At 36.0% G+C, this 71,078-nt stretch overlaps 8 protein-coding genes and 1 pseudogene across 11 annotated transcripts; 5 read left to right on the forward strand and 4 right to left on the reverse strand.

Moving 5' to 3' along the window:
• On the forward strand, nt 3,335–4,653 carry LOC18775151. The gene has a single exon (XM_007207133.2). The coding sequence runs from the start codon at nt 3,781–3,783 to the stop codon at nt 4,360–4,362; it is 582 nt and encodes a 193-aa protein (XP_007207195.2). The 5' UTR covers nt 3,335–3,780; the 3' UTR covers nt 4,363–4,653.
• Nucleotides 9,068–11,275, forward strand: LOC18774107 (uncharacterized protein At3g17950). The gene is made up of 3 exons (XM_007208564.2): nt 9,068–9,517; nt 9,759–9,908; nt 10,648–11,275. Exons 1-3 carry the CDS (start codon nt 9,506–9,508, stop codon nt 11,119–11,121), a joined length of 636 nt encoding a protein of 211 aa, XP_007208626.1. The 5' UTR covers nt 9,068–9,505; the 3' UTR covers nt 11,122–11,275.
• Nucleotides 12,515–16,434, reverse strand: LOC18775503 (putative E3 ubiquitin-protein ligase XBAT31). The gene is made up of 8 exons (XM_007207397.2): nt 16,054–16,434; nt 15,815–15,874; nt 15,619–15,690; nt 15,404–15,525; nt 15,165–15,305; nt 14,974–15,081; nt 14,342–14,600; nt 12,515–13,503 (listed from the first exon to the last, which is right to left on the reverse strand). The coding sequence occupies exons 1-8, from the start codon at nt 16,231–16,233 to the stop codon at nt 13,108–13,110; spliced, it is 1,338 nt and encodes a 445-aa protein (XP_007207459.1). The 5' UTR covers nt 16,234–16,434; the 3' UTR covers nt 12,515–13,107.
• LOC18774350 (probable protein S-acyltransferase 3) lies at nt 22,664–25,639 on the reverse strand. Of its 3 annotated transcripts, XM_020567584.1 has the most exons (11): nt 25,194–25,639; nt 25,041–25,107; nt 24,850–24,946; nt 24,677–24,709; nt 24,303–24,399; nt 24,036–24,119; nt 23,857–23,897; nt 23,650–23,715; nt 23,482–23,541; nt 23,221–23,272; nt 22,664–23,123 (listed from the first exon to the last, which is right to left on the reverse strand). In XM_020567584.1, the coding sequence occupies exons 1-11, from the start codon at nt 25,489–25,491 to the stop codon at nt 23,035–23,037; spliced, it is 984 nt and encodes a 327-aa protein (XP_020423173.1). In that variant the 5' UTR covers nt 25,492–25,639; the 3' UTR covers nt 22,664–23,034. The 3 variants fall into 3 exon arrangements, with proteins under 3 accessions (XP_020423173.1, XP_020423174.1, XP_007206004.2); XM_020567585.1 differs by lacking the exon at nt 24,036–24,119; XM_007205942.2 differs by having other exon boundaries at nt 23,857–24,119.
• LOC18772936 (U-box domain-containing protein 13) lies at nt 31,844–37,750 on the forward strand. The gene is made up of 4 exons (XM_020565602.1): nt 31,844–32,298; nt 34,750–34,866; nt 35,268–35,723; nt 36,145–37,750. The coding sequence occupies exons 1-4, from the start codon at nt 32,029–32,031 to the stop codon at nt 37,300–37,302; spliced, it is 2,001 nt and encodes a 666-aa protein (XP_020421191.1). The 5' UTR covers nt 31,844–32,028; the 3' UTR covers nt 37,303–37,750.
• LOC18771994 (dof zinc finger protein DOF2.4) lies at nt 42,703–44,494 on the reverse strand. The gene is made up of 2 exons (XM_020567587.1): nt 44,240–44,494; nt 42,703–44,037 (listed from the first exon to the last, which is right to left on the reverse strand). The coding sequence occupies exons 1-2, from the start codon at nt 44,288–44,290 to the stop codon at nt 43,000–43,002; spliced, it is 1,089 nt and encodes a 362-aa protein (XP_020423176.1). The 5' UTR covers nt 44,291–44,494; the 3' UTR covers nt 42,703–42,999.
• Nucleotides 60,459–62,474, forward strand: LOC18772482 (annotated as a pseudogene).
• On the forward strand, nt 63,069–65,967 carry LOC18773252 (heat shock cognate 70 kDa protein 2). Its single transcript, XM_007207142.2, has 2 exons — nt 63,069–63,487; nt 64,035–65,967. Exons 1-2 carry the CDS (start codon nt 63,274–63,276, stop codon nt 65,768–65,770), a joined length of 1,950 nt encoding a protein of 649 aa, XP_007207204.1. The 5' UTR covers nt 63,069–63,273; the 3' UTR covers nt 65,771–65,967.
• Nucleotides 66,645–68,891, reverse strand: LOC18774116. Of its 2 annotated transcripts, XM_007207330.2 has the most exons (3): nt 68,775–68,891; nt 67,129–67,318; nt 66,645–66,980 (listed from the first exon to the last, which is right to left on the reverse strand). In XM_007207330.2, exons 2-3 carry the CDS (start codon nt 67,297–67,299, stop codon nt 66,909–66,911), a joined length of 243 nt encoding a protein of 80 aa, XP_007207392.1. In that variant the 5' UTR covers nt 67,300–67,318; nt 68,775–68,891; the 3' UTR covers nt 66,645–66,908. The 2 variants fall into 2 exon arrangements, with proteins under 2 accessions (XP_007207392.1, XP_020423168.1); XM_020567579.1 differs by lacking the exon at nt 68,775–68,891 and having other exon boundaries at nt 67,129–67,326.

A 71,078-nucleotide genomic window follows, 5' to 3' on the forward strand; every position in this document is an offset into this window, starting at 1 on the left:
ATGATTAGGCATGAGCATGAGAAGCAATTATGTGCCATGAGAGTTTGTGTGTAATGTACTCTATCTTTACTTTTTTTATTATTATATATTTTAGCTTCTTACCCCACGTTATCATAACATGCTAATCCTTTCCATCCCCACAATAATCATGGATTAATAAATTAGTTAATTAAACAACCTTATCCCAGAAAACAATAAAGAAAAGCTAATTGTACTTATGGAACATTTATTTGGGACTATTTTTACATGTCCCCCCTTGGTTATAAGTTTTATGCATACATTTATCCTATGTTAATTAATAAACTATTAGTCTGGATTATACATCATATGATTGCATATTCTCAGTGAGAAAATAAACATTTCTGAATATCATAGCAGTTTTTTTTTTTAAAAAAAATAATAATAATTATTAGAATTCAAGAATTATTATTTATTTTTGAGTTTTTACTATTAAACCTGCATAAATGTTACTAATAAACCTGTGGCGGCTAGTACTAATAAATATAAGCGTATTATAACACGAGTAGATAGGTCACACAATGTGGCATCGTTAAACTTGATTAGCACCATGTCAATGTGTGATTGCATGGTGCTATAGTCCTACACGAAGAAGATGAAATTGTGCGTACAGTTCTAATCTCTTACACTCACTCTTGTACTCATTTTAAGATTTTTTTTTTGATCCATTAGATAAACATTCAAAGGTGAGTGACCACAATCTCTTAGACCTCGGGGCTATTGTGCGTAACTAATTAAGAATGTAATTAATTGGATACATTAAGGGCAAACTATAGACCTCCAAAACATGAGCCACGAGCCATGTCCTCAAATTGGGACCCTGTTATATTACGATGTCCAAGATGCGGTGAAACCCAAGCAATCCAATTGGTTCCCCTACTTTGCAGACATTAATATCGTTAATTTGTCGTCTCAGGAGAAATGCACGCATGGCATATTTCTGCTCACTCTTAAGTGTTTTTTTCTTTTATTATTATTTTTATAAATAAATAAAAAAAACAAAGTTGTTTATAAATTTAACCAGATCGATCTGAAATTGGATCTTCCAGGGGCCGGCATGGATCGGAAATTCCACAATGGAATGAAGAATCCAAGGCCATAATTCTCCATGCATGATGCCACTCCACAACATGGCCTGCAGTTGGTAAGGGGGACCCATCATGTGCAAGCAACCCCATATAATGCAGCCAAGGCAGCCTTCTCTCTCTCTCTCTCTCTCTCTCTCTCTCTCTCATGAAAAAATAGTCTTCTGCAATGTATGCATTGGTCACCACTTGGCCCATGAATCTGAGGAAATTACAGGACGTGGGGGCTCACAGATTATGTTTTTGTCAATCATTTGGTTTTGGATTAGCGTCGAACTAATTCCTTTCACTTGAAATTAGTAAATAAGAGATCAGAGAGAAAGTTAAAAATCTAATTAACTTTGGTTTTATCAAAGAAGAATAACATCATTAGCAGGCTGAAAGAAATCACAATAAAATATATGATGCAAAAAACGAGTTGCCTCATTAAAATTTTGACCTTAAGAATTCACACAAGAAGAAAATTCGGTATAAAAAAAAAGTACCCTTCAGCCATCCAGCAAATCGAACTACGCCAATAGATGAGCCATGCCGTGTGATTCTTGATAATTTAGTTTTATTTATTTATTTTTAATTATAAGAGATTTTAAGTTCAAATTCAGTTTCCCTCGTTCAATTAAAAAACAAAAACGAAATCATATTGAGAATACGACAAATGGTTGTAACAGACGTTTAAACAACTTTTCAAAAAATGGAGATGATGTTGGTTTTTTTGTTCAAGAGTAGATGATTTTGGTTTAAAAAGAACATAAAAGGACATCAAAAGCTGGATTTCTCTCATACTTCTTCTACCTACTACGTTCAACCAGTCCCCCACTACCCAGAGATATGTTCGCCACAATATATATTATATAACCCACCTATGAGGTTCATACAATTGTTTATATAACCCACCCTATATATATATATATATATATATATATATGATATGCAGTACACATTGACATAACATGAGGCTCAAGACACCTCCGATTCCCTTAAGGTAATCCATACGAAAAACATTGTCGCAAGCTCCGGTTGTCATAATCTTCGTCTCAGGATCCATATTTAAATCCCTAGAAAATAAAGAGGAATTCATGGAATCCTTTATATTACCCAATTCAACACAACCTGGTTTGGAAGGAACTCACCCGTTGTTTGGTGAATTTATAACTGCTCAAATTAAACTTATTAAATTGAATAATATTAAACATAGTGTGTTTTACAAGTTTCACAAAGAATGGTGAGATTCATAAAAATGAATCAATTTCAATACAATCCAAGCCAAGCCATCATGAATCCGCACATTAGTTCGGAATTTGGTACAAATTGTCACTTATGAATCGGAAATGAGTTCTTCAAAAGAACAGTCACTAATAAAACTCGATGCAATCTATAACTTATATAAAAGTTTAATGCACCACGGATGTGAAAGGACTGCCATATGTGAAAGGAAAGCAAACAACGCAGTTTCATAGCTCATTATTCTGAATGATTCGCTATTAAGGGCCGCATGCCAGTAAAGGCATTTTTGCTTTTTTCATCACCATCAACTTAATTATACCAAACACATAAATAAATGGCAAAATTCTACACCTAGAGATAATTCTTCATAGGTAAAAACCAAAAGAAAAATTAAATAAGTTTCAAATATAAATATATAAATGCTAGCAGGGAAAGCTCAAACTGGTTGTTATAAATGTACAACAACACAACGTGCATGGTGTGGAGCTGATTTCGCCATGCATGGTGGTGGAGCAAATAAAACAATGAATAAATATGCATATGGCCTGAGTGTCAGCCCATTATATACACATTATATAATATATGATATATATTTATATATAATATATATATATATATATAGAGAGAGAGAGAGAGAGAGAGAGACAGAGACAGAGACAGAGACATATTAATTTGTAGTTATTCTTGCGGCCGGACATTTAAATAAGAACCGGCTTCGTATGCGTCCATGGAGAAAAAAAAAATATTCTCGGGAAAGTTAGGTTAGAAAAAGAAAAACGCAAGAAGAAAAGTTCCTTTTTCTTTCGGAACAAACAATCACTATCCGACACAAATTCTTCCAAAATATCGCGAGAAGACGAGAGAGAGGACAAGAACAAATGGAAAACATGCACGTTAAGATGGGATCAGATCAAATGGTTTCGCTGTAGTAAACCACGTGAAGAGATGCATCAAAGTTCGTCCAAATCAGAAATAAAGAGATCCCTTTTTGCCTAAGCCAGATTTTATTGTGGTTATTTTAACGGCTGACCTCTGTGCTTCCTTGAGGAAAAAAAAGTGACCCCACTCTCTCCCAGTTATAGTAGAGCAACATAAGAGAGAGAGAGAGAGAGAGAGAGAGAGAGAGAGAGATAGATGTTGATGTGTTGAGAGGTGTATATTTGCTGCATTGGATCCTTCGCCGAAGTAGTGTTTTGAAAGCTTCCCAAATTCTCTCTCTGTTTCTCTCTTTCTCTCTTTCTCTTTCCTTCTTTCTTTCTGTGTATGTTTTCTTGAGGGGGGCTAGAATCCAAAGAAGCTGATAGAAAAGGTGCATGGAGATTTGGAGATAATATTCCTGGTTCATCAATCCCATTTAAAAACCCGTGTTGCCTTGTATTTTTTCCCTTTGTTTTGTTGGTGGTTCTCTTTTTCCAAATCTCATTCATTCTGTCATTGAATTAAAACCCTTTTTATGTACACGTACACCTTCTCCAAGTCAATTCCATTAATCATGGATGGCGAGACAAATATTAGCCCTCCTCCAAATTCTCAAATGTTGGTTTCTCAGAAAAATCATGGCCCTCTGAGCTCCATGGACTTCAATTTCTTGGTGAGACCCACGTTGGATTTCCATCGCCGCGAGTGCCAAACGTCACGTTGCAAAGACAAAGAAGAAGATGGAGGCCAATTACAAAGCTCAGAAGAGAAGCAAGAAGACAACTTCGACATGTTCGTTTCGTCTTTGAAGGTCCAAATTCCATCGGCAGGAGAATTCTGCAGGCTCCTCCAGCAAGACGATAATGTTGATGGCGTTCTGGATGATGAAGGGTTGAAGACTCCTACATCTTTGGATCACAAAATCACAATGAACCTCCAGTGTCCACCTGCGCCAAGAAAACCCAAGTCACTTCCGCTAAAGAAGCGAAAAGGAGCAGGCCACCCCAGAATTGTACTGCATCTATCGAGCGAGATCGAATCGCTGTTTCCTCCGGTGGATGATCTTCTTGCAGATGTTCATGTCGGTGGTAAGATTAAGAAGAAACTTAGAGTGTAGGAGGCTAAAAAAGCAAGGCATATGGTGATCAGCTTGATCTCTGAATATGTGGAACCAAATTTACATTTTATACCAATTACTGGAATATTTGGTGATCAATGTTATAGCGGTGTACTCTTCTCCATGTTGATGTGTAGTGTTCAGGTTTCTCAGTTGATCTCATCAAATTCATCTTCTTAATTAATTTCCTTTTTTTTTCCTTTTTTTGGGACAATGGGAAATTGGCCCAGATCTGAATCAGATTATGTAACTTCTGTAATTTATCAAGGATGAATTTTGCATAGGGTTCCATTCCATTAATAATGCATTGTTTTTACCAGAGGTGAGCAAACCCATGTGGTATATTCCTCCATAGACGACATGACAGAAAATTATCAAATAACAGCTAGCAATAATAATCAAAGAGTGCTAGTACTTCTACTACTACATATATGATCTCTCTCTCTCTCTCTCTCTCTCTCTCTGAGAATTCAAGGAGGCCTTGATTGGCCCCTACCTTCTCTTAATGTTGGGTCTCTTTTGCAGCTCCCACCACCAGTACATCAGCCTTTTACTTGACAACCAATTGAATATGTCCAAAAATTATTGCACCCTGCAACCAGAATGCATTCTCCAACTATCACTTCCATCCAACTAATTCTTCCATTTCCCTCCCAAAACCCCAAATGGATAATGGGTTGAATGGTTGGTAGCAAGATAAGCTCTGTTTGTAGTGTGTGTGTTTGCGTTTTCAAATTTTTATTATTTCAATAAATATGTATAGACCACGAGGAATTTTGGTTTGATGCATATATACTTTCTTTTGTCATTTTTCTGTTGGTTTTGGAATATTTTAGATATAAGTTCAAAGTAGAAGGTTTATTGAAACTTGAAACCAACTCTAAAATAATCCAACTCTCGCTTGTTGATGAATTTGAGAGATCTACTCAATCCTTGATTCTTCTTAAAAGATGGAAATTCTGCTACTAGTTGAACTAATTTATATATGTTGAGGGTTTGATCCACAATTTCTAACAAGTTGACCTTTAATTACATATTGGACAGAATTGTCGTATTTGAGCTAGAGACGGGTTGGAGATCTTTCTCCCAAAATTTGTGTCTGGTTACAAGGATTAAAAAATGATTAGTCTAATTAATTCATGTTTGCATAAAGAACACAAAGAAGCAATGCGGTCCACTTGGTGGATTTGGAAGATCAACATACCCAAGGACATGTTTTACATCCATGATTATAATTAAGCTTGTCCATCGGTGTTGGCTTTTTACGATAATCATTCCAAGCTCTCACACTTACAATTCTAATAAGAGGTAATTTTAATTATTGTTTTCGCTCCTATTTTGGATGATGATAGATTAGGCCGGACGTATTTTTTATTAAATCTTTTTTTGGTTTTTTTGTTTCGTCCGCCTTGTGACCCAAAAAATATGAACAATATGAAAGCAAAATTGTGGCAAACATATTGATGTTTATGTGTACTGACTTCCTGCAGAGAGGTACCCTACCGACACCTCTCTCTCTTTCCCTGTTTTGTTTTTTCTTTTTGAAATTGAAATTAAGAAGAAATATGCCTGATGAAATATGAAAAATATCAATTCGTGCAGGTGTTAAGGAAGTCAGTTCAGTACGTATATAATTGGAATTTGGATGTTATATCTGTTTTTTTGGGAGTCGGAATTATATGGGAACTTTCCTTGTATGTAAGTAACTCGTATATATTTACACACACACACACAACAACAAAATTTACTTTGTGTCTTCCTGTATAGGGCCAAACCAATTGACTATGAGACTGAGGTGTCTGAGTTTCAGTAGGTTAGGATTTGGTGGTACCGTTGCTGCATGCAGGTACAAAAAGCCAGCCATATCCATCTACCACATCAGCTTAGCTACATGTCAAATTGAATGATCATGGGCCGACTGGTTTCCTGCAGCAACTTGCAGTGCCCTCTTGCAATATATATAGCCACAAACGTGATAAATGCAGTTTTGCTAGCTAGCTAATGATGTAAGAGAAATTAACTTGCATTCATCCCGTCTTTCTCTATCACCTTTAATATGTGAGGAGAGAGATAAGGAGAGAACAGGTAGGTTTAATCCGGGTGTATGCAAGTTTCCATATTTCATCGCTCTCTATCATTTTTTTTTACGTCACTTATCACGTAATGAGATAGATAAGTAAAGACTTGTAGGTATTCAATATATGTAAGTTTTTTTTCTTAACTAGGGTAAGGTGGTCTATAATTGCAGTGAGTGATGTAACACAATGATTGAAGAACCCCTCCCATACCCAAAACAAAACACGAAAAAGAAAAGAAGTTATTACTTAATAAGGAATAATTTAAAGAAAATATCAAGACAAGATTGTCAACTCGAGCTCTATCAATTTTGTGGTTTTGCATGCTCATAGACATCTGATCACTTCATTTTGAACTTGCATCTTGCGAAGGCTTCGAACATGTATTTTGAGACATTAATATATTTTCTTTTCTATATTTGCTTACAATGAGAATATTTGAGCTTAGGTTCTGCCCCTTTTCCATTCTATAAAATGTCATTTGAGTTAGAGCATCCTTTTTCGTACGGATGGAGCTAGGCTATGTTTGTTTTGGGTGTTTTCATTATACGCTTGGACTTCGGGGAGGTTATGATCGCTTCAAGCCTATATGTGACTATACTCATTTTCCAACATTAGAAACGGAATGCCATGATAGTAAATAAGTAACAGGTCAAACGAGATGAATATTCAAAATTGTGAAAGAAAATGATTATAACTCAAAATAAACAATATCAAACATGCACTAAAAGATGTTTGATATAAATAAGTCTCAATTTAATTGTAATTGGGTGCATATTTTGTGAATAAAGAAAATAATTTTAAAGTTCATGGAGAATGGTCAAACTATTTAGTCTAATATCCAGAAGATAAGAGCATTTTTCTTGAAATGTGCTCTTCCCCTTGGTTTTAGGAGTCGTTAATACAGTTGAAGATCCACCATCCAACTTCAAAATGAAGTGCCAAAAGTTTTCAAGTAAGCCCAGACTAGTTGTCGTTAAATGGGCTAAACTTCTGCAGCCACAAGGAAGCAACTTGTCTTATACAAAAACAACCTCAAAAAACTGGGCTTTGGTTGAATAAGATCTCTGGTTTGGGGTTTTAAGGGTCAAAGCAAGCATGCACCTGCTCTTTTTAAAAGCCCTGTCTCGTCAATCATACTTTACAGGAAAATTATGGAGCGATTTGCGATTATGGGTCCTTGTGATGGGAAGATGCTACAATTAGGGGATGTGGGTGGTTGAGGTGGTTGAGTGAGGGGTTGAATCCGTAAACTATATTCTGATTTGCATTTTAGTCAATGAAATCAATTATGTAGTCCTCTTAAACTCTATTATGAGTGGCATTTTAGTTATTTTCCGTCATTTGTGTCGATTTGAGCATCTATTTGAGGGGTAAAATGGTCAATATTGGTCTCTTTTATTCCTTCATCGATCTAACTAGTTTTCCTCCAAACGCACAGTTTACCTTTAAAGATCATTATCATTTGTGCTCAAAATTTAGAGACCAAAATGCAAATCGAGCTCTATTTCAAAAACATTTGATATAATTGATGTTAGAGGTTGATAAATGCTCTTGCTGTGAACAGCTGGATCATGGAATAGAATACTAACACCTGGTGAACGTTTTTACCCCCACAAAAGGAGGAGATATGGAAAAAGCAACAGGTCATATTGTGTGGGCCCAGTTAGTAACAGTTTGGGCTTGGCCCCACGACAAAAGGGACTTGTGGGCCAAGAGAAGAGAAACACTCAATGGCAGTATGCGACCGTTGATCCAGCAAAATAAAAGTTTCTCTTTTTAAAAATTAATATGCACCAATTGATCTCGTCCAAAAAATAAAAATAAAAAATGCACCAATTGATCTCTACGATCTTGAATAATCATATGTCAGTATATTTAACGATTAAATTATAGACCATATGTCTCATATAATCTTTCAAAGATGCAAATAATACAATCAATAATGCTGTCAATGCGATTCAAACGATTTTATTTTCTTCAAACTATTTTTAACCATCATAATTTATTATATTTGAAGATAACATAGAGTCATGTATTGGCGACTTTATCATTATTTCTTTAATATAAGTGATATTGGGAAGATGGAATCAAATCTAAGACCTCACATGCATAAATAAATGCTCTTAACCACTTGAACTACAAACCTTTTGTATGTATTAACGTTATTGTAAATTTACATGAATGATAACACATGTACTTAGCATAACGCTCTCTATTTCAAATTTGAAGTTTATGTATTAATAATTGGATAACAAATAATTTATGGGGCTTCGTGAGAGGCCGAATTAGTGAAGAACACTGCAATGAAGAGTTTGTTAATGTTCTTTTGTTATAAGAACACTGTTTCACTCCTTACATGTAGGGCTTCATTCCTACTCCTTGGCAACTATGAACGTATGCATAAACAATTGATTAAAAATACAACAACAAAGAATATATATACACTAGTCAAATTGTAGTTTATTTGTAAAGCGAAATGACTCCTTACATATAAGGAGTCAAGTATTTTCCGTATTCCAATAGCAATACAGAGAGGGAAAATGCAACTGTTTATTGTATTAATCTATTTGTAGGGAAGGGTGATGGGGTATGTACTTATATCATTTTATAGAGCAGCTTCTGAACCTTTCTTGGATTTATGCTTTTGTTTAGTCTTGATTTTCATTTTCTTAGTACAAAATGATTCTGTTTTCTCTTTCTAGTCAACACTCAACAAAACCCAAGAAAAGCAGAGAAACAGTGCTAACAAATGATTACCCCTCTTACTTTGGATCTCCTCCTTCTTGCTATTTACTCTCTCTCTCTCTCTCTCTCTCTCTCTCTCTCTCTCTCCTTCTAATGTACAGGTGATGTTCTTAATCTCCTGTGCATAGAGATGACCTCTATATAGAGTTACCCAATTACTTTCACCTCAGTCATCTCTGAGTCACTGCAAGTCCTTTGTGCTTATCTACGATGCCAATTAAGGAAATGACAGTTTCATTTACCTGAGGTGACCTCATTGAACTTCACCAAAGCCAAATCAGTCACAGGAGCAGCACAAGTGCTTTTGGCCCCTGTCAAGCATGGCTCAACAGGTACTGCTTTGTCTTCTATCTCATTCTCCTTGGATTTTGCCCCTCTGGGTTCAACACTAGCTCTGATTCATTTGTTTTTCTTACTAAATTTCTATGGCCGGTGGATATGTTTATTATTTGCTATAATGTTTCTAGCTCTGTGGGTCTATTCTTATCACATTGCTCAGTCATGTTGATTTTGTCATTTTTTTGTTGGAGGCTTATGCATAATTGATGATTTTCCTGACTGATATGACTGTAGGAGGAAGGCTGGCCTCTGGGTTTGCAGCCAATGCATGTGAGAGTTGGGTTGGCTCAAAACAATGAGTTTTCCGGTTCAGTGTCATTCAACACTTTACTCACTGGTTCTCCAACTTCCTCTACAGATTCCTCTTCAGATCTAGACACAGAGGTCAGTATAAATTACAGATATTTTAGGTATAAGTTTTCTCATATATACTAGTCTTGTCTTTGATAGTTCATTTGGGATTTTGTAGTGAAACAGGTCATACACATAGGCACAGGATTAATTAGTTTGTGTGCATCTGTATATTATATGTATATTTGGTCTGAAAATGATTGGTATATACTATTTGCAGTACCTTCTGTTTTGTTTCTTTCAGCTTGTTTTCTTCATGGACAAAATATGCTTGAATGAAAGCTGTTTTTTTTAATCATTTCTTTTGGCAGATTTTGAAAAAGAAAAGAATTGATAATTGATTTTGAAATTGAAATAGAACTGAAAATGCCATTTAATTTGTCTGTTTGTTGTAATAGTAACCTCTCCTAATGACTTGAAATTTAGGCTGTTCCTACACTTTCAGTAAGGACTGTAAGTTAAAATTGACCCCTGAACAGTAACTATTAGCATCAGTCAGAATTGGCTCTGAATGAATGGTCTTATTGATGACATAGTGGCAAGACTATTGCAATTTGTATGGTAGTTTTATGAAATAAAAATAGTACATATGTACAGTTGTTCACTATATACTATAAAAAATGCCCTCAAATGGTCTGCTCAGCTGCAAACTTAACAATTCTAAGTGTTTGATGTCAGTTTAATCTTGAGAATTCGTGTTAATTTCTAGAACAAATTGGTGAAAGAGAGTGTGCTGATATGTTTACATGTTAATTTCTTTGCTGGGTTGCAGTCCACAGGGTCTTTTTTCCATGACAGGAGCATTACACTGGGGAGCCTTATTGGAATCAATAACATTCTAGAGCTATCAAGAAGATCACTGAGGGGAAGAAAAACTGATCAGGTCTGTAAAGACAGGAAGAGCAACAACTCCACCAAGTTCAGATTGTGTTTTTTCTCTCTATGTTCCAGGGACAGTACAGATGGTGAGAATGTGAACAAAAACAACCATCCTCCATCTCTTGGTCACTTCCTTGCAGTGGAGAGAAGAGCAGCCAATGAAAATTATAGAGAAAACCCACCAATTTATGGACCAGATGATGAGGTTGCTTTAGCTGATCATCAGCCTGCTACACAACCCAACTCACTGTTTGTTGATGGTCAAGTTGCTCCTCCTCAATCTAGTCCATGGCTTGGTTCAGACCATGTTGACCAGAGAAAACCAGTTCTGTTTTCATGTATGTGTGGTGGGCAACTCTCCCAGTGACCAAAGAATATATTCATGTTTCTCTCTGTTTTTTTTTGGGGTGTCTTAATCAGAATTTCATGTTATTGGAAGACATAAAGAGGTCAATTGACAATTCCAGTGCAGCCATTGCAGTTTAAGCAAAATGTATCACATTAAGCAAATTTTCATACCAGTAGCTAGCATTTGGGTTAATAAATCTCCTTCTGTGATATGTGTGTTAGTATAAAGATGCAAACGTTCATGATTCCAAAAGGATGGTGACAAAGATCCACGCCTGCTGGGGCCAAACTCTGCTGGTATCCTAGGTACCATACCCTACCTATTGACTATATGGCTCGAGATTAGGGGAACAAGAAACTTTTTGTGTATACTATTCAATCTTTCCCAAATTTACCACCAATAGGATCTCTCCTTCCACACTTGTAGAGAGCATCTTCAATACTTTTATGCTAGCGCAAATGGCTCAAAATTATCGTAGGGTTGAAAAGGGTGCTAAATTATTGGCATTTCAAAGAGGTTATCATGTCCTTCTCTTGTAAAATTATAAAAAAAATATTTAAAAAAAAAGTGCATGATGACATTTTGGAGTGTTAATAACAGTTTCTAAATAAAAAAAGTACTCGTTTGTGGATTCAACATTCTCTAGTTTACCTACAAAATAGAGACGTGTACATGTGGTATATTTGATACTTTAAGGGAAGTATTATTTGAGCACCCTTATATCACTTTCGCAACCAGAAGCGCAAAAGTGTAAAAACATGAAAGGTGTGCGAAAGTGTAAGAGCATGGAAGGCGTGCTCATTTTTTCAGGGCGTATTCGATAACCCTGATAATTACTCCTACTTTAACCACAATTCAATCAAATGTAATACTCAATTCATTCTACATCAATGTAAACCGAGGATTGCTACTTCAAATGTGACACATCCTTCTACGTACACGTAAACTCCTAAGAAGAAATACCTAAAGATAGACTCACTTGTTTGGGAATCTAAAAGGGACCCGCATGGATAAGTGGAAAAAAACACTTGAAGCAAAGCAAGTCAATAGCAATGTCTACATCAGTTGAGAAGAGACCTTTATACCGTCCTTACATGCATAATTTGTGAGCATCATGCAACTGACATATGGAGAAAAAACCAACCATATGGGCCATACCAATCTGGTACTCGGTTATTTATATCCAAGGAAAAAGGCTGGGCAATCTAACCCCACACAGTTAAGTGGGCCTTTGCTTATCTCTTGGCTTTTCACACACTCACAAGCCTAACTTGTATTCTTATGAGTCGACATCTTGTCAGGTAGTGTTTCCCTGTTGACCCACCCAACTGTCCTTGTTGGTGATCAAGCTGACTTGTCCACATTCATAATTTGATTTTGGAATCATACGACCAGTAAACGGACACAATCACATGAAATCCATCGGCCAAGGACTTTTATTATTTATTTGTAATTTTTGTATCACATCATCCTATTTGTATACACAAACAAACTACAGAAAAATAATTTAAAATTTCCAGCAAAAACAATAAATTTAATATTACATTTCTCACAAGGAAAGAGAAGTGCTTTGATTAGGGTCAAAAGCACAACATATCCTTGACTCTTTCCAAGGGTCTTTTTGTGACTGTCTTTCTAGGTAGAGCAGCCATTCAAGAATGTTGAATTCTACCTTTGAACAAGAAAAAAATTTCTTCCACTTCTTTGTCTTTTCATTTTTCTTTTTCCTTCCCAATTCAGATATCTAACAGACTCTCAAATCACCAACTAATAAGATCCTTGGATCTCAAATTTAACATGACCAACATACTAACCCAACCAATGCCTGCAACTCACTTCTTTGCTTATTTCCCAAAACTACATACCAAATGGATTTTTATCTGTACATACCAAATGGGTCAACCACCAACAGCAGCCTCTTGGATTTTTCTCTCTCACTTACATGAAAGAAAATCCTCAAATCACACATAGATTCTTTTTCTGGTTGCCAAATGCCTCCAAGCATCAAGGCTTGTCAACCCATTCATTCTCAGCAAGAATCCTTCCTGAGCCACGGACACCCATCTTTCCAAAAGAACCCAATGCCGATAACCCCTTGAAACTGCTGCTGCCCTCACTGAAGTTTCGGGACCTCCTTGCCTTTCTTAGCTTGGAGGAATTGTTATCTCCGGTGTCATGATCAGCATCATCATAAGTTTTAATCTTTGCAACTACCAGATGGCCAATGGTGCTTCGACAGAACGGGCAAACTGGTGGTGTTACACACAATGTTGTTGGGTTAGGCTTGTTATGGCAGCAGAGAGCTAGAGTGCATTGTGCACACATTTGGTGGCCGCAATTCTGGACTTCAATTGTGCACACCTGCTCAAAGCATATGCAGCATAGATCTAAATCGCTTTCCTGCAATAAAACAATGTCCAAATGAATACTTTGGTCCCATGCATTAAACAATATGATAAATATGAGTATACAGTTCACATGACCGCTGAAAACATGTCTCCTTCTGACCTGCTCAATTCTAAAACGTTAAGAAAAATTGACTGAGGCACAGCCTACACTCGTAAAGATGCAATTATGCAGCCACATCAAAATCCAATGCCTTTACTTGGGGACCGGAGCCAAGGAAAGCATACCAAGCAAAGACAAAATAGTACAGTGTCTAAAGTTAGGATTCAGAGAACTATTATTGAGACTCATGGTCCAAATCACAGGTATGGGAAATAAAGCTCATGAGTTTGAACATTTTCAGTCAGTTTGGATTCTGGGGATCAGAAACAAAAAATTTAAATTTAGAGAGCAAGATGATTTTTCTGCCAAAAAAAAAAAGAGCAAGGTAATTCAAAAACATTTTAAAATTTTCTGTCTGAACTATTCAACCAAGTTCATTGATTCCCTCTTTAGGAAACATTAAAAGGAGAATCCAGCATCATGTCAATTATGATTAGAAACTAGCCCCCACACATATATGACTCTGTGAGACGGGACACCATCTTTTGAGTAGTTATAAATTAGTGATTATTTTGTATTGTCTTAGACAAGTAGGAAAATAAAATACTACACTGGGTCGGTAGATGCAAATCAAATTCTTTTTTATAATAGAGTAGTATTGAGAAAGTTCAGTAAATTATAGACACCTGGATGGATGAAAGTGGGTGAAACCCATTATAAGCTCCTACTTTATATAATAGGATATACATCTAACTTAAATATGAAGAAAGAGAGGAGGGTAGGAAATTACCACAGACAGATTGTCATCCATCCCAACATCAGAGTGTGATGGAGATGGAAGAGAATAAGCAGTTCCTTTCAAGATGTTCTTCTCCCTCTCCCTGTTTGCCTCCATTAAGGCCTGTTCTAGCAGAGCTTTTGCCTCCTGATTAAGCTCACTAATAAACTTCAGAGGTGCTGGCCACACAAGAGGCTCAGCTGATGAAGGATTTAGCATTGCTGCACAAGCTCCATGTTTGTGTTTCAAAGCAACTATATATGGTATTCTCCTGCATATACACAAGCATATATCATATAATAAGCTCAAGTGGAGTTTCTAAAGTAAAGTCAAGGGATATGATAATCAGTTCAGGTTCTCTTGAACAAAATTAAATAAATATATAAGGCACACCATTCATTCACATGAACATTGAACAGCTCTACTGGCATCATCAAAAAATTTCAAAACATGCATAATAAGAATTTGTTGCATAAGTGTTAACACAATGGATGATATTTGGATATGTGAAACAAAATGATTATTACGTGAGACGACATAAACATAGCTTACACAAAGGGGATCCATTTATGTTATAAAATTTGGTTATCAAATATAGAAGGCAACGAAAGTATACTCAAACATAGAAGGAAAATAAATCATACCCGGATGAATCTCTTTGAATACGATCTGCACCCCATGCCAACAATGCACGTATGCAATCCAGAGATCCCCCTCTAGCAGCCAAATGAAGTGGAGTGCTCGCAGGACAGCTGTAAACAAAAATTTATCAATCTACAGAACGAAATCAACGCCGTAGATGAATCAGGATTAAGAAATTTAGTAGAATTCATACCAATATCCACCAGTTGCAGCACAAACAAGAGCTCCGTTGTCTAACAGAATATGTACACATTCAGGCCTACTTCGACGGGCTGCCAAATGCAATGGTGTTGCTCCCCGGCCATCTCTAATATTCACAAATCGTGAAAATCCCCTGATACTCAGTCCAATATATCATGTTATCAATAAGTATTTAGCCCCATCAATCAAAGAGAAGACGAAATCACTCGGTAGAGCAAAAAGGAGACCAACCATGAAACAGCAACAGGACTTGAATGAGCAGAAGAAATAATAGCTTGAAGGCAATCAGAATGACCATAGTAAGCAGCATAATGCAAGCAGGTTCGTCCATGAAGGGAATCAAACATTAAGACCTGACAAAATAACCGACATTAATTTCATAGTTCATATTTCGAAAAGAAAATTTGCAAATCTAAAATAAACAAAAAGTTGGGATATTAATATACATTTGCTCCGGCTTCAAGAAGCTTTTCTACGCACGAGATCTTGCCATGCATTGCAGCCAACATAAGTGGAGTCTGAACCATTTCCAATCAACAAGACAAGAAGACAATTAGAAGAAGCAAAAACAGAACACCAAAGATCAAACATTTCCCAATCAATAAACTTACACATTCATAGCCAAAAAGTAATTAAATTTACCTGCTTGTGCCGATTCAACGCATCTGGATTAACAGATCGTTCTAAGAGCATAGAAAGAATCTGCCAATCAGACCCAAAAAAGAAAAAAATCATCAAAAATCCAACATTCAAAAACAACAAAAAGATTCCACAAAACAAAAAACTGAATTCCCTCCAAGAAACAAAAACCCATTTGCCCCAAATCCAAAAAAAAAAACTTGAAACAATCAATGAAATTCCAATGAAACAAAAGAACCCACCTCGATCTGGCCATTAGCAGCAGCAATATGAAGAGCAGAGTGGCGGTCATAGACAGTCGAGTGGCGCAAGAGAGTTGGCTCTCTCTCTAGCAAAGCTTCCACGGTGTCCAATTCCCCAAACTGCACGGCACGGAAGAGCCCATGTTCATCACTCTGTCTGCAACTCAGCCCCTGACCCATCTCTCCCTCTCTCTCTGTCTCTCTCTCTCTCTCTGTGTTTCTCTCTCTGTTTCTCTCTCTGACCCAATTAATGAGTCAATGGACGCCCTTCATTCACCTCTATGTTGAGCCACCTTCAGCAGAAGGCAGAAGGTGGTGGCTTCCATCGCTCTCCGAATAAAAAGGTTTACATTTATGTATTTCCAAGTCCAGAGAGAGAGAAAGAGAGACCATTGAAGTTTGGAGCTGCCCCAAGGCGAGAGTGGGAGCTGACCGAGTCAGTGTTCGGGCAGTCACTGGGACTGACTACGGGCAGCAGTCAGATATTTCTGGGACAGTTAGATAGATTAGATTCCTAAACTGTACAATGGGCCAACCAGCCTTGAACACCCCAAGTTCAATCCGACGGTGGGCCTTCAGAAACAAATAACAGCCGTTGTTTTTTTGACTTGATGGTCTCTGGCCGTTAGATCGGTATGCTAAGCTGAAATTAGGGACGTAATTTGATGTTAATTTTGTTTTGTTTATTACGAAAGTTGTTTACCGCGTTTGACTGACTATTATGTTTATTTTGGGTACCAGCAAAATTGACACTGTCTAAAATCATCACTGCAAAGACTGCGTCGTTTTCGCCTTCACATAAAAATATGGTGTGGTTTTATTTTTTATTTTTCAAAGTCAAATTAAAATATGGAATAAGAGCTTGCATGCATCTTACATGTAAGGAATTATTGTTTGTTTAGGATTAAGTGCTTCATGCCTATTAGAAATACGATCCACAATATATTATATTTAATAATAAAAGAGGAAAAGGAGATTCGAACTTGAAAACTATCGGTTTCGCCCCCTTTGTTAAAAACTTTTAATCATAATGGTGCCCACATCAAGAGGGGAGTTGGTAGCTTGTATGTTTTCTTTAATGGAGTTTGAGTTAATATTAGAAAATGGAAGGAGCAAATGCATTGATAATCACAATATACATTTGGTAGAACCAAACAAATTTGATGGGTGTGACAAGAACGTTCATCCACTCTTTTTTAATACAATCAATGAATCTTTACAATAACATGGGTCCATAGATTAATTTGTGAAGGAAAGTATAGAATAAGGTCTTTTTGCTTTCTTATTGCCTTCCTTGGGATCAAGTTCTTTTTTTTTTTAAATCTTTCTGTGCAAGTTCTATATTTAATTGGTTTATTGTAAACAGAGAAAAAATCTCTGCAAAAAAAAACTTATATATAATAGAGGTAACATTGTTTTGTTATTTTAAGTCAATAACACAATGACACGTTGAAAAGTTACATAAGAGTTTCTATCTTGGCTGGGGGGTTAATTTTTATTTTTGGGAATTAATTATAAAAAAGGTTTTTCTTTTTCCTGTGTTTGGTAAAAAAATGCAAAGGATACTTAATGATTCTCAGCATATATGATCGGGCTCTAGAAGAAGCAATCTCCTCGTCCACCAAGCATCTGGTACTTGCTTTTGTTGAAGAATCACATGACTTATGATGTCCAAGCCAAAGCAAAGAATAGGCTCAACCGCTATTTTTAATGGCTTCTTTCTTTTTCTTTTCCTGTTTATAGTGTAGAAGCATTAGTTTGCTTATGGAACTTAATTACTTCAAATTCACTTAAACAAAGACATTGGCATAATAATCGTGTTTTAGTGGAGCCATCAACATGATGACATTGTTATCCATTTGCACAACTAAACAAATCGTGTAGTTGAATCTCAATTTGAGCCGTAGTTGTACATTAGGCTAAGGTAGTGTGTTCGTCCATTTACACATGGATTAAAATATCTGAATAAACTAGAGTAATTTATAATATCGCTTTATTTAAATTAAAAAAATTTCAATTTAGAGTCGATTGGGCTGTCTATATTTGAAACAAGGAAGAAGTTGTTGCTATTCTTTTCTTATATCTGTAATTTATTTATTCAGCTACCAAACACATGCTTGTATCCAATCCAAATTTGCTCTTGATGTTGGTGTTCATGTGGGTTTCTCTGCATCGTTTCTCTAGAAATGAGAGCAAGGGTGGTGTTACTGCATCGTTTTCGGGAAAGCAAGTGATATTGCACTCAAAAAATTGCTTGACAATGCTCCTCAACAGTGTATCTGTACACCCTTCAAAAAAGAATAGTGTACTCTGTACGTGTTTGTTTTATTATTTAACATTGTGTACTTTTATTTTTTAATTTGACCCACTAAAAAAAAAAACACTTCGAATGTACAAGATGATTAGCTAAATGCACTATTAGTGTCTAATAGCACAACTAACACCAATAAATATGGTTATTAGCTAATGTCCGTGAATTTGTAGTGACCGTAAGGAAAAAGCATAATTTCATATGAATTTGAGTCAACAATAGTAATAAAGAAATATAAATAAAGATCTTTGACTATGTCATGAGTAATAATAATTCACATGTATTAAGGGAAGAACACTCATCTTATTTAAGTACCAAAAAATTCGATGACTAATTGGATAACACAATTATACACAAACCTAAGAGCAACAGTTTCCAGAGTTTCACACCCGAAACCCTACTGTATATATAGAACATAGGTCAAAGAACGAGGCTGAAACCCTACTCCAAATCTCAGCATCAAAACGCGGATTAGTTAAACAATTTATTTTGTTTAAGGATTAATTCTTTGAGTTTGAATGGCTACTTCCTCTCCGTTCCCACCCACCCACCTATCATCAAGCAAAGACAGACTGGTTTTTTATTTTGTTGAATGAATTTTCTACTTCAGGCTTCATACTTTCACTTTTCACGATCTTGTCGGCACCAGAGCTTTATAATTGCCTCAATGAAAACTATATACTCATAGCAAGGACAAGGAGGGCCACACATATTATATTTTGAGGCTTGTATAAGTTTTTGGAATGAAAGCGAGGCATTTCTGTCAAATTAAAGAGCTATATAATATCTCATATAATAAATATTTGGGTTTTTTTTTTCTTTCTCTTTCTGTTGCTCTTTCATTTTCATTTTGATGTTGATTGTTTTTTTTGGATCAGAATCTCAGGTTAACATGGACCGTACAAGTGTAGTGTTGCTTGTAGGAGGCAAGATGTCGGTAATCCTATTTTATTAAGGTAATAGAGCAGATAATATTGATCTATCCAAGGTTTGGTAGGAGCATCCTTAGTTGGTTTAAATTATTAATAAATAAATAAAGATGATTGGGCGTCAATGCGCAGTGAGCACAGTTAATTACCAACAATGTCACATGATTATAGTAAAGCGTACTTATAATGTTCTTAATTATGGGGACAGTCTCATGGTAATTGGCAAGGGCTCACAGTTAACCAAAAACCTGAAAAGTACTAGTACAAGCTTGTTTTGAGAGCATTATCTCCTGACCTCTTCGACTTTTTCCTAAACGATGAAAAAATGAAGTTGACAGAGTTTGTAATTTGGTCATGTTTAAAAGCGTTGAATTTCATATTGATGAAATTGAAACCCTATAACCCATTTCGATAATGATACTGACTTGCAGGGAGTAAAATGTAGGGAATCCTAATTTCAACATAGACTCCCTCTCATAAAAGCAATCCATTTGAAATTGGGCTACCATCACTTTTGGTTATATGCCCCTTATGCTTTTGAGATTGCTTATTCTCCCAACAATATGAATATACCCCATGCAAAACCAAAAGCAAATTCCCACATAAGTTAACCAATTGTTGAAAGCAATTCCCTCTTATCTCATTTTAGTATACTAAGTGCCAACACCTAACTCCTCCTTTCCTTCGAAGTTGGATATTTTTAGCCAAAAGCCATCACTAGAATTAAGGATCGAATGATGCATGCCTAGTGGTGGAGCATCTGTCTACCGATGACCACGAGAAAACAGTCATGTTTTTTGTCTATCATCCACTTAAATATTAAAATACAATTCGTAATTATCTGAATTTGAAAATAAATATCCCATTATTGGTCATCACCATTGAAGCTTCCTTCAATTTTGAAAGGGACTTGCAAAGAGAATTTATAAGGTCAGAAGGGTACGTGTACATTGGTTGTTATTTGGTAGCCAACTTGGATGAAGATATTTATTTAGCCGCAAATCAGGATTTTTTAACTTAATTAATTATATTTTTAGATGACATTTCTTTTTTTGGGTGGGTGGAAGAAGGACATTTCGAGAAGTCTCTAATGCTTTCGTCTTTCTTTCCTCACCAGAAGGCCCAAAGCCTTTCCCACTTGCATTGCACGACAGCAAATCGGATTGCTCCCAAATTTAGCTAAGCTTTTTGCATGGTCAGCCCAATTTAGCAAAAGCTTACGTCTCCCTCCAAATCATGAAGTTTTTGTTTGTTGCTGTTTGGGTTTTGCTGGTGTTAAGAGCATAATTAACATGTCGATGACTAGCTAATCATATTTTATTAATTAACTTAAGTTTTACGATTGATTCTTCATCAATCAACGACTAAGAATCATTCATTTACACGCAAATGACTAACATTAATAGCGTGAATGACTAACCCTAAAATGTTTGTAATCATAGTATTGAATGTCTTTGTCAACATGTTTTGAAAATACCAACTACGTTGTCAAGCTTTCTTTCGGGATTCATTTTTCAAGATGGTTTCTTCAAGCAATAGTTTTCTCACAGGGGTAGACAATGCACTTGAAAGTGATTTTTAACTTGTTAACGTCTAATTCGTCTACTTATTTTCGTATTAGTTAGCGTATGATTTATTGAATTTGTAATACGCATTTGAGAAGTAATATTCTTTTATCAAATTTACGTTGTCACATATATTTATATTGTTAGATTGTGAATTCAAACTGCACTTTGAGATAAAATCGATATAATCAACGGTCTGCCACAATTGAAAGATTAGTCCTAAATGATGAAGATAGAACACCAAGAACATTATTTTTTATGAAAGAAAAATTCTATTTTCTTGATTTCTTTGTTAGAGAATGGAACAAGTAAGAGTAAGGTCAAATATGATATGCAAGTTGGAAAGCTGATGTGGTTGTAACTTGTACTTGTCATTGATATTTTGGAATTAGATTCCGTAAAATATAAACATCCATGTTAAAGATTCATTGGTCAAGAATATACCAACCATTAAAATATTTTGTTGGGATCCAATCAATTGTTAAATATAAGTCCCTGAGAAAACCAAGTTGTGTGTTAGAATGGGAAAGAAAGATAACGTAGAAGTAGCGATCAGTCCAATTTAGAATGGACCCTCTTACATATCTGGGTCAACAATTGAACATCGTCTAGATAAGTTGGCTTCCATTTTTTCTACATTTTGTTGTATAAGAAATTGATGGTGGACTCTAAACAAAACCCAAAACGGTCTTTTTCTGTTTATATTTTTTATGATAATGAGAGGAAAAATCAGCTATAGAAATTGCTAGTGGTCAAAGTCATTGGAGATCTGTTTGATGATTGAAATATATAGTTCTGATCTCTTGGACTATAGGGGTCTAAGAGATTTGTGATCACTCATTGTTGCATGTAAATTCAACGGTTCATTCACTCTTGCACTCCTTTTAAAAATTTTTTTTTGAACTATTGGATTAATATCCAACGGTGGGTGACCACAATCTCTTGGACTTCTGTAGTCCAAGAAATCGGGACTGTTGAAATATAATACAAATGTGTGACAAAAAATATATAAACCATGAGATTCTGGAGCATTATGAAATGTCGGAAACAACAAATGAAAAATTGAGATTATTATGAACGATAATTTACATTGTTTCCTTATGCTAAAGAAATGCAAGCAATTGTATCGCTAATTCTAAAAAATAAATGCAAGGAATAAGTGATTAAAAACAAACAAATTAAGGACTATTGAACATGAAAAATCTGACGTTGCTTTGTCATAAGCCCAGGTCCTCTTTTGTAAAACCATTAATGAGATCAAATCCCTCCATCACTGGGCCTCTTTTGGAAACCCATTAAACATCCCAGGTCACAAGAATTATCCTGAAAATTTCTCAATAAAGCCAAGAAATGCTTCAATTCAGCCATTTCGTTCATATTAATTAAACCCTAAACCCCTAAACTTTATAAGGATAGTTTCGAATTTCTAGTTTGCTCCAATATCTCAAACTTATTAAGGTTTGTTTTGCGTTTCTAATAAATCTACCATTCAACAAATGTGTGTCTATCAACTTGATATTCTACAAATATATGAAGTTCATCATCATGCAAATGTGATTATAGAATAAGCAATAGATGTTGCATGATATATCAGTAAAATTTACTTTCTGGAATTCAGACATTTTATTTGCTTGGCTTCGTGAGGTGTGAGAACCATGCTATTCAAAGTTGGCTAAATTATACTTTTGTTCCGTATGTTTAGGTTTAATTCCACTTCTATCCTTACAATTCTAATTGCAGCAATATAATTAGCTAACGTTTTAGAGGTGGTCTAACTTCTCATTTGCCACATTGATCGATGAAAATAATTAAAAGATTAACAAGTTCAACTATTAGACGAATTGTCATCTACAAGGGTTACACGAATTGTCAAGCTATTTACCTTTCCTGATATGGTTAACAAATCACAAATGATACACATATATAGGCTGCAAATTTGCCTGAACCAAGACATGTATGTCCATGAAGAGGAGCCATTTCAATGCTATGTCAACTACTAGAATGGTCACTAACTTCTAAACAAAATCGGTGCTAGACAAAGTATTTCCGTCGATCAACATGCTTGTCCTGTTGCTCCAAATACTGGAATATACAGGAAGCAATAAGTGGAGAATGGTTTTTGCATGAATGGTATGCAAACAACTATGCAAGGCTTCTGGGATAGGCATTGACACTACTATGCTCTTAATGCTAGAAACTCCTCCACATTCTGTAGAATGCCTTTGTCATACGGATTCCTGAACCTAATATTCGCAAAGCTTTGCCCTGGACGGACGAAAGATCAGATATATATCATGGATATAATCATATAGATTTGTGACAAATATGAATATCCAGAATTGGTGCTGCGACTTGCACTTACCTGGCTGGGGTTGAACAAGTAGTTGGAACTCTGGATACTTCTTCCATTTTATCTAGAAAATAAATAACCAAAAATTAAATATTCAGAAGGGTCACTATTTCGAACCGGACAAGGGTCAGACATTGTGAATATGGGCACGATATATGTTAATACTTCCAGTTTCTCAAACACACAGACGAACGAACATACAGACACCACAACCACATCAACCCATTCTTTTTTCTTTTACCATCAGAATCCGTTTATGATTGAGGAACTTACCCACTCATCAGTTCTGATGTTGACGCATACACAATATATATGCCATATCACAAACACCACCTACTCATACACCAATGGGGATAATTAGATTTCATAAGAAGCTAGCTAATTACTAATATATCATTTAGAAAGCAGCAGAACTTATGTATTAGCATTAGTGATACATACCTGCCATACCAGTTGGAGAATCATGAACAGAATTGTGCTAACAGCTAAATTTTCAGAAAGAGTAGGCTACACAATTGATTTAGAAAAGCAGTGTAAGTTGCAAAGGCATAGATAACTAATGCTGTAAGTAATTTTATACTGAAGTGTGACAGAAAGCCACATTGTTGAATTAAAAATTTGTTTAAGTTGCAGGGTTCAATGACCTACCTCCATGCTGGGTCTATCTAAGATCCCGGATTTGGCAGCAACTGAGCAAATAGTGTAGGGATCCAAAAATGAGTAATAGAATGTAAAACAAAGTAATTTTGGAAAGACATTGAACAGGAAAACACAAGATTGTCTGTAAATTGGGATCAGAATCAGTAACAACAAGAGTGCTAGCTTACAAAGCGATGCGCATACTAAATAAGAAGCTTCAGTAGAGATAAACCCAAACAGAAGAATTAGGAAAAGGAGATGATTGTTTTGGCCTGTACAACAATGGCAACAATAATATCATCAACTACTAGGGAGTAAAATACAACCAACATGAAAATCAGTTGCAGGCCAACTTAAAAGGAAATTACATAGGATATAAGTTTTTCTAACTAGCTAGCTTGAACTTTAAATACAACTTACATGGAGAATACTAGTAGACAAAGAATGTCCCTTACCTATACAATTCCCAAAAGCAGGACAATGGTGGTCAAGACCCTTTATGTATGCCTTGCAGGTTCTGCAATATCGTACCCTCGTCCCCAAACCAGAACCCTGAGAAAGACAAAGTACATGACCAGCATCCAGATTACAATACGTATGATACCACAGCAGTTGTATTCTTTAAAGGAAACTGTTCTATTATAATACAATCTACCGGACTATATTATCGACTCTCAATCTTTACCACAGATTCAAATAACAAACAGCTTATCATCATGGGTTCAAGTTTGACATATTACATATGACAACATAAGATGTTACACTGTCTGGTAATAAAACATTTCCCAATCTGTAATGCTCAAGAAATGGAGAGAATGAAAACTATTACTTCAGTTGATTCATGACATGGAAGCTCCAACTCCTGCACCAATAATAAGATTATTAGCTGAGTCTCCCATTTGTTTCAGCATAAAATAGTTCTGCGAAAAGAGAAAATTTTTCCTCAAAATTATGTTTCCGTAAATAAATTTAAAAATGGAACCCCAGTTGAAAATTTCCAACCTCATCATGATTATCAACTTGAGAAACTGAACTATTCAAAGGTTGGTCTGAAGAGGCAGACCCATTTGTTACAATGCCAGGGTCACTTGTAAGTATACTGCCAATAGCAACCCACTTGTCACTGTTAGAATTTGTCAGTTCAAATTGAGTTGGAGACCAAATTAGCAAAGTGTAGCTTATATTATAACAACCTATAGAGACCAATGACGAGGAACACAACCTCACCGCTGAAAACGGCGTCGTTTAGTAGTGGCACAGCTGCAGCAGGCACATAGATTATTGTTCAATCAAGTTTGTTCAACACCCAAAATCTTCAATTAATTACTGAATTAAATCAAGCTGACCTTGTCTGATAACAGAGACGTAAAAGCCCCAAATAAAGAGAATGTTGAAGAAAACGAAAGCCGGAGCTGAAGCACGGACTTGAAGAAGCCTCCTTCTGCACCATCCACCAAAACCCAGAAACAGCAGAAGCAGTAGAGCTGAGAACGCCAGTTGGGTGAGAAAGGATGAGGCAGAGAAGAAGCGGGGGACCAAAGTGAGGACCAATTGAGTGAGGAAGACGAAGATACAGGACACTATGCAACGACCAATTGACTTGGACTGAGACAAGTGCTTTCTTTGATCTTGTGTTTCAACCATAGTTTTTCAAATTCGTTCCAGCAAAGCTATGCTTGGATGTGAAATGGAGTTTGAACAAGGAAATAAACAGAGAAGATAAACAACCTCTCCGTGTAGCTGTAACCATGCATCACGTCAAGAAATTACTCCTCTATGGAGCCAACAAGCGTTCAGATTACAATTTTGAATTAGTGGTTTTTCAAAAAGCATTTTAATTTGTATATATGAATTTTTTAAATATTTTTGGTTTACGTGGAAAACTTAGGGTAAAAAATAGTTTATCCGCACGGCTATTCTTTTTGACATGGGGCGTCGAATCGCTAGTTGGGCGCTAGGCGCGTGGCGCGTCCTCTTTGTTTTTTTGAAAAAATAGTACGTATAGCCGCATGGCTATACGCGGAATTTTTTATTTTAAAAACAGTATAGCCGCGCGGCTTTACCCTTTAAATTGCATACAGTTAAGCATATAGCCGCACGGCTATACTTGTTTGACACGTCCGCTAATTGGGCACTAGGCGCTGGGCGGGTCCTTTTTTCTTCGCAAAATAGCTCCTTATATGTAGTATAGCTTGACGGCTATTTTTTGTTATTAAAAAAATTTTGTTTTTTCCCCGATTTTTGTTTATCGATAGTTTAGAGCATTATCCATTACTGTTAGACCACGCGGCTATACTTGGGATTTTTTTTTAAAAAAAAAGAGAGTATAGTCGCATGGCTTTACTGGAAGTCGGAAAATTATGCTTATGATGATAAGTCTTGAGAAAAACAATAATTAGAATATCTTTCTCTAGTGAAAAGAGCAAAACCTATAATGAATTTGGCATTGAATGAACAAAATATGAAGAACAAATATGGTAGACGAAAAGAGGAATGTGTGACATTATTTTGGATTTTATGATTATACTTTAATTTTCACATTTTATTTAAGGAGCTTCACTATTATGCTAAATATAAGGGCCCAAACTATAGAACGACTCCTATAACAAAATCCTTATGTGAAATAAACTTTAGAAATACACCCAAAATTCATTTACAACATAAACAAGTTTGGAACTTCTTATAAATGACAAACATGACATCGCATTTGTTAAAACAAGCTCAATCCAACACCTATTAGGCTGTTGTAGAGTTAATTTTCACATTTTATTTGAAGAGCTTCACTATTATGCTCAAAATAGGGGCCCAAAATATAGAACGACTCCCATAACAAAACCCATATATGAAATAAACTTTAGAAACGCATCTAAAATTCATTTATTATAAATAAACTTGGACTTCCTATAAATGACAAACTGGCCATCGCATTTGTTAAAACAAGCCTAATCCAACTCACCCAAAAAAAAAAAAAAACCAAAAATAATACAAAGAAGCCCACCTCATTATGATTGTTAATACGCATTTTGCGACTGTTAATGCACTTTTTATAACTATAAATACACTTTATATGCATGTTAATATCTTCTTCTTTTTTTAATGTATGTTAATACACATTTTACGTCTGCTAATACATTTTTTTTTATGACTATTAATACACATTCTATAACTGTTAATACACTTTATATGCAAGTTAATATATTTTTTAATGAATTTTCATACATATTCTAAGTGGGCCCTTTAATTCATTTTCTTCCCTTCCCAAACCCAACTAGAGCAGCTTTTACCATTCAGAGTATTTAAAATGAAATTACATGGCTCAGTATAGTTTGTTTCTTCAAAGTTGGTTCATAAAGTGTCAAACAAAGTATTTAAGGTTTTTTCAAGGATGAGCAAAATGTGAAATGAAAAGGAGGCATAAATAGAGAAACACAAATTCAAAAGTTACGAATTAACCAATGCTACAAATAGATAGAACCTACATGAAATCACAAGTTATTCTTAGCAACAAGCACACGCATGGTCATAGGCCTCAATAAGAAGCTTTGCACTACCTAGATGTCCTCATGCAGCCTCATTATTTGCATAAAACACCAAAGGAAATAGATAAAATACAAAAAACTTTAATTGCTATAGAATAATCAAATGTTACACAAATAATTTAACATACATTGAGAAGAAGCCGACAGTCAGTGTCCAACAACTGCAGAAGCAGCTTGTGACTATAGAAATGCAAGTAAACATGCATCTAGTTCTGAATCGTACTTTGAAGATCTACTGAGGGGAGCTTTTAAGTTTCTATTTTCTAAAAGCATAGCCACACCAAAGATTTGTTTACATATACAAGACTAATTAGAGCATGGAAGTCGATTTTTTCAGCACCGTGATGCTAAAACGGGAATAAAGGTATTTTATTTGATTAATTAAATTTAAAAAATGTACAGACGTTTTAGTTTTGAGTTTCTTTTTAGTTTGTTTATAAAGATTAAATGATTGTGAGTTTCTTAATTAGTAAAAATAAAACGGGACATACTTATCAATCTAATTTATAGTTTACTCCAATATCTCAAACTTATTAAAAGTTTGTTCTCGATTTTTAATGAAACCATCATTAACCATGTCAACTTAATACTCTGCAAATATATACAAATATATTAAGTTCATTGTCATGCAAATGTGACTACAGAAAAAGCAATGTATGTTGCATGATATGAAAATATAAATTTCCTTATTGGAGAATTGGGTAAGAGCCAGAAAACATACTTTTGCCATGGAAATAACGAATTGGATATCTGAAATAATCAAAACAGAGGTAGAGCCAGAAAAAAAATAAAAAAAATAAATAAAAACATAAAAAAATTTAGAATGGGCCAAACCATATTAATTTCTGGACCACCATGTAAATGAGCTGTGGGCTGGAAATCATCATGGGCTAATTTAAATGTTATTTTTTTATTATAGAAAATAGCAAAATAGACGAGCGCTTTTTTTCCAAAAGAAATCAAATAGTATTCACGTGTGCGTGTCTGTGTTTTTTTTCCGATTTTCTACGGCGTTGTTTTTTTTGCCCAATCAAAACAAGCACGGTGAGATAAGGCTCCGGCATCACCTACGTGTGATGCAATAAGTTCCCACAGTTTAAGGAAAGGCCGTTGCGCAAAGCACCAGGCTTCGTTACAGTCATCTGCGCTGTCCTTTACGGCGGGTCACATGCACCTGCATCACCCCCGCCCTGCCGCTGTCTCCTGTGCCCCACACGGGGGCCCCACACGTGCGCATCGACGGTGCATATAATACTTCCTTACATTATTTCTTCTCAGAGATGCACCGAGTATCATGAGATCCCAAACCGACGGCTCTGATTCGTCCTCAACTCCGAGACCCGATCCTGCCACGTCGGACAGCGCAAAGGGATCATCATTGCCTACACGTCGACCATGTGCCGCAGTTTTCGCCTTCCTCGTGGGACCCCACTACTGTTCTCCCCTCGTGTTGTTTGATCCGACGGCTGGGAACAGTTTTAACAGGGCTTACGAGGCTCTTGAGCCGAGCCGGATGGCAACGGGGGGCCAGCCAGCCACTGTGGCGCTGCCGCGTGTCTATGTGGTGTGGAGTGAAGCGACGGTCTAGCTTTTCCCACCACCCACCCGATTCATGTGGCCCACGTGTATATGCGATTCTGATATGGCAGGCTGTGTACACACTGGGATAGGGATCGGACGTCTCAAAAATCCCGTGAGCTTTCTACGTGTACGGGTGGGATTTATCTTCAGAAAATAGTCAAAGGCTTCTAGGTGTAGCCCCAGCAAACCAGTTTTTCCAGTGAGGTCCATTTGGATTTTGTCTGTGATCAATCCTAGTGCAACAAATGGATCATTTTGGTCAGTATGTGATTTTTTTATGTCCACCTTTTGTATCGAATATATGTTAATATTATTTAATATTCATAACTTTTGAACGTGACATTATAAAAAAAAAGTTAGGATGTCGTCAAGTCAATTTATTGATTTGACAGAATTGTTATTTCTCAACATTTGTGTGGTAAACAGTAAATTATATAGTTTCAAATATCATAGTTTAGATACAAGTGGTGTGGAGTTAATTATTGATATTTGGTTCTATGTGTACCCAATTATTTATTTTGACTTGAATGAAACCATACAAACGCTACAAAACAAAATGCCTTGTCTCCGTAAACAATCTCACATTCGCTTTTAAATTTCTGGAATTCTATCGTTCACACCTTTGTCACATAAAATAACAAGGTTTTATTATGAGAACTGTTATACACACCTTAAAAGAGGAGAACAATTTGTATATTACGGGTTGCTATTATCTAACTAATCGCATTTTTGTCACGCTGATAAATTTTGTATATAGCATAATGTAATTGGTTGGGGATAGCAAATTAGTTCTATCCCCGTACCATGCAAGTTCTTTTAAAAGAGGTTTATATTATGTTGCAAGAAGCTTGTGTTCAATTCAATCTTAATATAAATGTATATAAGTTATATATTATGTGTGCCTCATAATTCGATAACCTTTTAAAATATATATATATAGTTTACCTCAAATTGTATAAGAGACTTGCATAAAAACCTTTTCTTGAGTATGAATAACGCTTCTCTTGATTAAGGTTGAATGAATCTATGTAATTGGGCGGGTCCAACGCTCCGCTTATTTTTCATCACAATTCAACCTCATAGAGAAAATGTCATAATTTTGCTGCACTTTGCACCCGGCACAAACAAAGGGAATGACTTCTAGGAAGGTCATCAATGGAAGACTAATAAGGACCCAAGAAAAAAGAAAAAGAAACAGAGGCCTTTACCAACTGTCCCAGGAGTTGTTTTGTTTTATGATTTGCTAAATTGTATAGATAACACATGTTGTCCTAAAAGCATGTCAGTCCTTTGCAGTTTTTGCACTAAAACCGCATCTCAAAATATCTTATTTCAGACCGAGCTTCCTTTTGAATTAAACAGCGACAAAGAATTACTACTTTAACATTTATTTAATTGATATTCCCCACAATCTCAATCAAGGCCTCATACTAATTGCCATTGTTTTTGATTGCCACTACAAAACGATGTTGCAGTTCTTATAATTTAATGCAAGTTGGCTTTATTTTATCTTTAAGCATAATTAACTCTTTGTTAATGCTTTAGTTAATTGTGTCGTGTCGTTACATGAAACCATTTCATGTGCTTGGCACATTGCATCAGATACTTATAATACATCAGTATTGTAGCACGCTTTATATTAGTGCTCGACGCAATGTATTAGACACGGCAAAACTTCTTTTATTATATTTTATTATTTCTTCAACAAATTTGAACCAAATTACAAGTCTTAATTAACCAAATGTAAAGAAAGTAACATTTGAATAGAAAATGTATCTGTCACAATCCGAATATTGTATTGCATTGGACAGCTAAGATTGTTCTGGAATAATTGTAATTTGGAAAGTGGGATTGTTTACGCGTATGGTTTGAGCGAGGCATTATCCAAATATAAATATGAAAAAGTAAAGCATAAGGACTTGTTGGGTATTTGGTGTATGTCCCACATCGGAGGAGCACTTTTTTACATGCCATAATTGGAATGTTTCCAACCATGCAATATATGCATGGCTAGCATTTTAATTTTCTTCTTTTTCGTAGCGTGTGTGCAAGAAATTTGTTGCCTCCATGGTTTGACTGGCCGACATGGTGTTGCCTAATTGGTGCATGCTTCCTAGAAGATGAAATTAACGTTGGCTTGGTCTAGTCTCTCTTCTTCTTTGATTAGACTTTTGGGCATATTTCTTCAATACTCTACTAGTTTTTAGTCTAACGATACGTATTTCAAGTTTGAATTTATCTACGTTGATATAAAAGAAAATCGTTAATCAAGATGATTTTTACTTAAATATGTACTCTGTATATTCACAATATATAATTTTCTACCTTCACTATTGTTAAACATGGAAAAAAAAAATTCCTAAAACCAAAATCAAACTATATTGGATTAGACTGAACTGTATTATACTATGAGGAGGCAGAAATCTAAATCATAGGATTTGTGTCAAAGAATCGTAATACAATAGAATAGTAGTTGCATATAGGTGTACCAAACAAGAAGCACTTTGACATGTAACACTATTTGGGTTAATTATTTTTTCCAAGATTAAATTAATTCTGTATGTAACTTTTTTCTTTTGTGAATTTTATATTTTACATTCCTAATTGAGTTAGAGAAATTCAACGGCGGTATATCACCACTTTGTGTTTTTTTTTGTTTTTTTAATTTACCGGCGGTAGCTAAACCTAAGCCAAATAAACCGTCCGCCTACCGTAACACCAACCAACCAACCAAACTTCAGCCGAGTCGACCAACTCCACGGAGCACAGCGCAGCTAAAGTTTAATTCCCAACCCAACAACAACTCAACCCTGGTTAAGAGCCGACTCAGCGACTCAGATTGACTCGTAGCCGCGCCACATTAAAAAACTCTCTCTCCCCACTTCCCTTCTGCTCTCTCTCTCTCTCTCTCTCTCTCTAAAACTCTCTCTCTGACTACGAGAGACGACCCAAGACCCTGCTCTCATTTTGCAGTGCCCTCCCTCTGCCTTAAGCCCAGACTTTGCAGAACCAAAAACCTTCTGAAACGCTGCGTTTCAGCTGAGATCGGCGAAGACGAGCTATGGAGAAAGACAAAGTCGCTCTGGTGCAGAGCCTGATCGACCTAGTCAACGAAATAGCTTCGATCTCCGACTACAGGTGCACGGTCAAGAAGCAGTACTGTAATTTGGCGAGGAGGTTGAAGCTGCTGACGCCAATGTTCGAGGAGATTAGGGATAGCAAGGAGGCGGTTCCTGGGGAGACTCTGAAGGCCTTGCTTTCCTTCATGGAGGCTCTGGAATCGGCTAAGGACTTGCTCAGAATCGGAAGCGAAAGCAGCAAGATTTACCTGGTGTGTGCGTATCATTCGATTCTCTTTTTCAGTCGTCCTTGCATTTTTTGTTTGTGTGCGTTTTATTATTGGCCTCGATGATTTTGTTGTTTTGATTTTTTTGATTTTTTTTTTTCTGTTTGGTTACTGAGAAAATGCGGGAAGGTGAAGGAAAATATTTTATTATTATTGAATTTGATACTGCTCTATTTGTTGCTTCCACTGGATTATTGAGTAAATTGTTTGTTACTCGCTATTGACTGCTGTGGAAGCAATCAAAGTAATAGCATACTAACTTCAGATTAACAAAACAGTTGTGTTAGGCTTTGCTAAATTGGAATACTAGTTTTAGTTAAAAGTTTCAAGGGTTCCATATTTTTGCTATAATTGAGATTTATAGTTCTAATTTGTTATCAATTGCTACATTCTCAGCAATCAAATGTTAAAAAAAAAAAAAAAAAAAGGTTCCGTTAATTGAAGTTCATTGCTGCTTTCCTGTGCTTAGTTTTTCCTAAAATCAAGTGATACTAGTTAAGTTTAATTCGTTTGTTTGGAAATTTTCGCACTGAATTGAATTGTGGCTTCTTTAATATTTAGACGAGGAAGACTTGAGTGAAGTTGTTGGATAATTAAAGTAACGAAATAATTTTATATATGTTTACCTTTTTGAGACTCAGCAGAAAGTTCCCAAACAGATTCCTTAACAAAAAATTCTTAGTCTTTTATTTGGGTGCAGTGACATCTTTGTTTTGGTGAAAGTTTTATTTGATTTTGGGGATTTTTCATCTCAAAGTAGAATGTCATGCTTAAAAATCTCAATGAAAAGTTTCTCTTTGTATGAATAGAATGTATTTGCATTAGTTTTTAGGGTGTCCGCTTTCATGTCTGGGGTTTGAGATGTTCCTATTATTCTTTCATGGGTCCTTACAGTTCGGTCCTTTTTGTCTCCATCAGTTTTATTAACTGTATCAAGATATAGTACTTAAGCATTGTTGTGTCTCTTGTTATGGTTTAGGCTTTTGTCTGTCTTCATGGCTTCACCTACTGAGATGAGTGGTTTTTGTATTAAGATTTAGGTGGTTGTGAATGGAATTGTCAGGTCAGAATGGAATTTCACTGGTTGGTAGTCAGAAGTGGGAATCCATATTTTTGTGTGGAATATCCTTGGTTGTTTGGTATCATGTACTTGGTAGAAGGTTCCTTCTTGCATTTCTGAGAGTGATGGTACTATAACTAAGTCAACAAGATTTTGGTTGTTCTTGGTCTTGCTTTTATTTGCGGAGGAACTTTGGTAGTTGATGTTACACCACTTTTGGGGAAGATATTCAAAGTAGTTTGTGGGCGAGAGATGAACATATTGAATTTAGCAGTTCTTGAAAACCACCACTTATGGGCATTATCTTCTGGGGCTTGCTAGAATTTTCTGATTATACGTACACCAAAATTTTGATTTCTTTAGCGTGTTCTAGCTGTTAATTTCCTGCATGGTGTTAAGGTTTCTGTACGAAAGTGTTACTACTTAATTTTGGGAAGAAAAGAGAAAAACATGCAGCTTCCCTCAGCTGTGTAATGAGCTATCTTCCGGCTTGAAAAAGGCTGCATAAAAATAAGACAGAACAGTGTTTTGATGGTTTCTTCGTGTGCTTCGAGGAACTTAGTACCATAGTATAAAATGCCCACTAACTGTTGAAAAGGGCTATGTGGAGCTTTGAGAGTGAATATGATTTATTGTCAGGAATAGTACTGCATGCTACAGGGGATAAATATCTAGACATGGTTTATGATGAATTGGAGTTACCATCTCTCCTTTATGTTTCTGAATGTCTTGTCTCAATATCTCTCTTGCTCCCTATCTTGTTTTTTGGTCATTCTTATTCTCCCTGTTACTAAAAATAAAGAAGCAAAGTGATACACATCTTGATCCTAAGATTTCCTAGCAATGGCTGAAATATAGTGAATATGGGTTCGAGGATTGATATTATTTTATAGATTGAGATGAGAAGGGAATAAGATGGCTAAAAATATCATGTTTTGAAACACAATTTACATAAATTGGCTAAAACAAACTGGGAGTGTTCCCAGACTCTCAGTATAAGTGGTTGAGATTTGAACTTCAATTTCAGAAAAAAATTTGTTAACCATGTCTTAGTTAATAATGTGGATAGGAATACTGAATTACAGTGAAGATTGATACGAAACATGCCTGTGTGAGTAGACTATTTCATATTATAAACTCTGAGGTGGTTTGTGTCATATGGTCTATTTGTCAATGTTCTTTTGTTTTCCGTACTTTGCATGGGTGGGGTCTGTTGAATGTTCCCTGTTTTTCATTGTTAAAGGTTTTTAATAATTAACTCAGCCTTAGATTTTAAAAAAACTACTAAGATTGCTTCAAAGTTCAAACTTCTAGTCATATGATACCTTGATTCTCTCTGTCTCTGTCTCTCATGAACCTTTTCACCCTACTTGCAGGTCCTGGAAAGGGAGCAAATTATGAAGAAGTTCCATGAGGTGACATCTCAGTTGGAACAAGCTTTAAGTGGAATTTCCTATGAAAATCTTGACATATCAGATGAAGTTAAGGAACAGGTATATATTCATCATTGAACAATCCTGTAATTGTTTTGGGATGTGATAACCAGGGATCACAATGTAATAGTTGTTTTTTTGTTTTCTTTTTCTGGATATAGCTTCACATGTTTACTTTGCAATCCTTGTCCTATATAAGCTGACATTATAATGAGATGCCAGATTCTTCCTTTCAGAATTCTTGAAGTATTTTCTTTAAAGTTTATTTAAACATCTTTAGATTGCATGTGCACAGACACACACACAGACATTTAACCATACTATGACTTGCAAAACTTATATATATGTGGTACAACAAGAATTTGAGTAGGTCCCGATTCAGAGCTCCTAAATTTATTTGTTATATTATATTTGAGATTTTTCAGTTTAAAATATATTCTTTAACTGTATCATTCATCCAGGTTGAACTAGTTCTTGCTCAGTTCAGAAGAGCCAATGGAAGGTTTGATTCACCAGATGTTGAGCTCTATGAGGATCTCTTATCCCTTTACAGTAGAAATGATGCAGCAACAGATCCAGCTGTCCTAAAAAGATTGGTTGAAAAGTTAGAATTGGCAGGGATAGCTGAACTTACACAAGAGTCACTAGCCTTGCATGAGATGGTTACTTCCAGTGGTGGGGATCCTGGAGAGAGCATCGAGAAGATGTCAATGCTACTGAAAAAAATTAAGGATTTTGTACAAACAGAAAATCCCGACTTGGATGCTCCTGCAACAGAAAAGAATATATTAGCAAGTTGCAGTGGACAAGCATCTACTGACAAAAATCACAAGGTTCCCCCAGTTATTCCAGATGATTTTCGCTGTCCAATATCATTGGAGTTAATGAAGGACCCCGTCATTGTTTCAACCGGGCAGGTATATGCTTGCTCTTTGATACCCACAACTCAATTGTTCCTTTTTTCTTATTCCTTCATGTTTCATTGGATGTTATTAGATGTTTTTCTCCATTCCATTTTCTGTCGTATGGCTATCCGATGTCAATAACATGTTTCCACGTTCCTGTAGAAAATTGTTATATTGAAATTTGTTTGCTACATTATATCCTGCTGTTGGGTCAATGATTCGCCCATTTGAGATCAGCCTGGTTGTCTTCTGTTAGTTCCTTCATATGGTTTGTCAGAACAAAACCAAAACTTTTTTATTACGAGCTTGAAAAGATGTCACAAAGACTGGATACTTGTATTCCTATATATGGGGTTAATTTTTTATGAATACATTTGAAGTCCATGCCCCGGGACACAATCCAATTTAAAAGATCTTGTTTCCACTGCTGCAGACCTATGAACGTTCCTGTATTGAAAAGTGGCTTGAAGCAGGGCATGGGACATGTCCGAAAACGCAACAGAACCTCTCTAATACCACCCTCACACCGAACTATGCTTTACGTAGTCTCATAGCCCAGTGGTGTGAGGCAAATGGCATTGAACCACCAAAAAGACCCAATGCTCGACTTAATAAAACTGCATCTGCCTGCTCGCCTGCAGAACGTACTAAGATCGAAATTCTCCTCCGCAAGCTGACGTCAGCAAACCCCGAAGACCAAAGGTCTGCTGCGGGTGAAATCCGGCTTCTTGCCAAGCGCAATGCAGATAATCGTGTGGCTATTGCGGAAGCTGGTGCAATCCCCCGGCTCGTTGGCCTTCTTTCAACCCCAGACTCCCGCACCCAGGAGCATGCTGTGACAGCACTTCTCAACCTTTCCATATGTGAGGATAACAAAGGAAGCATCATATCCTGTGGAGCAGTTCCTGGTATTGTTCATGTTCTCAAGAATGGAGGCATGGAGGCTCGGGAAAATGCAGCTGCGACCCTTTTCAGCCTTTCTGTTGTTGATGAAAATAAAGTTAGAATTGGTGCTTCGGGAGCCATTCCACCACTTGTAACATTGCTAAGTGAAGGTACTCAAAGAGGAAAGAAGGATGCTGCTACAGCACTTTTTAACTTGTGCATTTATCAAGGGAACAAGGGGAAGGCAGTAAGGGCTGGTGTTGTTTCAACACTAATGCAGCTGCTGACAGAGCCTGGAGGTGGAATGGTGGATGAGGCACTAGCCATTCTAGCAATACTGGCCAGTCATCCTGAAGGGAAATCAGCCATTGGAGCTGCCGAGGCAGTGCCAGTTTTGGTTGAAGTTATTGGTACTGGATCTCCCCGAAACAGAGAAAATGCAGCTGCAGTTTTGGTGCATCTTTGTTCCGGAGACCAACAACATATAGTAGAGGCTCAGGAACTTGGGGTGATGGGTTCATTAATGGAGTTGGCACAAAATGGCACAGATAGAGGCAAGAGAAAGGCTGCACAGTTGCTTGAGCGAATAAATCGGTTTGTTGAGCAGCAGACACAGCATGCTCAGGCACAAGCCAAGGCTCAATCCGAGACTGAGACCCAGCAGTCACAGCCACCACCCTCCACAACAAATGCTGTTGACAGCTGATAGTTTATTTATTTATTTTATTTGTTCACTTTCTATTTGCTTGGTTTCTTTTGTTCTTTTCAAGTCAAAAGAAGCGGCTTTGCTTTGGCAGGGGGAGGTGGAAGATCACCTTCCAAGTCTGTAAGTTATTCATTTTATTTGTGTGGGATGAGACTATACTTTCAGGGGTTCTTTATAAAGAGCATCAATGGGTAGGGGGGTTAAAAAGAAAAAACAAAAGGAATGAAGGGCTGAGATATATATCTGACATTTATGTGAAAATTGTACCATTGTAACATGTACGACTGTAATCATCCTCAGTTTTTAGTGAAGAGATGTTGCCTGTATTGAATCCAAAACATATTGGTCTGAGAGATCAAAGTTACATATATTGAAATTCAAAGCTTCAAACATCCACAGATATGTACAATTTTCACATTCAATGAGGACTCTTTTTTGTTTTGTTTTTTGTTCTTTTGTTTCTGCTGAAGATATGTTGATTCATTTCCCCCCTTTCTTTCTGTATTAGGTAACTTGAAGGGCAGTGCCATGAGGAAATTTTATGGTTTCATTGTCACTCGATGTCACTAATCCATGTGATATGACAGAATATGGAAAACATTTTTATACTTTAGGGTAATACTATGTGACCGTATTACGATGAAACCGAAAACTTTGTCAGTGCCGTGCCTATGGCTTAACCTGGGACGGACCTTAAAGTCAAAGGTTGGGGATGTTACTTTGATTTTGTTACCAAGTTGTTCCTGCTAATACATGAGAGTTCCTAATCCGAGCCACAAAAGAAATGGACTGATTCTGTCCTAATCAGACCCATTTAGCAAATTTCAATCCGGAAGTAATACTTTGGTGGTTCTGAAATCTGAATGGTGTTGTCTAGTCTGAGAGCTTTATCTGGCTCACGCAAAATGTTGCGTCTGATAGGGCTAATAAGGCTAATAACAGTTCTCATGGTGATCTAGACTGATTTTGCTTAAAAAGTTGTAGCTTTTGGATTTTGATTGGAAAGCCTTTTGCCACTCTTTCTTCAAGGGGTATGTGAAATCAGGCTGTGATAGGAGCCAGCAGCATGTGTATAATCTGCACAAAAACAGCTTGGAACAGAAGGGTGTCTCAAAAACTCATATACAATAAAATCTCAAAAAACGAATTCGTGTGAAATCCTTGGTATTTTTTTTTTTTTTTTAGTCCCTACAAAATCAACAATTCCATGAGCCTGGGCTTCTGTTGCTGAAATAAAAACATTTCTTTCCATGTTTTCGAATACAACCTATAAGGGTTTGCCATCTCAAGATATTTTATGTCTTTTTTTCAATATGTGATATTAGAATCCAACTTATCTTATTCACCGAGTATGAAAATCTATGGATGTATAGTCTAATCTTTTCATTTTCATTTTCACTTAAAAATAAAATCATATGGAAGCAGCATTAATATCCATTGTTTCAAATGAAATATACTTTCCACAACATGCCCTAATTAAGATAGGAACTGCCATTGTTTGGGCGATTTGGCATCTGTCATATCACATGGCATATGCTTGACAAACATTTGATTGAACATTGCTTGTTTTTTTTTTTTTTTACCCTAAAGAGGATTGGGATTATCAAAAAAGTTGCCTTTCTGACGTACTACTTGTCAGCAAAAATATTTTTGCTTACTACACTTAATTGGTGATAAGTATTATCATAACGTTAATTGTTGTTGAATGTGTTTAATTTTTTAAATTCGTGTATGACAGGTAGATTAAATCACACGCATTCAATAATAATTAACGAAATGATAATGATTGTGGGATTTGTTGAATACGTTTAATTTTTGAAATTCATGTGACAGGTAGATTAAAAACACACTCATTCAACAATAATTAAAGTAGCGATAATGACAGAGAGATATAAGAGAAGTTAAACACATGATGAAGATGTGAGAAAGTAATTGTCAGTGACATAATCTAAGAAGATTTGTAATTCTAAAGAATCATCTCACTGGGATTGAGATCGCTGAGTTTATAAAGTAGCACTCCAACATGCACAAATTCTTTGAATTCCAACTTGGAAGAAAAAGAGAAATTCGAAGACCAAACTAACTACCATTTTGATCAACATTTAACAAAGGATCAGTACAAGATAATACAAGATGATGCATGAAGTAGCTCCATCACAGAAAACCATGCTGAATCATAGGGGGCGATGATGTGACATGATACTAACATGTCACTTGAACCAATTGAAATTCAGATGAGTGGTTTCAGTAAAGTGAAAACTAAACATGCAAAAACCCAAATGATTTGTGACAAAAGTAATGCAACATCTATGCCAACTTGCCACATGTTTTGTATACATATAGTATACCTACGCATATAATGGGTTGTATCATAACATATGTATCTCAAAAGTAACTTAATATGGATGCATTATGCATATGATATTATGGTCCCTTAGGAAAATATGGGGCCACTGAATTTACTTTTTCAGATTGAATGCATGGAAGCTAATCTTAAATTTATAAAGACCCGAGTTAAAAATTTAAGTTCAGATGCAAATATGCATCTCTTAGCTAGATTGTATAATCAATCGGAGAAAAGAATGAGAGATCAAGAGATCATGCTGGTAAAGTACTTTTTTTGTTGTTGATGAATGCTAGTAAAGTACTTTGATGAGACATCAAATCACATATATTATGACTCTTTGTTTTAGAAAGATGATGACAATTTTAGTTCTTGTGTTTATGAGTTTTGCATTAATATCGTAAGTGTTACTTGTATTTATCCAAAATAGACGAGAGTTCGAGTGTTCTTATGCATAATGTCTTGATATTTAGGCTTCCATCATTTTCTTTCGAGTTACATTATATTAGAAGTGCTAAACTTGCATACTAGAGGTCTTAGAGGTTCGAATCCCCATGGCATCAGTTGTGTGTGTGTGAGAAATCCCAGCCTTTGTAGTTTAGATTATCGTTTGTGCTAAAATAAAAAACAAAGAAGAAGAAGAAGAAGTGCTCAAATCCTTGATCAATTGTCCAACTCCTCACTACTTGGCTGGCTAACACTTTTCAATACAAACTCTCTATACAAATCTCAAACATTTAACCCTATATTTCAGAAAGCTATAAGGTTGCAAGTAAATATTATCAACCATAAGAGAGTATATATTATAGCAATCCCAACTAATGTGACGTAGCACAAGTAAGACTCAAACTGAATATGCAGGTTGCAAGTAATTATTAACTAAAAATCTATGAAAAAGCTATAAGTTTAATGGCCCAGATTCCAGAACGTGTATCAGTGATACTGCACAAAACGCTCAAAAAGAAGGTGAAGAAGCAGAAATGTAAAAAGAAATGCAAAATTAAACGTGGACCCATTTGGAAGAAGAAGAAGATCAGAAGGTGATAAAGAGGAATAAAGTGAAAAAGAAAAAAATAAAACGCAGGCCCATCTCTGCTTCAACAAACATAAACACTTAACACTGGAGACAGAGAAAGAGAGAGCAAAAAGCAGCGAATAGAAAAAACTAACAATCAGAGAGAGAGAGAGAGAGAGAGAGAGAGAGAGCATATATTTCACGTTTATCAAAGTGTGGGTCAACAAAATGAACATCCATAACATAGAGGGTCTTGGATTTCCGAGCCATATGCTTTGCTTTTGAATAAGGCTTTGAAGCCTTTGATTGCTCTTCCAGCGGTTGTCGTACCTCTCAGTCTCTCAGGCTCATCACCAACAACAGCAACCATTCCTCTTTTATTTCTTTGCTTTCCCTTTTGCCTTCTTTGACGCCCATATGCAGAATGCATGCACATTTTCGACTCACAATAACTGTTTTCACTGTCCACGTCCCATGACCAAACTCATCAAATATCAAATATCGAGAGAGAGAGAGAGAGAGTGTGTGTGTGTGTGTGTGTGTGTGTGTCTGCTTTAATTTTTTGCTTCTGGCATTCTGGTTTGATTGCTTTATTCGTCCGTTGCTTGGCAGCCTTGGTTCTTGCAAAAGCAAATCCTTGATTCCTTCTCTTTTTCATAAGATGACCAGCCCTTTTTGGCTTACAATACTAATATGTAATTATTACATCGATCTCCGAAGAGATCAACAATACACACATATATCTTTCTATTCTAACGTGACAAAGTTTTATAATTTTTTTGACCCAATTTAAAAGGATGAGACACTGGGGGACCATGTTTGATTTTTAAAGTAGCAACAGTAAACACTATAAATAAAGTGTTAAAAAAAACGCATTTGCACTCAAAATCCTGTGTTCAATCACTTATAAGAAAAAAGCAATGATATATTATAGAGTTCATTTGACCTATATAGCTAGGGTTTTATCATATATAGCTCTTGCATGATGCAGCATTCTCTACCAAAAATCTAGAATACTTGTTGCTCACTTGGATTTGGTTGAGATGCTAAATACTTGCATGCATGGTTTTTAGTGGGATTTTTGGCGTTTTCTCACAATTTCCCTTCAAAGTCGTCAACTTTCACTTTCACCCATGTAAAACAAATAAGTACTACCACTGATCTTATCGTTCTTATTATTATTGAAAAATCATTATACACAGTACTGTTTTGTATGTATAATGATGATGCTTCTCTGATCTCTTTCTCTCTCTTCCCATCTGTCTCTCTGACTTAAAATCTAAATGTAGTAAACATGTTTTCCTTTGGAGGTGAAAACTGAAAACACATTAACACCTCAGTGAATCTCATAAAAACATGAGACAAGAAGCTTTCTTGGAATTCAAATTTGGCCAGATTTAGAGGAATTGGGGAAAACAGGGAAGTGGAGTCAGTGTCGACCCTCTCTCGATCAAGTCTTGATGACACGTCGATCTTTTCCTACATTAACTTGCGAGAGAGAGGAGAGAGAGAGAGGGAGGGAGGGAGACACCATTGAAGAGGATGCTGGTGAAGGACTTAATAAAGGCAACTCTTTTCAGAGCAATGGTGGAATGTGGATCAACTTCCTCAACAAAGTACTTTAAAAACTAAATGAGAGAGACAGAGAGAGACTTGCAATTAATGCACCACTGCAGGGACATAATAAATTAAGCTGCAGAATCTCTACATATATAAAGTATAAACTTCAATCTCCTCTTGATTCATGTACATATATATATATATATATATAATTTTGAAAAACATACTCTTCTTTAATTAATCGATATGCAGCTTTTGTCAAGTGGTGTTCCATGAAGATCGTACGAACAAAAACACATACATGGAGCCACATGTTTCAGCCACAGATTTTCATAGAATATCACTTACTAATTTCAAGCCAAAGTACCCTATTGTTTGCATAGTAAATCAAACGATAGAAATGGTGCGGATTGAATTTTCTCATCGTGATGCATGCAGTTGGTACGATTAATGCATGTGGCTGAAGAAGATATGAGAGATATACGATGAAATGAATTTTTTTTCAAAAGGAGTACCATTGATGATCAGCTCATAGTGGCAGATACAAACCCATATGGTACATACACACACCATACATTAGTTAACACACGATACATAAGTACTCAAAACAAGAAAGAAAGAAAGAAAGAAAGAAAAAAAGCAAATAAAATACAAATCAGAAAGACTACCATTTCTTAGTTATTGGATCCATATATCCACCTCTAATCATCATCAAGGATGACAAGGGCTCGTGCATCCATCTTAATTATACACTGGTTTAATTTCTGGCTTGGAAAACTTACAAGAGATGGCTTGTGGAAGAAGAGTTGAGGCCTGATAAATCTGTCCACGCATTCAAATTGCCACCCCAGAACTGATTATTGTTGTTTTCAGAAATATTAGTACCCAAAGAAGGTCTTGTCAAACTAAGCCCACGATTGTCTTCAACTTTCACTGGAGGGGGCAGGTGATCATCAGTATTATTAACCCTAGAATTATTAGCAGCCATAGGATCAGTCGGTGCTTGATGATGATGATCAACTCCTTGATCAGCAGTTTGAAATTGGTATAAACCTGTTGAGGGTGATGAATCAAACCCAGAACCACCCAAGAATGGAATTTGCTGCAAATTCAAATTGCGCCACTGGTTATCTCCTCCTAATATTCCACCATTTAAATTGTTAATATTATTGCCTCCTATCTGATGAAATTGGAACCCCATATGATGGTGGTGATCAGTCTGTCCCTGCTGGATCTCATTGAAGTTTAATCCCATGTTCCCAGCTCCACCATAACGTCCAAGACTTTGGATTGTTGAGGCCAGAAATGGCAGGGATTGATGAGTTGGCGGTGGCAGTTGTGACAAATGACTATCAATCATATGATGATCAGATGAGTTGGAACCTGTTTGAATATGATCGGTACTTGTGGCTGCTGGAGATTTGGACCTGCTGCTGCTGCTGCTGTTGCTTTTGCTTTTCTTGTTTCGGCGACATCCTCCTCCGACTGGAACATTCCTTAGGGCACCTCCTCGGGTCCAGTAACGCCGACATGTCTTGCAGAAGTGGCGAGGCTGAGAGAGGCTGTAGTTATTGAAGTAGCAAAACTTGGTGTTGGTGGACTCACACCTCGGACACTTGAGGGCGGTTTCTGGCTGTGGAATCTTTGCCATACGGGCTCGATCAGACATCGAACTGGGTCTGATGGAGCCCGGGCCACCACCACCAGTACTCCCTTGGCCACCGACATGAGTGAGTGGCGGCAGAGGCAGCGGTGGAAGCTCGAGTGGGTTTTCATTTCCAGTAGTAGTACTTCCCAGTGGATGATGATTTGGTTGCTGCAAGATAATAAAAATCCAAAGTAACTATGAGTTAAGCATAAGGAACATATATTTCTGGTATATTCACAAAGAGATATATATCACGAAGGAATAGGAATAAATATATCTTTTGAATTTGCTTTTTTTTTGTTCTTCCCTTTTCTGTTTTGGTGAAGATAGAAGGTGTTGATGGAAAAACTGGAGCTAGAGAAAACCTCACCTGGTGCCAATTGGGAGGATCTAAATAGACTGGAATAGATGAGAAAACCATGGTGTTTGATCTTTATTTCTTTTATAAAGTTTGATGGGTCTTTAGGAAATATGGTGGTGGAGAATCACACCAAGGGAATACCAGAGCCAAGAAAGAAAGAAAGAAAGAAAGAAAGAAAGAGAGAGAAAAGAGAAAGCAAAGAGAGGAGGAAAGCAAGGGAGAGGCTTTTGTATATTTTTGCTTTTATTCCCTCATTCTCATCTCTTTTTGTTTTATTATATATTTAGGGTTTTGAGTGGACGAAATTTCTTCGCATTTAAGCTTTCTTTTGAGATGCTGCGGACTGTGATTTAATTAGTGCTAAAAAAAAGCTACTTGCTGCCTGGCTCATGCAAGGAAGAGAGAGAATGAGAGAGAAAGAGAGAGATAGAGAACGTGGCACAGTAAAGCAAATTACAAATCACTATCTATTTGGCCCATGGTGGTGGGATCGCCACCCCCAAGTGAAGTCATCAAATTAATCCTGATTAGGAGTTGTACGGAATAATTAATATTAATTATGGCATTAATCCTTTTACCAACATGACTAATTTGCCATGGTAACTAACTCACCGTTGCCCTTAATCAATTGGTATCAAGTGGTAATCTTTTTTTACTTTGTTAGAAGAGATCATCAGTTGAAGCGATAGCTTTTCAATTAGTACTCTTTTTATTTTATCATGCAGCACCATCAATGTAATTGAAAAACTGATGAGTGCACCTTTGAGAAAGTCTCGTGGGGAAACTCTAGTTTGCAAAATCTATAAACTTAAAAAGAACACTTAGACTGTGTTTGGTTTGGGAATTGTGAGTGCTTCCAAGTAATCGTTTTCTTTGTTCGGTTGAAATAGATAAAATTATTTTTTCGGGTTTATAAATTCGTAGCAAATAATGTAAGAATTAGATAATATAAAGTGCGTTAAAAGATGATTGAATAAGAGAAACATATGAATTCATAAGTAAGACACACTATTACAAGAAAAATGTTAAAACTCACATGTGAGAGAAAATGTCACATAAAAAGGAATTTTTTTAATGAACTGTTATTAAACTCTTAACCAAGAAGGAATGTTGACGATGTACAGTGATTATGAAAAAGAAGTATGGGTGGGACGAAGGGGATGCTAAAAGTGTGAACCACATCCACATCCTAACCTAAGATTATTTTATGCTGAAAAAAAAAACACCACAAATTAAAGGTGCTAAATGTTATTTTTCTTCTTCTTCTTCTATACTTTAGCACAAAAAAATAATTATAAATTCATATTAATTCCAACATGCTACATTACTGTGATAGATAAGACTCCTTTTCTTTCTAAGCAGTCAATTACGACAGACCATCGATAAAGAAAAAATCTTTAGCGTGCCCCAAATTTTATCCATCTTTATGGCCTTTTAAGCATCACAAAATCTTCAAGTTGTCTCGCAACTTTAATGCCTAACTCATCATATAATTTATGAAAACAAAAGAGAACATCCATCAAAGTGTCTGTATAATTAATTTGTCATTTATATATTATTTGAGCTAAGTGAGAGCACTAAGAGTTAGCAAGCAAGAGTTTCGATACCTTTCTTTCTTTCGTGACTCTTTTTTTTTTTTTTTTTTTTTTTTCTGTTTAATCACCTTTTTCCAGAAAGAGACCCAGTATGGTTTGCAGGTCGCTAAATATTATAGAATTTCTCTTTTGGGTGTGGGGCTAAGGCTAAGGGGGATGCGAGAACGAACCACCTAATAAATAAAAGCCAAAGCTTCGTCTATAAGGAATCTTCTTTTACTGATCACAGTAATTAAGTTCATTAATTTTCTTTAGGTTAACAAGAAAATGTCACAAGATATTAAACTTTGGATTCCACATGGATCATTCATACATACCTCGCCTCCCTCAGTTAAACATGCATGCATTTTGAGGTTTTGTTTTGCATGGTAGAAAAATATATATGATTGCCGTGTCGTGATCTATAAAAATGGATGTGACTCTTGCACTAGGTGTGCGCACTCTCTTGGCTTGGTTGTTTCTGTTTCTCCTCCCTTTGTTGTTTCTGGCTTCTTACTTTTCAAGGAAGTATTTTTCGACCACAAAAAAGCTAAAAAAGAAAAGAGAAATAATAGAACCTCAATCGACTTTTACCTACTCTTACCATTGAATTATTAAGACATAACCTACCATGATATAGATACTGACTACATGAGTATTTCTATAGATAATCCGGATGGGAAAAGAACTACAACTTTCTCATATGCGGAAAGTCGGAAAGAGTAATAGAAAATATATGGCGTCCGCATGGTAACAACGTCCGAACATCCGCATAGGAGAAAATTTATATATAATAATAATAATAATTATTATAATAATAATAAAAAAGCATGTTTGGTTTTGAGGCCAAAAAGGCAACCATGTAAAATACTCTTTAATGGATCTTTACTTTGTATTTGGATGATGAAATTTAAGAGTACTAAGGAATTTCAAGATGGTGGAAATTAATGTTATTAAATTTGTGTAGTTTCTTGTTTATTATGTTTAGCTAACCTTAAAAAAAGCTAGATGATGTTATAGGATACAATACTTTAGTACGAGGAAAGAAAAACTTAAAAGAAGATTACTTAGTGAAATATGATGCGATTAGAAAAGAGGACATATTATCACTATATTTACATCATGTAGCTATATCTTTAAATCAATATAATGTTGTTTTATATATATATATATATTTATAACTAAATTAAAAAACAAGGGCAAGAAGTGACTAAATTAACTCTCTCTCTCTCTCTCTCTCTCGATATTAAAGACAATCAAAATGTCTCCCAAGATCCATTTTGTTGGAGGAGATTCAAACTTGTGTTGTTAGATTAAAGAAAATGAATGTGCAAACCAAAATATTGGTTATGAGAAGAATAGTTAAATAATTGAATAATTTCTTTTAAAATAAAAAATAATATCATTTATGAAATGGAAAAGCACAAATAGATCATGCAATAGAAGGCTTTAAAAAAAATAAAAAAATAAAAGACTAAGTGGTTTCATGCAAAATAAACTAAGAATTGGTTGCTATTTATATACGTAATAGATTTTAGAACTAACATTTCAACTTTAAGTTAGAAATTTGAATACTTAAGTATAAACAATTCCACAATTTTTTTAGACAAACAATTCTATAATTTCAACTTGGTTTAACAATAACTGATGATGATCAATATTTTGTTTAAGCACTTGGTCATGTTTGATGTTTGCCATAATAATAATTGGATGTCTGCTAGGGAACCTCTGAGTTTTGCTTTATAGCCCTTTAATTTGGCTTTTTTTACATTTCCATAACAGCAAAAGTAAGTAATTATCCAAAAAGAAAATTAGAAGTACATAGTAGCATAATAAGAAACCAGTATCATTTACAAGTTTGTAAAGAATCTATAGAAACATTTCAAGAACATTTAGACATATTAAAAGAAAAAGGTAAACTTAAATAAATTTTAATTATATGATAGCATACCTTAATTTAGAAATCAATGAACACCAAAAGAGAAAATTAACTTTAAATAATAATACATTAGTTTTTTTTTTACACAAAAAAAACATAAACATCTATTACACAGCAGTAATAACCCAATCTTTATAAAGAAAGACATATGGCAACATGTTTCATATGGACGGAAAAAAAGAATCTTTCTTATTGTGACTTTATTTAAGACAAAGGAATCACCTGGCCTCCCTTAGTTAAACATGCATGCATTTTGAGGTTTTATTTTGTATAGTAGAAAAATATATATATATATATATATATAATTGTCGTGATCTATAAAAATAGATGTAAAAGCTTGCACTAGAGAATGGTGTGCACTCTCTTGGCTTGGTTGTTTCTGTTTCTCCTCCCTTTGTTGTTTCTGTCTTCTTGCTTTTCAATGAAGTATTTTTTGACCCAAAAAAAAAAAAAAGATGAAGAGAAATTATAGAACCTCAATCGACTTTTACCTACTCCTACCATTGAGTTATTAAGGCAAAACCTACCAGGATATAGATACTAACTACTTTAGTATTTCTTTCGTCCAAAAAAAAAAAAAAAAAACTACATTAGTATTTCTACATATATAATAAAAAGCATGTTCATGTTGAGGCCAAAAAGGCGACTAAGTAAAATACTCTTTAATAAATCTTTCTTTTGTGTTTCGATGAGGAAATCTAAGAGTACTAAGGAATTTTAAGATGGTAAAAATTAATGTCATTAAATTTCTGAAGTTTCTTGTTTATTATGTTTAGCTAACCTAAAAAAGATGGGAAAAGTTGCTAGATGATGTTATAGGGATACAATATTATACCTTGGCACGAGTTAAGAAAAACCTAAAATAAGATTACTTAGTGAAATATGATGCTATTAAGAAAGAGGACATATTACCACCTAAATTTACATCATGTACGCTATATCTTTAAATCAATATGATGTTTTTTGAAAAACTAAATTAAAAATCAAGGGGAAGACAATGAAAATGTCTCCAAGATCCATTTTCTTGGAGGAGATTCAAACTTGTGTTGTTAGAGCATTCGCAATGGTTGTTCAATAGTTCAATGTAATATTTCAATAAATTGAACTTTTTTTGAATCTTTTTTTTTTAATGAAAAAAAAGTTTAGGGAGAGGAGGGAGGCTACAGTTCAATAGCTTCAGATCAATAGTTATATCTTCTTACATATTTTTTTTTTACATACCCAAATAAAATAAAATGGATAAATTGTACCATTGAAATATTCTAAAAGAGATCTTTAAAAAGAGACCAATTTTAAATATATTTGGAAGAAGAAAAAAATTTAATTTCATGCCAAACTTGTATATTTGGAATTTTATTTATTTATTTATAAAATGGAAAAGCACAAATAGATCATGCAATAGAAGGCTTTTAAAATTAAAATAAAAGTTTCATGCATAATAAACTAAGAAAAGGTTGATATTATGTAATAGATTTTAGAAAATAACATTTCAACTTTAAGTTAGAAATTTGAATAAACAATTCCATTCCACAATTTTTTTAGACAAACAATTCTACAATTTCAACATGGTTTACTTGATACTTTACCAATATGGGATTTTAAATCCCTTTCTAACCCCAATATCTCTTCAAACCCCTCGTTGGAATGTCCATCCGAAAGTAGAAAGTACAAATTTTACATTTTAATTAGTATTCTAACTAATGTTACAATATCGCTTGTACTAAAATAAAAACTAATGTTACGATATTATTTATTTGATTTTAATGAGATAACTCACCTACAATAAAGTCTTGCATTATGTGCTTTAAATATAAAACATACTCTAATCAATAGATATCACTGAAAAACAAACGAGAACAACTTCTTTTTCTTTCTTTTTTCCATGGAAAAACAATGCTAATGGTAACGGCATGTGAAAAATCCAACGGATATCAGAAAAAAAAAAGTTAAGTTAAACGTTAAAAAGCATAGAAAAATTTGTAGATGAGTTCTCAAGCTGCGGCCCCATCGGCTCTTAATAATGAATGACAAAAGTAGGATCCTGAAATTAAGAAAGTATGGGCTGGTGGCGCCCCCATAGTCCAATGATGTAGCAACACATCAACGTCAATCTTTTTCATCGGATGCCTATGGTCGGGGGGGATATGAAGTTATGAACTCACTCAACTCAACAATCCCGAGTTGTATACAAACTTATTTTTATTGAGTTTCATAATAATCAGGTCATGTGATGTGTTATACGACCAAGGGTGTATACATCCCGGAATAAATAAGTTTCTTTCTTATGTTGAGACCCCGCTAATTTACGGAAAAAATTTCTTATATTTCATTACGAAATACATACGACGCAAATTAAACAGCGAAAATGAAGTTTAGCTTTTAATAGTAACACTTGTGAATATTTTATATCTTGTTTGAAATTTCCTTGCCTTTTGTTATCAAGAAAATCAGTCAAAACTCAAAAGAACATGAGAGATCATGCTTGTCCAACTTTCAATTTAAGTTCAAATTTGCTGACGTTTATCGAATATTTTTCATAGAAAGTGGTCGCAACTCATGAAGATGTGCAATAAACTACTATTTTTCTTTTGTCTTGTACAATTACAATATACCACGTGGAAGCGTCATGCATTCAATTATGTTCATCTCCAACAACATAGATGACCATGAAAATCTTATGGCATTCTCAAATTCCAACAATAGATTTACTTTTCTAAAATTACCAACAATATATATATATAAAAATTTTAACAAAGTCAAACTGTCTATTTTTCAAGACTTCATTTATAGATTATCCTTACAAAAAATCAAAAAAAATCAAAAATTATTAAAGCATCGATCTAAATAATAAAATAATTAACAATAATCTAATTGAGTTGTCAAATGATTTCGGATTCAAGTAATTTTTTGCATATATGATCGTTGAGGGAATATCTAAAAATTAGACAGTTTTTGTTGTTGACAAATAACTAATGAATTCTAACACTCCTAGTCTTATTTTCTATTGATTTTTTAATTTTAATTAGCCAGTGTAATGAAAGAGACCTTTGCCTAACCTATTGTTGGGCTCTATATAAACCAGCTGTGGCTGAAGTGTTTTAGAATAATAGAGAGGATAGATTTCCCTTAATAATGGTGGATTCAGTTTAGTTTATCTTATTTAATAGTTGATTATTTGAACTTTAAATGAAGGCCAGAATTTATGCATGGGTGGAGCTGCTGGCTCTTAATCTTTTTGTTTGGGCATTATTATTTTTATCTTAAGAATATTGCATGCATATCTCATCGTGCTTCCTGCTGCTGTTTTTATCTTGAATGAACGTGCGGAAGATTCTACTTGTTTGTTTATAAATAAATAGATCCCAATCGGAAAAGACTGATCTTTGGTTGGTTTAGTGGCTTTGGAATCTAATTCTCCATCAAATTTTAGCAGAGTACGGCCTTTTGCTCCATTTTTTCATGCCAAAAGCTAACTCTCTTCATGTGGGGAGATATGTTTAGTTGGAAAGGAAGCAAATTGCAGCTTTAACATATTAACGTGTCCATCTCTCTCTCTCTCTCTCTCTCTCTCTCTCTCTCTCTCTCTCTCTCTCTCTCTCTCTCTCTCTCTCTCATACACTCCCACAGGGGACTCTTTGCGCGTAGACAGATAATGTTCTTGCCCCACAAACCCTATGCACTTTTTGGGTTAGATATGTAAATGATTAAATGGTTTATTGGTTGGACCTAAATTGCTCGCTTTTTTGGTACAAACCTTCATGAATCAAGCATTATGAGGGGGGGTCAACTACATCAAAAGCAAGGTTCTCCATCCAATTTCAAATAGAGAAATGGTACGTACCATTTTTACTTTTTATGTCAAAGCTAGGTTGCAATACAAGTGGATGTGATGCGTTAATATAAGAGAGGAGGTGATTGGCTCTAGTATTTTTAGCATCAATCTACAGTATATGGTACATTTTATTAATACTCAATCAAATTAAATTACTAAGTCTAAATGCAAACCGAACATAATTACCCGGGATAAGCATGGTGGTCCCATAACCCACATGTCGCTAGATCGTTCGTAACTAAGTTTTGATACCATGTTAGATATGCATCATGCACTGTAGATTGTACTAAGATACTGTTGTGTTAGAATTCCATATGAAACTAACTAGCACAACCAAAACGCACAGCTTCGACTCATTTAAATCAGTGTGGGGGAGAAAAAATCTGCTACCAAAGTTAAAAGAAGTTCTCTCTCTCTCTCTCTCTCTCTCTCTCTCTCTCTCATGCTTTAATCTGACCAAAAGAATGACCAGAAAACCTACCACAGCTTCACAACAGGCGAGGGGCAAAATTAGTATCTATCCATCTATTTGTGCATGCCGACAAAATATAATATTATTTCAAACGATGTTTATTTGGTGTAGGAGGCAAAAGCCACATCGCTGTCATATATATTAGGGTCCGGAAAGACATAATTGGTACCTGCATGAGCACAGAAATCAATATCAAAAAAGAAAAATATTGTGGAAAATAAAAGTTTCTTTTCAGTTCTTTTACCGTTCGACTAACTAGCCCTTGGCACTCGAGTGTGCCAATTGGTTTTTTATTTTATTTTATTTATATAGAATTTTTTTTAAAAAATAGATAGTTGTGTTTTACAAAATTAGAATCCATTATTTTATTTTAATTTTATAAAAAATTTTAAATAAGAAAAAGTTTGAATTTACCATATTATCTTTATGTAATTAATAGTTTCAATTTTAAATATTTTACTATTCTGTCTTTTATTTTATATATATATAGATTAACGGTCCTCTCCCCACTAACTATATGTTTCAATATTTGTGTATGTGCTTTAAGCTATATTTAAAATGGGTATGTTCCAGAAATTCTTTAATATATTTGTTGTAGTAGAAAAAGTGGGAGAATGAGTCATTTTATAGTCAGGGCTTAGATGGGTCTTATGTCTTAATTGTTAAATCAGACTAATTAATTTAATTCAATGATTAACTAATTTGATCTAAAAGATAAAACCTCCATATATAAAGACGCTGACTATAGAATTCTTGGTGGGAGAATGCCCCTTAGGTGGCAAATCAATAAAGGCCCAATTGACCATTTCAAGACTGCTCTCCGGCTAACGAAGGCCTAAGAAGCCAGTCCTGTCCTCTTATGCAATAGAGTATACTATCCAGGCCCACAGAACCATGTGGCTCTCGCAATCCATGCCAATGCATAGCATTCGTTCCCCGTATGATTTGTTTGGTTTTCTTGTTTTTGGTCAACATGTTTGGTTATCTTTTTGAATGGTTCTTTATTCATTATTATCTTTTTTTTTTCTTTTTTCATATGATCATATTGGTTTGGCTATCTGATAGAGTTTTGATTTGGTAGGAGATTCACTGATCGAGTTTTAAGATTGTAATTGTTATGATTCCAAAAGAAAAAAGGAAAAGAGAATGGAAGGTAATTCGAACTTTAACATGAACATAATAATAAATGCTCGTAGCACTAGAGAGCTATAAAAAAATTATTGAAACAAAAGTAAATTCCAAAAATTCCTGAATATTATTTGTTGCAGTAGTCTGGTCACCTGACAAACTAAACTAATAAACGCGGATTAGTATTCTAAAACTTCAAATTATAAATGAGATCAAATTGAAAAGCTCGATTGAGACCATGTCAATTTCCTTGTAATAACAAAATTTCAAGGAGGAGCAGCGTCGTTTGCATGCACTTGAAAAGCAGCATCTAGTTGATGCAGGAACATCACAAATTGACCTTCCTTTGGAAATTCAATGGTGGGATCCTCCACCCTTCGAATCTTGTATCCCAAGAAAGCTTGGCACGCAGCGCATTTCACATCTGTCGCCAGTATGCTAAAGGAAGGATCACGGTATTCCCTCTCTACCTCAGCCAAGTTTACACATTTTAGGAATATTCCATGTCTCTCCTGCAAAAGAAAGAAGGAAAAAAAAAAAGAAGGTAACATGTTATAAAAACAAATTTCAATGATTTTCCGTTTTACTCTTCAAACTATGACCCTAATCGAGGTTAATCCTCACGAACCAAAAACTAGAACTAATTAAAACAGCCAATTTAGCCATGGCTATTTTAATTAGTTCAAGGTGTTAAATTGGCTGATTTTTAAGTTGGGGGGTTAAATTAGATTAGGTGATAGTTCAGGATATAAAACGGCTGAAAAATCCATCGTAATTTTAAAGAAAAACAACAAAAAGGATTGAGGAAACTTCATGAAACCAAAACCAAGATTCTGAAGTTACAAAGAAGCACTGAACAACAAGAAGTAAGAGCTTAGGAGCTGGTGATTGAATGATGAAAGAAGATGAAGAAAAGAAGAAGAAGCAACGGCTGAAAAGATTGTTCATTGTGGGAAGGAACAGATGGGGAAGGTCTTTGGCCATGGATAGCCATTAAATTTACAATAGCAGAGAAAATTCAGAAAACAATTTCCTCGCTCCACCAGATTCAGAATGCTTGCAGAACAAGAGATCGTTATCACTAAGATTATGAATTTAAATTACCTTCATAGTCACCCTAATGCAATCATTCGCTACTGCAATAACAGTACTGCAGTTCTTGCAGTGTAGAATCTCCATTGCCATGAGTAATCAGCGAGAAAATTAATCAGAGAGAAAATTAAGTGAAGATGTGCTTGGGGGAGGGAGGGAGGGATGTGCTTTATAAGGGACTCCATGAAGTAGGAAACTTAGAAAGAAAAAATTAGGATGGAAATTGGGAAACTTGGAGGTTCGAAAAATTATAATTGGAAAGTGGGAATCTTAAGCCTCTGCTGCTCATCTTCATGCTTTACAATTGGGAAACCTGAAAAAAAAAATTAGCATGCAAAGTGGGAAACTTGGAGGCTCTTTTCCCTCTCGTAATCTGAATATCAGATCAGACCCATTGGAATTGGATGTGATCATGTGAGGATTGCAAGAGAATTATTGGGCTTTTCATGTACCATACGGTCTTCCCTTTGTTTAAAGCGTTTTATTGGGCTAAGCTCTTTTGTATTTTGGGCTTGGCGTGTTCCTTCTATCCCAGTTTAAAGTTTTCCAGATTTTAGTTTCAGGCCGTGACTTATTCAAACCCAAAAAAGTACATAAATAAAATTTAATTAATTAATAAATAAAAATTTACAACCAGCTACCAAATTTTTCCGTAACTTTCTTAATCAATTAATTTGTAATAACATTATCAAAAACGCAAAGAAGGTGATTTAGAATAAAACAATCCAGAAATTAAAGACAATTACCAGACTCCATGTAGGCATCCAGCTTCTGCATGTCAAGGAAAAACTGGCCCTCCTTTGCTAATATAATGCTACGATCCCGTGTTGAAATTTAGAAAACTCAAATAATCTCAGATAGAAAGCTTTTGTTGAACTGAAGTAAATTCTGATTGACTGAAACACAGCTTAAATAACACGTACAAGATAACTGACTCAGATAATGGAATGAACAACTAAACATCCCACTACAACCAATACTAACAGACGTCTCCCACTACTACCAATACTAACAGACTTATCCCACAACTAGAACACTCCTATTGAATAGGTACCACAACTGATTTCCTAAAACATAGGAACCAACGTTTATTGAATTACAAATAACATAAATAATTTCTAACACCCTCCCTTATTAAACCGAACGTTCTTCAGACTTCAGTTTAGAAAAAGTCTCCAAGTAACTTTGTTGTTGCTGCTACTGCTTCACCATTAAACAAGATCCTTCCTGGAACACACCCCTAACAAATTCCTCAACTTCACAAACACGGGTAACTTGAGTGGCTTGGTCATAATGTCTGCAATCTGATCTTCACTCTTGCAATAATTCAAATCAATGATTCCATCTTTGCAAAGATCACGCAAAAAATGAAATCTCACATGGATGTGCTTAGTTCTTCCATGTAGAACAGGATTCTTCCCAACTTTGATTGCTGAGATGTTGTCACAGTAAATAAGAGTAGGACCTTGCTGCTGGAAGTATAATTCTTCTAGTAACCTTCTCAACCATATGGCTTGACAAGCACATGTAGTTGAAGCCACAAATTCAGCTTCTGTGGTTGAGAGAGTAACAATTTGCTGCTTCTTGGAAGACCATGATATTGCTCATGTCCCCATCATAAACACATAGCCTGATGTACTTTTACTATCATCTGGATCACCTGCATAATCACTATCAGTGTAACCCAACAAATTAGACATCTTCTCCTTCTTGTAGAAAATTCCGTACTCCTTAGTCCCTTGCAAATATCTGAATATCCTTTTTACAGCCATAAGGTGAGACTCCATTGGACTTTCCATGTACCGACTAATAAGACTTACAGCATGCATTATGTCAGGTCTGGTTGCTGTGAGGCACATAAGGCTGCCAACAATTTGCTTGAAAAGCGTACCATCAACTTTCTTTCCTCCAGGATTCTTAGTCAGCTTCAATCCCAGTTCAGTTAGAGTACCAACTGAGTTGCAATTCTGCATTTCAAACCTGTCCAAAATACTCTGGACATATTTTTTCTGTGAAATAAAAATACCACCAACAGATTGTACCACTTTAATGCCAAGAAAGTAATGCATCAGTCCTAAATCTGACATGTCAAATTCATTCATCATAGAATGCTTAAAATCATCAAACATGGCCTCATGGTTTCCTGTGTAGATCAAATCATCCACATATAAGCATACAATGAGTATCTTCCCCTCATCTCCAATTTTTATAAACAGTGTATGCTCATATGGGCATTTTTGAAAACCTTTCCTCAAAAAATAAACATCTATACGACTGTACCAAGCTCGGGGTGCTTGTTTCAGTCCATATAATGCCTTTTTAAACTTATATACCTTATTTTCATGCCCTTGTTTCACATAACCAGAGGGTTGGTCTACATATACCTGTTCCTGCAGATCGCCATGAAGGAAGGCGGACTTCACATCTAACTGAAAGATGGGCCAAGCATTCTGTGCAGCAAGTGAAAGAACCAAACGAATGATATCAAGTCTCACAACTGGAGCAAAGACTTCTTTGTAATCAACACCATACTCTTGCTTGTAGCCTGTTGCAACTAGGCGTGCTTTGTACTTATCAACTTCTCCATTTTTATTGAACTTCGTCTTGTAGACCCACTTGACACCAATGGTTTTCTGTCCTTGGGGAAGATCTGTCAATTCCCACGTTTTATTTTTCTCAATGGCTTTGATCTCCTCGGCCATGGCTTTCTGCCATTTTGATTCTTGGACAGCATCTTGGAATGACACAGGATCACAATCTGAAAATAAGGCATAATGACTGAGTTCTTCTTCAGAATCACAATTAATTCCACTGACCTCATAATCTTGCAGCCATGCAGGCCTTTTCCTTGTGTGTGATGGTCGTGGACTAGATGGTTGCACCTCATTTAGTTCAGTGGCTGGAACGTTAGAGGATTGCAATGGCTCTGCAATCCCTAAAGCGTCTTTTTCTTCATCAAAGCTTACAGGAATTTACTTGTGTCCTGTGCCATTTTCAGTCCAATCCCACGCATTTTCTTCATCAAACACCACATCTCGACTTATGATGATCTTCTTTGTGACAGGATTTATCAACTTATAGGCTTTTGAGTGGTCACTGATCCCAAGAAATACACACTTCTCACCCTTGTCATCCAATTTCTTCCTCTTCTTGTCAGGGACATGAGCATAGGCTATGCAGCCAAAGATTTTAAAATGATCCACTGCTGGTTTGTGTCCCTTCCACGCTTCCTCAGGTGTCATATTCTTGACAACTAGTGTGGGACTTCGATTCAACACGTGAATGCTCCAATTCACCGCCTCTGGCCAGGAAAGTTTTGGAATGTTTCTCTTGGCCAACATGCAGCGAACCATGTTTTAGAATTGTACGATTCTTCCTCTCACATACACCATTTTGTTGTGGTGTGTACGCTGCAGTGAGCTGTCTTCGAATATCACTGACATCACAAAAATCAGAAAACTCTTGTGAGTTGAACTCTCCACCACGATCTGTTCGAAACACTTTGATAGGCTTTCCCACATCATGCTCAACACGAGCTTTGAAGCTTTTGAATGTTGAAAATGCTTCTGATTTTTCCTGCAAGAAATATACCCACGTCTTCCGACTGTAGTCATCAATAAATATTATGAAATACCTCTTTTTCCCATTTGATGCAGGATTTATGGTCCACATATGTCGGAATGAACCAGCTCCAAAGGTTGCTGAGCTCTCCAGGCCTTCTCTTTTGGAAAGGACTCACGATGCTGCTTTCCGATCATACATTCTTCACAAATTTGAGCAGGAGAATCAATTTCTGGGAGACCAATTACCATATTCTTCTTGTGCAATGTCTTCAGACCATTAAAATTGAGATGACCATATCGGAAATGCCAAAGCCACGCCATATTTTCAACCTTGGCAGTCAGACAAGCTTGAACATCTTTTGTATTGACAAAGGAAACAATCGATTCTTTGTCATCTCCACTTGAGCAATCGTTCCTCTTCTTGGATCACTGATCTCACAAGTGCCTTCTTTGATGGTGATCACATAGCCCTTCTCTTGCAGCTGGCCAATGCTAAGCAAATTGGTTTTTAAGGCAGGAGCATAATACACATTAGAAATGGTCTGAAGAGAGTTATCCTTTGCTTTGATTTGGATATCACCCTTCCCCATCACTGAAATCAAAGAATCATCACCAAATTTCACAGTAGTATGAAATGAATCATCTAAATGATGAAAGTCATACTTACTCCCACACATATGATTGCTACACCTTGAGTCAATGTACCACCAATTGGAACGGGATTCCTCCTTTGTATCGCAAGCCATAAGAAGAGTTTCTTCATCTCCTTGAGTAAAGTTTGATGCCTCACCCTTTTCTTTAGACATGTTAGTGTAGCATTCAGAGTGATAGTGACCGTACTTGCCACACCTATAGCACTCAATCTGTGATTTGTCGTGTTTAGACTCATGATGGCTTTGTTGTCTATATTGACCTCTGCCTTTGCCTCTGGAATCGGAATTTCCTTTACTGCCAAAATCATGATTTCCTCTGCCGCCGGAGTCATGATTTCCTCTGCCTCTTCCTCTTCCTTGGCCTCTACCTCGACCACGACCGGAACCTCTCCATGATGAGGATTCATTGCTGGTGGAGCTTTTCAAAGCTTTTTCCTATGTTGTAGTATCCTGACTTTTAAATTTCTGCTCATGCACCAACAGTGAACTATGGAGTTCATCAATTGACATTGTTTCAATGTCATTTGCTTCCTCAATTGCACAAACAACATAGTTAAACTTTGGCGACATTGAACGCAAATTTTTTTCAATGATTGTGACATCATCCATCTTGTCACCATGAAGCCGCATCTTACTTGCAATTGCCATCGCCTTTGAGAAGTATTCATCAACAGAATCTTCTGGTTTCATGTGAAGAGTTTCAAAATCTCTTCGAAGTGCTTGAAGCTGTGCACGCTTCACCTTAGTGGAACCTTGATACTTTTTCTGCATAGACTCCCATATATGCTTGGAAGTGTCCTTCTGGAGAATAGTCTCCAAAATGGATCGATCAATCGCTTGGAAGAGGTAGTTTTTCAATTTCAGGTCCTTCAATTTCTGTTCATCAAGTCTTTTCTGTTGCGCTTCTGTCAACACCGCTCCTTCTGCTGGTTCAGCAATTCCATCTTCAATGAGAGTCCAATACTCTTTGGATCTCAGAAAATTCTCCATTAACATGCTCTAATGGTCATAATGACCATCAAAGCGAGGTATGGCTGGCTGCACGTAGTTCTCTTGAACCTTGTCGGATGCCATCAGTCCTTGCTGTTGCAAGACAAGAAAGCTGCTGCTTTTTGGAGAATTTTAATCAAGCCCAGTGGGGGCTCTGATACCAGATGTTGAAATTTAGAAAACTCAAATAATCTCAGATAGAAAGCTTTTGTTGAACTGAAGTAAATTCTGATTGACTGAAACACAGCTTAAATAACACGTACAAGGTAACTGACTCAGATAATGAAATGAACAACTAAACATCCCACTACAACCAATACTAACAGACGTCTCCCACTACTACCAATACTAACAGACTTATCCCACAACTAGAACACTCCTATTGAATAGGTAAACCACAACTGATTTCCTAAAACATAAGAACCAACGTTTATTTAATTACAAATAACATAAATAATTTCTAACATCCCGCAGTTTTTCAGTCTTGTATCCCAGAAACAGTTTGCAAACAACACAGTTGGCCTCCAGTGCCACTAAAATCGAATCATCAATGAAATTTATAAGCATGTCGAAAATTATAAGCACAATCCATACCTTCCCCCTTAAATTTTTATATATATATATATATATATAATATATATATATATATATATATATAGAATAAGTTAGATAAAATATATAGAATAAATTTTTTTCAACTTGGCTTCGGTATCCCACTATGCTAACAATTGTTCCAGAGTTTTGTAATTTTACTAACAAAATCGGTGACAGAAAATCTAGGTTCTAGTTGATCATGTTTGAAGTCTTTTAGGTCATCACAAACACACCCTCAAACACGTTTTGTATACAAACCAGAACTCCTAAACCTATCCATCCGAATCTCTCAGTCTCTCTATATGATCGACTAGCCTATCTCATACCCTCACGCCCTCTCATCCTTCAACCCCTCCCATTTTCTGGCATATAATTTTTTGTTTTTCAATTAATGGCTTCAAAAAGTGAAGCACCAGCAATTGGTATTGACCTTGGAACCGCGTACTCATGCGTTGGAGTATGGCAAGACGGCCATGTTGAGATTATAGCCAATGATCAGGGCAACAGGATGACGCCGTCCTACGTGGCTATTACAGACGCAGACTGTTTGATCGGCTATGCTGCCAACCAGGTGACCATCAACCCCATCAACATTGTTTTCGGTGAGTTCTTACACCCTATCACGTATACTTAGGAAATTATTATTGACGCTCTAAAAAAGTCATTATGAGAGAAATTACACTCTATGATAAAGAAATTGATGATCATTTCAGAATGTCAATAACCATGACAGTTGAATTAATAAGATTAGAATACTTATTTATTGTTGATTCTATTGTTGATTGCATCTTTAACAAGTGTGTGTGATTCGAGAAAATATATAATTCAAAGTTTTAATGATTGTGGGTGTGCTTAATTAATTATAGTTTTCGTTGATCTAGTTTATACATATATGCTTTGGTATGTATATATCCAACCAAATTTATTTCTAATGTGATTTCATTAATTTGGGTTGAGCTAGATGCAAAGCGTTTGATTGGTAGGAGATTCACTGATGCCTCTGTTCAAAGTGACATGAAGTTATGGCCTTTCAAGGTCATTCCTTGTGCCGGGCGAACAAGCCAATGGTTGTGGTGAACTAGAAGCAGTTTAGTGCTGAGGAGATATCAGCTATGGTTCTCACAAAGATGCGGCAAACAGCAGAGGCTTACCTTGGCTCAACTGTAAGAATGCTGTTATCACCGTCCCGGCATACTTCAGTGACTCTCAACGCCAGGCCACAAAGGCTGCCGGTGTGATTGCCGGCATGAATGTTATGCGTATCATTAACGAGCCAACTGCCGCAGCCATTGCCTACTGTCTTAACGAGAAAGCCTCAAGTGCTGCCGATGACAAGATCAATGTCCTCATCTTTGATCTTGGTGGTGGTACTTTTGATGTTTCCCTTGTCACAATTGAAGAGGGTACTTTTGAGGTCAAAGCTACTTCTGGAGACACCCACCTAGGAGGTGAAGATTTTAACAACAGAATGATGAGCCATTTTGTGGAGGAGTTGAAGATCAAACACAAAAAGGACATGAGCAACGACCCCAGAGCATTGAGGAGATTGAGGACATGTTGTGAGAGAGCAAAGAGGACTCTTTCTTGCACAACTACTCAAACCACCACCATTGAGATTGACTCTCTATTTGAAGGCATTGACTTCTGCTCCTCAATAACCAGAGAAAGATTTGAGGAGCTCAACATGGACCTCTTCACAAAGTGCATGGACATTGTGGACAAGTGTTTGATGGATGCTAAGGTGGAGGACAAGAGCACTGTCCATGATGTTGTTCTTGTTGGAGGTTCTACTAGAATTCCCAAGGTACAACAGCTATTGCAGGACTTGTTTGATGGCAAGGAGCTTTGCAAGAGCATCAATCCTGATGAAGCAGTTGCGTATGGCGCCCCGGTACAAGCTGCCATTTTGGGCGATCAGAACCGCCTGGACTTAGTCTTGCATGATGTTGCCCCAATTTCCCTCGGATTTTATAGTATTCAAGGAGTTATGGATGTCTTTATTCCGAGAAACACTAGAATTCCCACCAGCAAGGAACTGATTGTGTCAACCTTCATGGATAACCAACCTTGCGTGTATACTCAGGTATTTGAGGGTGAAAATCCAAGGCCCTTAAGAAACAACGTGTTGGGTAAATTTGGAATCTCAGGCATCCCTCCTGCTGCCAAGCGGGTGCCTCAGGTCACCATCTGCTACGATATCGACCCCGACGGAATTTTCAATGTCCATGCGGTTGCTGAGGACAAAACCACTGGGCGGAAGAACATACTCACAGTCAACAATTATGAGAGATTATCCCAGGAGGAAATTGAGAATATTGCTGCGGATAAGGAGTATAATAAAGTATATAAGGCTAGCGGTTATGAAGAGCTCGATCGTGTAGTACTCTCTTTAGCTAAGTTTTGGTAGAATAGATTTAGTTAATATGCTTTTTTAGTTAATTAATCTTCAAGTGGCTAGCTGCTACAAAAGTATATAGTCCGGTTATGAACTTATGTTGTTGTTGAGTTCTATCACAAAACCCCTTGCAAAATTTGGTGATTTATGGTTTCTTAGCTAGAATGAGTATTAGAGAGTATTATTCTAATTTCCGACTTCATCTGCGTTTACTAACACATAAAGTAATTTCAAAATATGTGAGAAATCATAACACCTTGTAACACTTTGGTAATGTGTGTGAGAAACCATTCTCCTCCTTGTAGTCTTGTATTTTTTTAAAAAAAAAGTAATTGAAAATGGGAGTTTTTCCAATGAGGATTTTGTTAAAAATTACTTAGGGAGTTCTAATTAATCTTAACAATCCATTAGATATGTTAGTGGTTTAAATAATTTAAAAAAAAATATACCACATATGCAATCTAACTGCTAAGATTAAAAGTACTTAACTTAAAATCTTTAATGGAGCCAAATCATTGAGGGATACGTGAATTCCAAATCTATAGAATAATCCCCTTTATATTTTTAGACAAAGAACTGGTTCCCCTTTTACACTGTCAAACACGTTCTCTATAATATATGGAAACGGTTGGAGGAAGAAGCTTCTGGAAACTCGGTCTATGAAATCCCACACAAACTCGGTCTAGAAGCTTCTGGAAACTCCATCTATATATATAACTACCTCCTCACTTCACCTCCCTAACCCATTCACCTCATACCACGCACTCACATTCACACAAACGAAACAAGCACCAGTTTCAAGCTTTCTTCAATGGCTGCCAAAGGCGAGGGCCCTGCCATCGGTATCGATCTCGGAACCACCTACTCCTGCGTCGGCGTATGGCAACACGATCGCGTTGAGATCATAGCCAATGACCAGGGCAACAGAACGACGCCGTCCTATGTCGGGTTTACGGACACTGAGCGTTTGATCGGCGATTCGGCCAAGAACCAGGTCGCCATGAACCCCATCAACACTGTCTTCGGTGAGTTTTCATGTTTTTCAATCAATCTCTCTAAAATCTAAAAGCAACGTCGTTTCCGCGTGGTTTCGTTTCTTTTGATTCTACGCGTACGCATATGCATAATGCATGTCTTTGCAGATCACGTGTTTGATTTGGTTTTGTTCGATGTGGTTTAAAATGATTTATTTGTATGAATCCTTGTAAATATTTGGTGTTTTGATTAGGTTATTGTTTTTTTTTCTTTTCTGATATAAAGATTAATTAGGTTATTGTTAAATAAGCCATTGTGATTTGGTTTAATCTAATTAATAAGCCAATATCAAATAACTAATTTCATTGGTTGTATTGTTGATCACATACGGATGTGTACGAGATCTAGTAATTTATTAATGGTGGGGTTCCTCTCCTCCCTTTACTACTGTTGAGATTGTGTCGATGATGTTTGTCATCTCTATGCTTGAATTAAGTTTTTTCCCTTGCGATGTTTTAGTTATAAATAAAATTTAGTTTTGGTAATGGTTTTGATATGCGGCTCTAATCTCTTAAACTTTTGTTTCCGCTGTGTTAGATGCGAAGCGTTTGATCGGCAGGAGATTCAGTGATGCCTCTATCCAGAGTGACATGAAGTTATGGCCTTTCAAGGTCATTCCTGGCGCCGGGGACAAGCCAACCATTGTGGTGAACTACAAGGGCGAAGAGAAGCAGTTTGCTGCTGAGGAGATATCGTCTATGGTTCTCACGAAGATGCGTGAAATCGCCGAAGCTTACCTTGGTTCGGCCGTGAAGAATGCTGTTGTCACTGTCCCGGCATACTTCAATGACTCTCAACGCCAGGCCACGAAGGACGCTGGTGTGATTGCGGGCATGAACGTTATGCGTATCATTAATGAGCCAACGGCAGCTGCCATTGCCTACGGTCTTGACAAGAAAGCCACAAGTGTTGGTGAGAAGAATGTCCTCATCTTTGACCTTGGTGGTGGCACTTTTGATGTTTCTCTTCTTACGATCGAAGAGGGTATTTTTGAGGTTAAGTCTACTGCCGGAGATACCCACCTTGGGGGTGAAGATTTTGATAACAGAATGGTGAACCATTTTGTACAGGAGTTCAAGAGGAAGAACAAAAAAGACATTAGCAATAACCCCAGGGCACTGAGGAGATTGAGAACATCTTGTGAGAGAGCAAAGAGGACTCTTTCCTCTACTGCTCAAACCACCATTGAGATTGATTCTCTGTTTGAGGGTATTGATTTTTACTCCACAATAACCAGAGCAAGATTTGAGGAGCTCAACATGGATCTCTTCAGAAAATGTATGGAGCCTGTGGAGAAGTGTTTAAGGGATGCTAAAATGGACAAGAGCACTGTCCATGATGTTGTTCTTGTTGGAGGTTCTACTAGAATTCCCAAGGTACAGCAGCTATTGCAGGACTTCTTTAACGGCAAGGAGCTCTGCAAGAGCATCAACCCTGATGAAGCAGTTGCCTATGGAGCCGCCGTGCAAGCTGCTATTTTGAGTGGTGAGGGCAATGAGAAGGTGCAGGACTTGCTTTTGTTGGATGTCACTCCACTTTCCCTCGGATTGGAGACTGCTGGTGGAGTTATGACTGTTCTTATTCCGAGAAACACTACCATTCCCACCAAGAAGGAACAAGTTTTCTCGACTTACTCGGATAACCAACCCGGTGTGTTGATTCAGGTATATGAGGGTGAAAGAACAAGAACCAGAGACAACAACTTGTTGGGTAAGTTTGAGCTCTCAGGCATCCCTCCTGCTCCTAGGGGTGTGCCTCAGATCACTGTTTGTTTTGATATCGATGCCAATGGAATTTTGAATGTCTCTGCTGAGGACAAAACCACGGGGCAGAAGAACAAGATCACAATCACCAATGACAAAGGCAGGTTGTCCAAGGAGGAAATCGAGAATATGGTCCAGGAGGCAGAGAAGTACAAATCAGAGGATGAGGATCATAAGAAGAAAGTGGAGGCTAAGAATGCATTAGAAAACTATGCATACAACATGAGGAACACAGTGAGAGATGAAAAGATCGGTTCGAAGCTCAACCCAGCAGACAAGAAGAAAATTGAGGATTCTGTTGAAGATGCCATTCAGTGGCTTGATGGGAACCAGCTCGCTGAATGTGATGAGTTCGAGGATAAGATGAAGGAGCTTGAAAACCTCTGCAACCCCATCATTGCCAAGATGTATCAGGGTGCTGGTGCCGAGGCAGGTGGGGGAGGCGTGGATGATGATGCTCCTCCTCCTGCTGCAAGCGGCGCAGGACCTAAGATCGAGGAAGTTGACTAAGATAAATTTCTTTCATTCCATGAGTTTCTCGTTTTGGTTTAAGGTAGTCATAGTATGTAGCTGGAATATGTTTGAGAATTTAGTTTTGATTTGTGCTAGAGATTATGAATTTCAGTTTTTATCATTTTCCTTCCTAAGCTCGTGACCTATGATTTAATAATCGATTCGAGCAACCTGAATTTCTTGTTGCTACCAAATGTTATGTTCTTTATTTTCAAATTCTAGGTGGCTAGAACAAATTAAGGTGCCTGAGGAAAATACAGGTCATGAATAAATAGTTTGTGGCTCATCTCGGTTGGCTCAACCAAACTAATGATTTAATGCTAATATGTTCCAAACCACGAGCATAATATGTTCCAACTCCGGCCAATTCTCTCTCTTTATTAAGTAGCCTATGAGCATGTGCCAATTGGTTTTATTTTTTATTTTTTATTTTTTATTTTATTTTTATAATTAAGAAAAGATAACATGAATAGTTATGTTCCATAAAAATAGGGTCTATTAGCTGATTTTATTTTTAATTTTAATTTTTTTTTAAATATAAAAAAAATGAATTTACTATATTATCCTTATTTAATTAATAATTTTCAATTCTTACTGTTTAAATTAACCAAGGGCATTTTCTGGTATTTTGAATGTCTCAACATTTTCTAGTATTATATAGAAGAAGAAGATGACTACAAGAAAACACTAAGTAGCACGAACACAACCGATGTATGTTGAAAAGGCTCGACTTTCTCAGTGGCGGTTGTGTTACTATGGTCATCAGAATTCATCCACATGAGAAGAATGCTGGGCAATTCAGATGCATGTTGGAATCATATATTGTGGTTTACTGTAGTTTCTAGTAGTAGTAACACGTCAGACTAGAAAATAAATTAAAAACTTAAGCCTTCATTCTACTCAAGGAAAGACTCAGGTTTACATATTACTGGAAAACTTCCTTATATCAAATTAACTGCAACATAAATGTTCAAAATAATATCGAGAATTTTCCATAACTATTGAATCAAACAGGGAAACTATATGTGAACATTCTCTAGGTGTTACAATAGAACAGCTTCCATACTAAGCCTCTGTCACTGATAATTCCAAAAATCATACCTCAATTTAAACTTTGTCTCTACAAAAACCCAAACTACTTCCTTCCCCTGCTTAACCTCTGCAAGTGGTAATTGATGCTTCCCATTGACTTTCTGTTTTTGTTGCTCTGTAGCAAAGGAGTCAGACACATCAGGGCACAGTCCATGAAAAAAGTTTGTCAACTGAATAAGGGGTAGACTTTAAGTATTAAGAATGAAATATGGAAAAGAAACTATGAAGATGCAGAATCCAGAGACAGAACAATGAAAATCTACCTGAGAATCCATGCAAGTACCCAAAAGTTCCTTCTGCCTTGCACACTTGTCATCATTGTTATGGTTAAGGGCCAAGCAGTTGAGAAATGCTAGCATATCCTTCATGCAAGGTTTGTGAAGAGCGCCAAATTTCTTTGGATTAAGATATACAGTGCCAGCTTTCCGACCCATTCTTTGATTCAAACAATACCTATCCATGCAAGAAACTGTTAGGCTCACCCAACTCTTGAAAGAAGGGTTGGAATAATGCAGTAGCAAATAAGATGGAACACATCATGAGGAAAGCTACAATAAAGAGAACATTGCAAACACTATTAATTTTGTGACCTATCCTTGATGTCTGTTATACGATAAAAAGTCCAAAACAGGGTTTGGGAAGTAAGGAATTTTTTAGAATCTAAAGCTTAGAAATAAACTGATACCAGAATTCTAAGGCACACAATAGAGAATTCAGATTCAATTCAATTGTGTGGCACCAAAAGATTTTTACTCATTTTAATCGTGTGGCACAAAAAAATTCTTCCTTCATCTACCAGATTTATTAACCCTACAAAACTCTCACAATCAAATCTATTAGAGTTACCAGAGCTCCTTATTTGACAATGAATATGGAATAATATTGTTTACCCATGTCAAACCAAATAATTACTTAACTTACAAAACTACAAACTTCAGAATATTGACAAGTAATATCAGTAAGGGATCTCATACAGCCATCATTAAAGCATAGTTTTACAGATGTAATTTGTATACCTGTCAAAATGTAAAATGCACATTCATCAAATGCTTTAGCCTACACACTTGACCTTGCAAGGGATTGGGAAAAGATAAAATAAATGAAAACAGCGACAACCCAATGTGTATATAAGGTACAAGCCCTGACAGAACTTGTATTTCAATGGGCAAAATGCACTATCATATGCCGCTGCATTACCATCACTGCAAAATTCTTTCAAACTCCAGTGTGTCTCATCCATAGAATACAATACTTAATTTGAACATAATGGTTTGAAGCGTTCACATTAAAAAAAACATGCGAGCTCACAAAGCAGAAGTTACAGAGCTTGAAAACCAAGAAGATGGATTCTCTTAAACTATCAGAACAAGTTCAATTAAATCTTAAAAAGCTTGAAAATCAAAACATAGCACAAACAAATATTCTTACTGTTATCAGCAAGCACAAATATTGAAATAGGATTCAGAGCAATAATGAACAAAAACCCAATTGCAGTGTAAACGAGCAAAAACAGATTATCCAAGCTACAGTGTAAATCAGCAGGCATACTTTAACCCACTTGCAGCGCAAATCAACAAGCAAAAATTAACCCAGTTGCAGTGTCAATGAGCAAAGCACAAATTGAACCGGTTGCAGTGTAAATAAGAACGAACAATAAACGCAAATGCTAATTAACTTCGATCAAATTCAAAAAATTCCATTTTTTCCCAAATTTGATGACCAATGAACACCCTTTGAATCGTAACAGAATAAAATAATCAAAACCCATTTATTCAGTACTTCTTCTTTGACGAATGAAATCAAACCCAATTCTGGTTTCGACCCCAAAAAAAACCCCAATTCTGGCAATACAGAAATGAAAGCATGATAAATAGAGAACAAGAAATCGAGGAAGCGCGGAGAAAATTACCGAATCGGTGGCTTCAACCAGAAAGAGATAGAGCTAAAGACGGACAGTGCCACTCTAGGGCTTGCAGTTCCTTCGAAATTTTCTATATTTTTATGTCGGTGATTTTGAGGAGATTGCCAAGCTCTTCGCAAACAGGACTGAACGCGAATGATTGGGCTGGGCATAATTACAAGCCCATGGTTATGGCCTGACTCAAACTGAGTAGGCCCGATTCAACTCGGGCTTGGGTAATTAGCTCCTTTGGCTAGCCTTATTCAAATAGGCAGAGAAATTTAGAAATAAATTAGACGAAAATATTTAAAAAAAATTTCTTTTGTACTTTTTTCACTAGACAAAAATAAAATGGATACAAACAAAAAAAAAACCTCTGTCGATACAAACAAAATGCATCCTAATTAATAACAAACTGGCTGGATGTCGATCATTATTGCGATATTAAGGTATCCCCCCATGCATTTTGAAACCAAGAGATGGGCATGAAATTAAATTTAATGCCATAATACTATAATCTCATTTAGGCAAAATCAATTGTAACCAAGTCATACTCATATCCCATGTACGGGAATGTATGATTTTTATTGAACTTGAAAGAAAATCTCAGTGCAAAAGTAAGCAAAACCAGAAACAATCTTACTATCACTGTATTCTCATCCAAGTTAAAACTTAAAAGTCAATAAGGTGAAACATTTTAATTTGGTATTTACCGCCAAAAAAAAAACAAAACAAAACAAAATACATTTCCTTTGGGAATAACATAATTACAATTGATTATCCGTTCAAGACTTAATACAGCAAGTATCTTAGAGGAAAGAAGCTAATTGTTATGTTATATTATATTATTTATTTATTTATTTTAATTAAAAATAAATTTATTACTTATATCGGGTCAAGTTCGGGGATATAGATAACAATACCATCTCTGGCCCATAACTAATAGGAGATTGTTAAAATTTGCCCTTACTCACCCTCAAATTTTTCTGAAATCTCCACCTATTAAGACCAGGGACCCAATAAAGACCTGACCCGTCAAAAATTCCTACCATCCCTTAGTGGAAGAATATCAAAATCCCATACTCCCATGAGTGTTATAAAAATTATTTCAATTCCCATTCAACACTCAATCAAGTTGATGGATGTGTGCCGACCTAAACGATAATTAAGTTGGTGGATATGGACCCTTCTCAATCCAAAAGTTCCAACACCACTCCACTAATTTGTCACCATTATCTTTCTTCAAACATGGGTGATTGCCAATTCCCCATAATTCGAATTGCTTTATCTAAATGGCGTCGAATTGCTTTATCTAAATGGCGTCACATGATTAGAATTCAATAACATAAGCAACTATTTCATCCAATATATTAGGGTTTGATCTTTGAAAAAATTGGAAATAAATTAGATCATCTAACTCAAAATCAATTAATAATGGTTGAAGATGCTCAAAATGTTATAGACGTTTATTATTATACGCAATACTTTATATTCTTGACAGAGATTCGAGAATGGACTATATCAGTATCTAAAATGGGCTATAGTTTATGTGAGTTTTTTCTTCTTCTTCTTATAGTTAATATATAGGTTTTAAGGTTTAGTCCAGCCCAAAGTTTAACAGTCTACCTATAAAGTAAATCGAGTCCACCGCATTTTAAAATCCCTAGTCTATGAGATTCTCTTAACAATTTGATCATTAGACTAGATTTCTGTTTTCCTTTATTTTTTATTTTTAATATAAGCGATAGTTTAAACTATAAATGGATGAGGTTTTCACACAAACTATTACAGTGTCAAAGGGGTTCAAACCTGAGATCACTGATCTACAAGTCAAAGCCCTTTTTTACTGGGCTAGACTCAGTTGGCATAAGACTAGATTTCTTTGTTGTACAATGGACTAGCATTGGTCTCAAAATATGTAAATTTATCTCTATCATTAGAGTTATTGGCAAATTTTGGACATATCTTGACTTGTAACGGGTTTATACATTATCTCTTACAATATTAGCTCATGTGAGTAGTACATGACCACTAATTTTAATGAGATGAATTGTGTATACATGCATTCCATGTAAGTTTTTATGTTATGTCTTGTTCCATGTGACACTAATCTCATTCTTGATCATGACTTGCCTCAAGAAACCCTAAATTAAAATATGGTTGTGCAAGCATCAAAGAAAAAGGACAATGTCCAAAAATTACGGATAAAAGCAAATTGGGTAAGATTCTTCATCCTTGTCATCGCTGGTGGGTTTCACATCCAGAACAAAACCGCAAACTTTTTTTATTCTTTTTATTTATGTACGTAAAACC

The sequence above is a fragment of the Prunus persica genome, chromosome G6, assembly GCF_000346465.2.
Source record: "Prunus persica cultivar Lovell chromosome G6, Prunus_persica_NCBIv2, whole genome shotgun sequence".
Lineage (NCBI taxonomy): Eukaryota > Viridiplantae > Streptophyta > Magnoliopsida > Rosales > Rosaceae > Prunus > Prunus persica.

Excerpts from the sequence above, each read along its gene's own strand:
- LOC18772936 (XM_020565602.1), top strand. The coding sequence starts at position 32,029 with ATGGAGAAAGACAAAGTCGCTCTGGTGCAGAGCCTGATCGACCTAGTC. Across the intron at positions 32,299-34,749 it reads AAAGCAGCAAGATTTACCTG|GTCCTGGAAAGGGAGCAAAT; the intron begins GTGTGTGCGTAT and ends CCCTACTTGCAG. Across the intron at positions 34,867-35,267 it reads CAGATGAAGTTAAGGAACAG|GTTGAACTAGTTCTTGCTCA; the intron begins GTATATATTCAT and ends TCATTCATCCAG.
- LOC18775503 (XM_007207397.2), bottom strand. The coding sequence starts at position 16,233 with ATGGGTCAGGGGCTGAGTTGCAGACAGAGTGATGAACATGGGCTCTTC. Across the intron at positions 15,875-16,053 it reads CTGCTAATGGCCAGATCGAG|ATTCTTTCTATGCTCTTAGA; the intron begins GTGGGTTCTTTT and ends TCTGATTGGCAG. Across the intron at positions 15,082-15,164 it reads GCTGCAACTGGTGGATATTG|CTGTCCTGCGAGCACTCCAC; the intron begins GTATGAATTCTA and ends TTTTGTTTACAG.
- LOC18774350 (XM_007205942.2), bottom strand. The coding sequence starts at position 25,491 with ATGGTTGAAACACAAGATCAAAGAAAGCACTTGTCTCAGTCCAAGTCA. Across the intron at positions 24,400-24,676 it reads CATGTCATGAATCAACTGAA|GGTTCTGGTTTGGGGACGAG; the intron begins GTAATAGTTTTC and ends TGTCTTTCTCAG. Across the intron at positions 23,124-23,220 it reads ACTTGTTCAACCCCAGCCAG|GGCAAAGCTTTGCGAATATT; the intron begins GTAAGTGCAAGT and ends TCGTCCGTCCAG.
- LOC18774116 (XM_020567579.1), bottom strand. The coding sequence starts at position 67,326 with ATGGATAGGTATTGTTTGAATCAAAGAATGGGTCGGAAAGCTGGCACT. Across the intron at positions 66,981-67,128 it reads GTACTTGCATGGATTCTCAG|AGCAACAAAAACAGAAAGTC; the intron begins GTAGATTTTCAT and ends CCTTTGCTACAG.
- LOC18775151 (XM_007207133.2), top strand. The coding sequence starts at position 3,781 with ATGTACACGTACACCTTCTCCAAGTCAATTCCATTAATCATGGATGGC.
- LOC18774107 (XM_007208564.2), top strand. Across the intron at positions 9,909-10,647 it reads CTTCAGATCTAGACACAGAG|TCCACAGGGTCTTTTTTCCA; the intron begins GTCAGTATAAAT and ends GCTGGGTTGCAG.
- LOC18773252 (XM_007207142.2), top strand. The coding sequence starts at position 63,274 with ATGGCTGCCAAAGGCGAGGGCCCTGCCATCGGTATCGATCTCGGAACC. Across the intron at positions 63,488-64,034 it reads CCCCATCAACACTGTCTTCG|ATGCGAAGCGTTTGATCGGC; the intron begins GTGAGTTTTCAT and ends CCGCTGTGTTAG.
- LOC18771994 (XM_020567587.1), bottom strand. The coding sequence starts at position 44,290 with ATGGTTTTCTCATCTATTCCAGTCTATTTAGATCCTCCCAATTGGCAC. Across the intron at positions 44,038-44,239 it reads ATCCTCCCAATTGGCACCAG|CAACCAAATCATCATCCACT; the intron begins GTGAGGTTTTCT and ends ATTATCTTGCAG.